The sequence below is a fragment of the Phoenix dactylifera genome, chromosome 13 (genome assembly GCF_051530095.1).
Source record: "Phoenix dactylifera cultivar Ajwa chromosome 13, Ajwa_hap1_PhDact_Kaust_v1.1, whole genome shotgun sequence".
NCBI classification, from domain to species: domain Eukaryota; kingdom Viridiplantae; phylum Streptophyta; class Magnoliopsida; order Arecales; family Arecaceae; genus Phoenix; species Phoenix dactylifera.
Genome location: NC_143202.1, coordinates 7,027,525 through 7,093,761, shown reverse-complemented (window position 1 = coordinate 7,093,761; position 66,237 = coordinate 7,027,525). Strand labels below are relative to the sequence as shown.

Sequence of the window (66,237 nt, the reverse complement as noted above, 5' to 3'; positions counted from 1 at the left end):
AGGCTTGTAGCCAATTTGCATGTTAATCCAAGAATAAATTAAAATATAAATAACCCTTGTTTCGATGTTAGTGGTGAATTCCTTGCCCTAGGTTCTCCCAAACTGATATCTTTTTAATTGCATTTTCTTTTATTGAATTGTTTAGTTTAATAGTCTTCACAAACTCATCATTTTAAATATTTTTATTTTAAGAAAAATAACTATACCCCAATCCCTGTGGATCGATATCCGTAATCACTATCCTACTAGATACATGCTATTGCGTGGTCTTTAAAGTTGACTATCAATTTTTGGCGCCGTTGCCGGGGATTGCTAGCATAGTTGTTTTCCTTTTCATAAAAAAAAAAACTTTCAAAAAATATATATATATATATATATTTAAAGTAAAATAAAAATATTTTCTTTTTTTTTTTTACTTTCCTTATCTCCTTCTTCTCTCTTACTAATTTTTGATTTTGGTATTATTTAATCAGGAATCGAAGAAGACATCTGGGACAATCAAAAAGAGAACTGCTGGAAAAGGGAGGCTGTAGAGGTTTGCTTTAAAATAAAAAAAAATTGCTGGAGAAATTCCCTTTGGTAACATCTAAACCTTTCTTATTTAAATTTCCTTGTGTGGTGATTGTTTGATTTTAAATTCAGCAAAAGTGTGAATGCATGCTTGATACACATACACCAATTAATCCGCACATAGTAAGGGCAATCACCCCAACAAAATAAGAACTGGATTTCATCACCAGATTCTTGCCCAAATTAGGTGAATCAATTCTCACATAGCTATCACATTAATTAAAATCAATTAGACGTTGGCCCCTAGGGACATTCGAGCTCAATAGGATGAAGATCACCGAAAGTTGCACCAATTTTGCTCTGTGGCTCAGTTGATGTCTAGGCAAGCTTTGTCCTTTTAAGGGAGACAGTTCATCTGTTCGAGGCAAGTGGTTTTTAAGTGGGACTTGTGCAACGCATCGTGACCCCCCCACTTACCTGGGAGCTTACCTGGTCAACTTAGTTCATTAGACCGAATTGGAGGCTTAGGTGCCCTCTTCAAACCAGTTAGCAGCTTTCTAGTGATTTTAGGATAAATATAAGGAATTGATGTGTTTTTCTTTTAATGCATGCTTGGCCCATTTTGACTTTGATATCGACAAGACCATAGGGGCAGTCAACTCCGTGCTCGACAATCAGTCTCCCACAAATTTTCTTCTTTGGAAAACTCGGCATGAACCCGGCATGATATAATTAAGGATGCACTGCGTCTGGCTGAAGACGTTAAACTTAGCGCTTGTTGGGAGGCAACCCAATTTTCATAGATTATTTTTGCACATTTTCTTGTCGTATTTTTTTTCAGAAGTCCTCATATTACTAATGCAACTAAGGTACAATGTTTCTATCCTCCATATGCATCATATTTTTATCCAAAATAAAAATAATAATAAAAAAATAAAAAATAATAATATAATATTATTAAAAAAATTAAAAAAATAATAATACTTAAAAAAACATTGAGGACAATGTCTGATCTAGGTTGGGGGGTATAGGATTCGAATTTTTGAAGAAATTTTTCGCATTTTCGAATAAGTTTTTCGAATTTTTGATTAAAAAAAATTAAATTAAAAAAAAACCTAATTTCTATGCTTTAGTGCTGAAATAATAAACACACAAAGTATATAAAATCTAAAAAGCCCAATAACTAGTCAGGAGTAAGTCAATTTGAGTTCTTTTTATTAAATATTCTTTTAGCGAGTTGTAAGATAATTTTTACTTTGGAATTTCACAACACACATGGCCTACACTTCTAAGGATTAGGTTCAACATTATGTTGCTAAGTCTAGTAGCAACCTTGAGTCCTGATGAATCATTCCTATCTAATTCACTATTATCCCATATTTATTGTTTAAAAAAAAAAAGTGAATTTAGTTAGGTACATCGAAAAGGGCTACCTATCGTCAAAGGTCAGCGGGCTTGTAATGAGGAACCCGAGCATAGGTCCGTAGGGGAGTCTTGATGCCCAACACCTTACGCCATCTGGTGTGGGAGTGTTGACTGAATGCTCGTTACATGGAGGAATCATTACAAGAGTAAAAGTGCGTAATTTATAAATCTAAAAAAAAAGAAAAAAAAGAAAAAAATTATAATATTGATCTTGAAAAAGACGATAGTGTGAAAGCCGTCGTTGTAAAAATTCGAGTAAACTGGAACATTACAGATAAAGCCCATGAGGTATTAAAGTAAACATCCACAACTCTCGAAATCCTGCAAGATAGGATGATTTTGAATCAGTGATTAGGTCATATCTGACCAATTCTTGGAAACTACCAGCTTTAGCAGTATTTTGGAGATCTAAAGCCTTAGCTTGTGTATGGTCCAGATATCACCGAGCACCCAAGTATAAATTAGCCTTACAACTCTCTAACGGAAAACTTAATAACTTCAACTTAAGTTGCATACTGACCTAAGATTTGGGCTGACTTGGTAATTAAAACTTTGTGTGCTTTTGAAATTCTTGGCATTTATGCATTTGAAATTAGATTTTATAAAACAATAAAATAAATTCTTTGGGTAGAGACAACAGTTTGTGGGTATCTGAGCCGGAAATCCTCACGAGACAAAACTCGTCCACTAGGGCCACCTAGGGGTTTAAAGCCTTATTGCATACGGTAAATGCAATCGCGATTCCTGCGAAAGTGAGTTAGTTTTATTTTACTCGAGGACTAGCAAAATGTAGGTTTGGGGGTGTGATAAGTGCTAAATAATGTATAAATTAATCTATTTTTCATGGCACTTATGATTATTTTTATACATATATTTTTAGATTTAAACATAAGAAAATGTTTTTCCCTTCATTACGGCATTATTAAAAATAATTCGAGTTTGCTTAATTTTACTGATTGAGTCTAATGTATGCAGGTTGAGTCAAGTTCATTAAGGATTATTTCTGGACCTAAACCACATGCACCCCGCAAATCAAGACCCTCTAATTCAGTCACCTAACTTTTTTTCCATATGATCCAACTCTCCTATTTTAATCTCAAAACAATAAAATTCCTTCAATTATTTATCCCTCCAATCTCAAAGCATACCAACATATTTGCACAAATCCTAAAGCTCCATTCACTCCTCACGCTCCAACCATCTCCCCAGCTCCCGTGACTCTCGATCTCCCAACTTTCGTTACCAAACTTCATCCCGTGAGCATCTAAAAAAATCAACCGAGATCCTCCTTATCCCATGGATAAGCCTAAGCCAACTTCTTCAACCTCCCTCCGGAACCATCCCTTCCCAGCTCCCATGCATTGAAGACATTCATCTAAAACCTTGCCTCAAAACAAAGTTCGTTCCCAGCATTCCGTAAATCCCAACTCCCCTGTTCTACGATATTCAACCAGAACCGAGTCCATTCCGTGTTCATCTTCCACGACACCTCCTCCCAGATTTCATCTGCATCACCCAAAGATCTCTTCCCATTCCGTGAGCATCCAAAGATCTTGTTCTCAACCGAATCAAGTTCATCCTCCCGTGATCCACTCATCTCCCAGCTTCATCTCTTCTGAATCAAACCAAGTTTCTTCCATTCCCCTGTTTCGGGGATAATCTCTTCCGAATCAATCCCAACCGTCTTCCTTTCCTCCCGTATCCCATGAACGAAACCAACCTCTCTCGCATCCGGATATCTCGTGTCCAGCCGGGATGAGCATCACGAATGGATCTCAGCCTTTCAGCCAAAGCATTTCAGAATCCCAGCAACAAAACAACATCATCTCCTCCATGTTTGTGATCTATCTTCATCTCAATCCAACCAAACTCCCAGCGTCCGGATAGACTTCATCTTCCGGATTCTTCACGTCCGCAGATCACAGCCACCAGCCGTCCGCGATTCAAGGTTTCTTCCGCATCATCTCTCAGCATGATTCACCGAATCAAGCTCCTCCCAACCTCCTTCCGTTCGTATGCATCCCATATTCTCGCCAGCAGGAAGATAAGCTTCAAGCAGTCACGGATAGATTCAAATCATCATCCACCGCGTCCAAGATCTTCTCCCATGCGTTGAAGAAGCTCGGTTCCTTCCTCTCATTCCCTGGATTCATGATATACTCCAACGCCGAGAATCACCCTAGCTTCAACCGCATTCTGTTTCATTTCATCCTTATCCCCTGCGTGATAACAAGGGTGTGAAAGCTATAAAAGGGGAAGCTCCACCGAGAGGGAAGGCAAGCTTTGGGGGTCCGGTTCCAGGATCTCTTCGGAATAGGGGAGAAGCCAAGTTCTCACGGGAGACAGAGAAGAGAGGAGAGAGCCGACGGGAGGAAGGAGCCAATCATTATGAAGTCCCCCTGCAGTGCAGCTGTTCAATTCTCCATGCAGGGCTGATCTCTTCTCTAGGGCTGGATGCAGCCCTAACACAGGGACATTGGTTTTATATTTTATTTATATTCTTGGGGTTGTATGAACTTAATGTTTTTAATGGAAATCTTCTTTTGAATCATATTTAATTTCTGTGATTTTAAGTATGATGTTCGTACAACTGTTCTTTATGATCACTAAGTAAATATAAGATAGTCCATGCTTAGGGAAGATGCGATGTGCTGCCACCTTAGATTAGGGTAGACATTTCATGCCTACTGAAGATGGATTATGCCCAAATTACTTTTGTGAATTTTTATTTAAATGCTTATTAGGCTTGTAGCCAATTTGCATGTTAATCCAAGAATAAATTAAAATATAAATAACCCTTGTTTCGATGTTAGTGGTGAATTCCTTGCCCTAGGTTCTCCCAAACTGATATCTTTTTAATTGCATTTTCTTTTATTGAATTGTTTAGTTTAATAGTCTTCACAAATTCATCATTTTAAATATTTTTATTTTAGGAAAAACAACTATACCCCAATCCCTGTGGATCGATACCCGTAATCACTATCCTACTAGATACGTGCTATTGCGTGGTCTTTAAAGTTGACTATCAACACCGTATGGATATGGCATGGTAAGAAGCCGAGTCTTGGTTATCTCAAGATTTGGGGATGTCCGGCCCACGTCAAACGACAGCAGGCGGATAAGTTAGAGCCTAGGACCATAAGTGCTCGTTTCATTGGATATCCTAAAGAGTCATTAGGATACAATTTTTACGTCTCAGAGGATCACAATATGTTTGTGAGCCGACATGCCGTCTTCTTGGAAAAATTGTGAGAAAAATTGAGCTTGAAGAGAGAGTCTTTGAAAAGCAACGAGTTATGGATCCTATAGAACCTATTCACATAGAGCCAGTACACATAGTACCTCCTCCACCTCGTAGATCTAGTAGGGTCTTCCATCCTCCCGATAGATACTTAGGTATACTAGTAGAGGACACCGAGGAAATGTTCCTCATGGAAGATAGGGAACATGTACAAGATCCCAATACCTACAACGAGGTGATATCAGATATCGATTCCGAGAAATGGCTGGAAGCCATGAAGTCAGAGATAGACTCCATGTATTCCAACCAAGTCTGAATTTTAGTAGATCCACCAGAAGGTATAGTACCTATTGGATGCAAATGGATCTACAAAAGAAAAATATGTTCGGATGGAAAGGTAGAGACCTATAAAGCAAGGCTAGTGGCAAAAGGGTATAGTCAGCGCGAAGGCATTGACTATCAGGAGACTTTTTTACCTGTAGCCATGCTGAAATCCATTCGAACATTGCTTGCCATTGCAGCATTTCATGATTATGAAATATGGCAGATGGATGTGAAAACTACTTTTCTGAATGGATATCTTGATGAAAATATCTATATGGAGCAGCCTTTGGGTTTTACTTCCAGTGATGGAGATCACAAGGTCTGCAAGCTGCAAAGGTCCATCTATGGACTAAAGCAAGCATCTTGGAGTTGGAACACTCGTTTCAATGATGCGATCAAATCGTTTGATTTCATAAAAAACGAAGAGGAACCATGTGTTTACAAGAAGGTTAGTGGAAGTGCTGTCGTGTTCCTCGTACTATACGTGGATGACATCCTCTTGATTGGGAATGATGTTCCCATGCTAACCTCGGTCAAGGTCTGGTTGTCAAAAGAGTTCTCCATGAAAGACCTTGGGGAAGCATCCTACATTTTGGAGATTAAGGTCTATAGAGATAGATCTAAAAGGTTGCTTGGCCTATCACAGAAGATGTACATAAAGGAGGTACTAAAAAGGTTCAGTATGGAAAACTCCAAGAGGGGTCTATTATCCCTTAGGCATGGAATTCATCTCTCCAAGAAAATGTGCCCCAACACATCTGAAGAGATTCAACGCATGAGCAGGATTCCTTATGTTTCTGCAATAGGGAGCCTCATGTATGCCATGCTGTGTACACGACCTAATATAGCCCTTGCTGTGAGTGTCACTAGCAGATATCAGTCGAATCCAGGCGAAGAGCACTGGACAGCTGTGAAGAACATTCTTAAGTACTTAAGAAGAACTAAAGATTTATTCTTGGTTTTTGGAGGATCATCAGAGTTAAAGGTAGAAGGATACACAGATTCAGATTTTATGACTGATATTGATAATAGAAAGTCTACATCTGGATATGTGTTCTTGTGCAATGGTGGTACTGTAAATTGGAAGAGTTCCAAACAATCGATCATTGCTGATTCTACTATGGAAGCTGAGTATATCGCCGCCTCTGAAGCTGCAAAGGAAGCCTTCTGATTCAAGAAATTCATTACAGAAATAGATGTAATGCCATCAGAAGCCATCACACTCTACTGCGATAATAATGGCACCATAGCTCTCGCTAAGGAGCCTAGGTCTCATCAGAAGTCCAAGCACATAGAGCGGCACTTTTACCTCATATGCGACTACCTCGAAAAGAAATATGTCGAGGTGCAGAGAGTAGACTTCGTGGACAACATGACAGATCCGCTCACTAAGCGGTTAAATCAGCAGAAGACTGAAGTCCACCTTGAGAAGATGGGACTTAGATATATAACTGATTGGCTTTAGTGCAAGTGGGAGATTGTTAGATGTATGCCCTAGAAGCCAATCTGGCAGACACATTATTAATTCTGAGATATAAATTTGTACTTGACTTTATTACTATTGAATAATAAATGGGCATCTTTTCATTCATATTGTTTATGTGTCTATGAATCGTCCAAGAAATTAATAAGATGATGATACATATTCTCAAGAGTTGAGAATTTGAGCCATGTATCATTGGTGATTAATTTCTAAATGCTCCTGATCAATGGATCATCACGAGGACGGTGATCGATCCGATCAGTGCACAGATCGCTTCCTTATGGATGGACGAGACTTGAGTCTACAGTATAGGAACACTGAAGTGATAGTGCAGGTGCTTGTTAGAGAACAAGGGTACTGAGCGTGACCAAGACAAGAAGTCACTTGGATGTCTATCCACTCGTCAGTGACTTACTTGATGTTGCAGTAGTATGACTGGTCCTTTGACCTGCGGTGCTTCGGCTACTCACAGTGAGGTTATTGTAGTTTGACTACACATACACATGGTCTCTAGTCATATGGGTCCTTGTAGTGTAGATTGGCTGCAGTAGGTTCACTGTAGGAGTAGGGTATCCACCTATATGGAATCTATCGATCTTGATAGATGAGGAGAGATCCTATGTGATTTATAAGACTGAGTTCTAAGATCTTGGCCAGGACAGAAAATAGTGGAAAAGAGTTTTCTACTCTCGAACTCAAGTCGAATAAATCTAGACATACGACAGACGACGGGGTTTGACGAGTTATCCATGACCTCCGGTCTGTAGAGATCCGCGATAGAAGGACTGTATCATACGATAACTGCACCTAGAGGTTCATCATTCTATTCTACTGGGTGGCCACTACATACTGCTAGGTGTCACTTGTGGATGGTGAGACTCACAGGGATCATCTTGATGGTCGATAATCCCTGGTGAGTTGAGTTGAAATTGTTTCAACCCATTGAAAGAAGTTTTCAATGATATTGTGATAGAGATCGCAATATATCTCACTACCAGTCAGAATAGAACCTATGGGGTCACACACATTAGAGGTATTGACCGATCCGATGGTTGAATGTGATTAGGAATCACAAATAATCAATTAGATTGATAAATTGAAAATCCGCTAAGAGTTAGTGGTTAGAAGAAGGAATAATTGCAATCGGATTGCAATTTAATTTAATTAATTGGACTTGAACATGAGTCCTACTTGGAGTGGGATTCATGAAGTCCTAATTGGATCAGGATTTCAAATTAAATTAGAGTCCTACTTGGAATAGGATTTTTAAAGTCCTAATTGTCTTAGGGCTGAAATTTGAACAAGTCCTGATTAGATTAGGATTTTCTTAAGTCCTAATTAATTTTAAATTTAATCTAATTAATTTTATGACTCCTAATTGGATTAGGATTGAAGAGTTCAATAGAGTCATGGTTCAATTAAATCCTAATTAGATTAGGATTTGAAGGAAATTGAAATGGGTGCATAAAATCCTATTTTGACTAGGATTGGACTCATGCAATAGACCCAAATTAAAAACACCCTTTAATTTATTTAAATGGCAGATTTAAATGGATTTGAGGGAGGGGCCCATGCCCCTCCCTTTGGGGTGTGCATGGGAGAAAGAGGAGGGGCGTACGCCCCTCCTTGTTCGCCAAACCAAGGGATAAAGATGAGTTCCTAGAAAATAGGAACTCATCCTTATCTCTTTAGGGATTAAAAGAGGAGGCGTGTGACCCCTCTTCATCATCCTTTCCTTGGGCATTTCGGCAGCAACCATCTCCCTCTTCCTTCCTCCTTTCAGCCGCAAGGGAAAAGAAAAAGAAAGGGAGGCGTGGTGGCCCTTCTTCCTCCCATTCTTGGTTCCAACAAAAAGAAAAGGGAAAAGGCTGAAAGTGTTTTGTTCTTGTTCCCTTTGATCCATCCTTCTTCCTCCTCCTCCCTAGGCATTCAGGAGTTGATTGAAAGGGAGGATTTCAGCCATCAAAAGCCACCTTTGCAAGGGAGCTAGCACCCCCGGGAGATACGAAGGCTTCGATCGGTTCAATACTTCGTGTGGATACCCGTAGAGGCCGGACGCGTGTGCGGCTTCCACTGAGCCTTGATCAAATACCACGTAAATCAGATTTGCGGAGACCATCTACCCGCACAAGGTGAAGATCTGATCTTCTTAATGATTTTAAAATGGTTTAAAATAATTTAATTCTAATCTATCTACAAACGAAAGGTTTTAAAACACGTTCATGCGACGAACGGATCCCGCATATGTTTTCCGCTGCAATCTGAAACTTATTTCGAAATTTTTATGGCATATGAGGGATGCTAACAAAGATAAGTAAGTAAATCAAGCACACCACAAACATAAATTTTTATAGAAATTTGGAACCAAACTTAGCTACTACATCTTCTCTCCAAGTAAACCCTCTTAAGAATTCTAATCCACTAATCATTCCATTGATTACAACAATCCGTTAGTCTATCACTGACAAAATAAACATCCTAAACTTATTCCCAATCTCTTATAATAATTTGTTTCAAGGTACAATCAAGCCTCTTCCCCAAGTTTCAAAATTTTCTTTGAAACTTGTCCAAGTCATTTACAAATCACAAGAAATATTTGCAAATGCAAGTAGCTTCTTTTTGCGAGCTTGATGTACACTATTCAGCTCTTTCAAATATGGAGGGAAACAAGGATTGAACCGATTGAATGCTTTTCTTGCTTGGAAGCTCTATTCAATGAGATTTGGTAAGGTGTTTTTGCTATATTCAATTCTCTCAAAAAACTAATTCTCATTAATATTTTGAAGCTTTTTAAATAACATAAAAGATGCCTTGGATCCTTTTTTGGCCATTGGACAACTCTCTCGTCTCATTAATGGCTGAAAGTAGAATTCTGAATGCCCTGGAAAACTAGTTGTTGAAAGTAGTTAGCTACTAAAGAGTTGGCTCCTAGCTACGTGGAGTCAACTCCTCCAAGATTGTGGTTGACTCCTAGTCATATACCAGTCGACTCTTGCATATTGGAGTTGGCCCCTGATATGCTGGGGTTAACTCCATCAGATCTAGAGTCAACTTCTAACAATTCGATAAAATCAATCTTTCTTTTCACCCTATGGTCATCCTATTGTTGGATCCTAAAGGGCTAGAGCCGGTTCCACTTGCATTGAATTTTTCAATATGCTTTGAAAGCTTCTCCAAACATTGAAATAATTACTTCAAAGGCTCTCAATCTAATCAAATACCAAGAACTTCCTACAAATAGATATTTATCTCTTTCCAAAACAAATAAAACCATTAGTACCATACTCAATTGTTTGGTATCATCAATTTTTTTTTAAAAAATAGTTTTTTAGTGGGACCCTTCAACAAGGAATAAAAATGTTTGACTCAAAAAGGAACAATCTACAAGCATTAAAAAAACACTTAAAAAATCCGCTTCTTATTTCTTTTAGGAACTCCACACGCACCAAAAGATAAAAAAAAAAATAATTCATTCATAATAGTTTCTCCATGAGTAAATTATATTTTTAATAGCACTCTCTGAAAATGATAAAAATTCATTCCAAAAGGAACATTCAAAAAGAAAAGAATACCACATCCGAAAAAACTAATAATTACAAGAATAAAAAAAATTATTTGTATCACAGAAAAATTTGATATTTTGAAAGTTGTGCCAAAAAAAGATGTCACAAAACATTTGGTTCTTATATTTTGGAACCTAAAAATAGAAAAATTTCACCTCTTATTGATTTTCCTCCACATACAAAAATTTTCGAACTTGAGTTTAGGGTCATGCTGATCGAAGATAGCAGGTGGGTTAGTATCACGACTCTATTTTTTTCATTCTATTTTTTAAGTTCTTACTATTCTTCTATCACATAAAATTAAATTTCTATTTTCATTCTCACCCCATGCATCATGTAGGTATCATTCTTGTAGATATATATTAAATAATATATCAGGTCTACTGGTAGTTAAATAAAAAAAAAGACTATCATTCTTCCATATAATTTTAATCCAATAGGCTTACCACCCTCATCTTTATCAAGCTTACAAGAGGAGCTCATAGGTTTACTAATTGCCTTTACACTCTCCATGCCAAACATCTTAAGTATCTCCGGGATGTATTTGGTCGGGTTAATGAAGATGCTTCTTTACTTTGCTTGATTTGAAGTTTGAGAAGGAAAGTTAATTCACCTATTATGATCATTTGGAACCTTTTCTACATCAACTTAGCAAATTCTTCACTTAGTATTTCATCGGTATCACCAATTATGATGTCATCAATATAAATTTGAACAATTAAAATATAACTATCTTTTCCTTTCATAAAGAGTGTGGTATTTATTTTTCCTCTTATGAAACTATTTTTAATAAAAATTTGCTAAGTCTATCATACCATGCTCTAGGAGCTTATTTGAAACCATATAATACTCTAGTCAACTTGAAAATATGGTCATGATGCTTATGGTTTTCAAAACTGGATGGTTATTCAATATACACTTCTTCTACAATATAACCATTTAGAAATTTACTTTTTACATCCATTTAATATAATTTGAAATTCATGAAACATGCAAATGTCATTAACATTTTTTTTGCTTCTAATCTAACTATAGGAGTATAGGTTTCATCAAAATCAATTCCTTCTTGTTGACTATACTTATGTGCGACCAATCTTGCTTTTTTCTAATTATATTACTTAATTCATCTAATTTATTTATAAAAAACCATTTTTTTCTAATTATAGGATGATCTTTAGGTGCAAGAACTAAATTCCATACTCGATTTCTTTCAGAGTAGTTTAGTTTTTCTTGCATTTCATTACTCCAATTATGGTCATTTTTAGCTTCATCAATAGTTTTAGGTTCAATTTGTGAAATGAAAACTAAATGATTACATATATTTCTAATAGATGATCTAGTTCTTACCCTATAGGAAGGATCACTAATAATCAATTCTTTAGAGTGATTATGATCATGCCTCTAATCTTTTGGTAAATTATGTCTTACTTGGGAAGTTTGATGTTTCCATTCTTTTCTTCATCCTGATCTTGACCTTTTGCTCCTCTCTTATCTTTCTCTTCATTCCCCATTGTAGGTTCCTTGATTGTAAGGTGCTCCATGTCATTCTCCAGTGAAACCACATCATCATCAATCAATACTTTCTTCCTTGATGAAAGAGGGAAAGTTTCATCAAAAATAACATGTATGGATTATTCTATAACTAGTTTCCTTTTATTAAATACTCTATATGCTTTACTAGTTATAAAATAACCTAAAAAATGCCTTCATCAGATTTAGCAATAAATTTACGTAATCTATCCTTACCATTATTCAATATGAAGCATCTAGAACCAAAAACATGAAAATAGCTTATATTAAGTGTTCTACCTCTCTAAACTTCATAGGGTGCTTTTTTCAAATTGGTCTTATTAATGCTTTACTCAATATGTAATATATTGTGCTGATAGCTTTAGCCTAACAGTATTTTTGAAGATCACCCTCACACAACATGATATAGGCCATTTTTTCTAATATTCTATTCATTCTTTCAACTATTCTATTTTGTTAAGAAGTTCGTGGTGTAGAAAATTATTTTTAAAATTATTTTGATCATAAACACTTTCAAAATTTTGGTTTCTACATTCAGTTTCATGATCACTTTGAATTCAAGTTATTGAAAACCCTTTTTAGTTTGATCTTTTTTATGAAACTTTGAAAAAGCATAAATAGCTTCATTTTTGTGTGCCAAAATAGAACCTAAGTGAATCTAGAGAAATCATCTATAATTACAGGACCAAATCTTTTACCACCTAGGTTAGTTTTTCCAGTAGGTTCAAACAAATCTGTATACAAAAGTTCTAATAGCCTAAAAGTTGAAACAACAATTTTTTGGATTTATATGAAACTCGAATTTGCTTACCTAGTTGGAATGCATCACATATTTTAGCTTTTCCAAATTTTAGCTTAGGTAAACCATCAACCATTTTATTCTTGATTAGCTTAAAAATCATATTCATGCTTGCATAAGCTAAACTATGACACTATAACCAACTAATTTCATTTGAAATTTACTGCCCCAAAGCATTATATATTTTGTTTGGATAGATCCTCAAGATCTACCATATACATACTACCCTATCCATGACCAATGAACTTGATTCCATCAATAGTGGAACTAGTGACAACGGAGAATGATAATTCTATACAAACTTTAAAACCCTTATTACATAATTGATTAAAACTTAACAAGTTATGTTTCGAACCTTTAACTAAAAGTACATTTTCAATAGAGGTAGAGGGGTCAATACCAACACAGCTAATTCCAATGATTTTTTTTACTGTTGTCCCCAAAAGTCACAATCTATCCATCTTTAGCTTATGATGAGATGAACTAAGACTTGAGCAGCCACTATCCAAGTACCACTCGTTTTGTTTCCAACAATTGCAAGAGATACTTGCAAAATAGAAAATTAAGTTTTGTATTTAGATACCCAAACTTCCTTAAGTCCTTTCATGTTCGTCATTATAGTTCTTTTTGGAACCTAAACTTTTTTAACTTCAGAATAAGTATTATTTTAATGCTTCCACAATGTGATTTATGTTCTTCTTGTTGCCTAGCTATGCAGCCCAAGAGGACAGATGAATTCGGTTTTTCAAAAAATTTTACTAAATGCACGAGAATTAAATGCTTGATACAAAAAAATAAATTTCAGCAAATAACTAATAACTAAGTGGGCTAAAAATAAAGGCAAATAGATCAAGCAATGCTAACATAAAAGATTTATACTAGTTCGGTGCCAACTCTGTACCCACGTTTACTCTTTAAGATTTTTTTCTTGAAAATTTTACTATAATCTATAATTCAGATTACAGCCCAGTTATTTTTTAGATTTACAACCAAACCTAGTTGATTTTTTCAGGTCAATCAACCAAAATCTACAACCGATTATTTTTTGAGTTCACAAACAATCTAGTTGATTTTTTTTAGAAAATCAACCAAAATCTACACCAATTTTTTTTCGAGTTCATAATCAACCCAGTTGATTTTTTCAAACATTCAACTAAAACTTCACAATCTAATTTTAGATTTGGATGGACCTTTCTTAGTGTTTGCAACTTGAGTTCTTCATAAGAGATAATTGAACAATTAGCTAGGTAAGCAGGTGGGAGGCTCCTCTTACTCGGAGAGTAGGGTCCTAATTAAGTAACCATCTTATAAGCTTGCCTAGACACCAATTAGATCAATTAATCAAATATGACTAACTCATGTTGGTTCACCATCGACTGATTAGGGAGGTTTATAATTCGGTCTCACTCGATCGCGTATTCACATCTCATGCAAATATAAATTTACCCACATAGACATAAACATTAATCATCCAGGCATTTATCAACAAAATAAATATAATGGTGATGATCATGGATCCAAGATGGGGTCATTTTACAAGCACATGCACGTCAATTGGTTTGATCGTCTTCAACTCTTGACTTGATCTTGATCCCTAGGTCCAATTATGATCAACTCCTTGATCCATCTTCAATCAACCCTTGATCTCGATCCGCGTATGTTAAGCTTGTTGATGTACATATCAATCAATAATCGACGTGTAACACACATCACAGATTACATCCTAGATTGTTTTAAAAATTAAATAAAATTTGAAGAATAAATTACAACCCTTTTTCATGAGACACGCAGGTCTCTAATACATGAATTTAAGATGCACGCAGGCATATGAAAATTAAAATTACATGCATCACAGAACATCGCAGAATATTTCAGCACATTCAGAAAGATCCATCCATGATCATCACTATATGCATCACATGCATAAAAATTATATTCAGATCTGTAATTTAACTGATTATTTCATCTCATGACTTACTGATCATGCAAGATTTGATTCTAAACATTTGTAATCACATTATCAAAGCATTAGAATCATTAATCTAAGCATCCAAAAATCAGCATGCAGAAAAATCAGCAAGCTGAAAATTCTGTATACATAAATTTCAGGAAGCATAATTCCTTAAATTTCAGATCTAAAATATTTTGAAAAATTTAATCCTAATCTTAATTTACATAACCATGGCTCTGATACCACTGTTAGGATCTGTCACATGCTGCTGAAAATTTAAAAATTTTTAGATATGCAGTGGAAAGATATGTGCATATCCCGTTCATCGCATGAACGTATTTTAAAACCATTTATAGATACATTAGGATTAAATTCTTATTAAATCATTTTATAATCATGATTAAGAAGATCAGATCTTCACCTTATGCGGATAGATGGTCTCCGCAAATCTGATTCACGTGGTATTTGATGAGGGTTCAGTGGAAGCCGCACACGCGTCCGGCCTCTATGGGTATCCACAAGAAGTAGTGAGTCGATCGAAGCCTTTGGATCTCCCCAAGGTGCTAGCTCCCTTGCAGAGAAGGCTATTGATGGCTGATATCCTCCCTATCAATCAACTCTTGAATGCCTAAGGGAGGAGAAAGAAGAAGGATGGTTCAATGGAAGGAGAACAAAAACCCGCAGACATTTCTTTTTTCTTCGCATTGGAACCAAGGAAGGGGATGAAGTAGACCACGCCAAGAGCTTCTTTTCCCTTGCTTCCTTATGGCTGAAAGGAGGAATGGAAGGAGGTTCCTTGCTGCCAAAAATTTCAAGAAAAATCATAAAAAATTCGGAGCCCCTTTGAACCCCTCTTTTATGGTGTGTGGATAGAGATGAGCTCTCCCTTTGTGAATTCAAAATAGGAGGGGCATGGCCCCTCCTTTTTCCTTCACGCCACCAGCCAAGGGAGGGGCATAGGCCCCTCCCTCTTCTCCCATATGGTTGGCCCCACTTAATCAAATTAAGTGGAAATTGGGTTAGGACTAGTTCTAGGTCCAATCCTATTCAAAATAGGATTAAGTGCACCCAATTTAATTCCTCCAAATCCAAATCCAATTAGAATTTAATTGAACCATGACTCAATTGAACTCTTCAATCCTAATCCAATTAGGAGTCATTTGATTAGTTAGATTAATTAATTAAAACTTAAGAAAATTCTAATCTAATCAGGACTTGTTTAAATTTCAGCCCTAAGACAATTAGGACTTTAGAAATCCTACTCCAAGTAGGACTCTAATTTAATTTGAAATCCTAATCCAATTAGGACTCCAAGAATCCTACTCCAACTAGGACTCATGATCAAGTCCAATTAATTAAATCCAATTAATTAAATTAAATTGCAATCCGATTGCAATTATTCCTTCTTCTAATCACTAACTCTTAGTGGGTTATCCATTTATCAATCTAATTGATCATATGTGATTCTAAATCACAATTCAACCATCGAATCGGTCAATACTTCTAATATGTGTGACCCCATAGGTTCTATTCTGACTGGCAGTAAGATATATTGCGATCTCTATCATAATATCATTGAAAACTTCTTTCAATGGGTTGAAACAATTTCAACTCAACTCACCAGGGATTATCAACCATCAAGATGATCCCTGTGAGTCTCACCATCCACTAGTGACACCTAGTAGTATGTAGTGGCTACCCAGTAGAATAGAATGATGAACCTCTAGGTGCAGTTATCGTATGATACAGTCCTTTTATTGTGAATCCTTACAGACCGGAGGTCATGGACAACTTGTCAAACTCCGTCGTCTGTCATATGTCTAGATTTATTCGACTTGAGTTCGAGAGTGGAAAACTCTTTCTCCACTGTATATACTGCCCTGGCCAAGGTCTTAGAACTCAATCTTGTAAATCACATAGGATCACTCCTCATCTATCAAGGTCGAAAGATTCCATGTAGGTGCATACCCTACTCCTACAGTGAACCTATTGCAGCCAATTTACACTACAAGGACCCATATAACTAGAGACCATGTATATGTGTAGTCAAACTACAATAACTTCACTGTGAGTAGCCGAAGCACTGCAGGTCAAAGGACCAGTCACACTACTGCAACATCAAGTAAGTCATTGACGAGTGGATAGACATCCAAATGACTTCTTGTCTTGATCACGTTCAGTACCCTTGTTCTCTAACAAGCACCTGCACTATCACTTCAGTGTCTCTACACTGTGGACTCGAGTCTCGTCCATCCATAAGGAAAGCGATCTGTGCACTGATCGGATCGATCACCATCCTCGTGATGATCCATTGATTAGGAGTATTTAGAAATTAATCACCAATGATACATGGCTCAAATTCTCAACTCTTGAGAATATGTATCATCATCTTATTAATTTCTTGGACGATTTATAGACACATAAACAATATGAATGAAAAGATGCCCATTTATTATTCAATAATAATAAAGTCAAGTACAAATTTATGTCCCAAAATTAATAATGTGTTTGCCATTTTGGTTTCTAGGGCATACATCTAACAATCTCCCACATGCACTAAAGCCAATCAGACATATATCTAAGTTCCATCTTCTCAAGGTGGGCTTCAGTCTTCTGCTGATTTAATTGCTTAGCGAGCGGGTCCACCACATTGTCCGCGGAGTCTACTCTCTGCACTTCGACATATTTCTTTTCGAGGTAATCGCGTATGAGGTGAAAGCGCCGCTCTATATGCTTGGACTTCTGATGAGACCTTGGCTCCTTAGCAAGAGCTATGGCGCCATTATTATCGCAGTAGAGTGTGATAGCATCTGATGGCTTTACATCTAGCTCTGCAATGAATTTTTTGAACCAGAAGGCTTTCTTTGCAGCTTCAGAGGCGGCGATATACTCATCTTCCATGGTAGAATCAGCAATGATCGGTTGTTTGAAACTCTTCCAATTTACCGTACCACTATTGCACAAGAACACATATCCAGATATAGACTTTCTATCATCAATATCAGTCATGAAGTCTGAATCTGTGTATCTTTCACCTTTAACTCTGATGATCCTCCAAAAATCAAGAACAAATTTTTAGTTCTTCTCATGTACTTAAGAATGTTCTTCACAGCTGTTCAGTGCTCTTCGCTTGGATTCGACTGATATCTGCTAGTGACACTCACAGCAAGGGCTATATCAGGTCGTGTACACAGCATGGCATACATGAGGCTCCCTATTGCCGAAGCATAAGGGATCTTGCTCATGCGTTGTATCTCTTCAGATGTGTTGGGGCACATCTTCTTGGAGAGATGAATCACATGCCTTAGGGATAATAGACCCCTCTTGGAGTTTTTCATATTGAACCTCTTCAGTACCTCCTCTATGTATATCTTCTGTGATAGGCCAAGCATCCTCTTAGATCTATCTCTATAGACCTTAATCCCCAAAATATAGGATGCTTCCCCAAGGTCTTTCATGGAGAACTCTTTTGACAACCAGACCTTGACCGAGGTTAGCATTGGAATATCATTTCCTATCAAGAGGATGTCGTCTACGTACAGTATGAGGATCACGACAGCACTCCCACTAACCTTTTTGTAAACACACGGTTCCTCTTCGTTCTTGATGAAATCAAACGATTTGATCGCATCATTGAAACGAGTGTTCCAACTCCGAGATACTTGCTTCAGTCCATAGATGGACCTTTGCAGCTTGCAGACCTTGTGATCACCATCACTGGAAGTGAAATCCAAAGACTGCTCCATATAGATATCTTCATCAATATATCCATTCAGGAAAGCAGTTTTCACATCCATCTGCAATATTTCATAATCATGAAATGCTGTAATGGCAAGCAATGTTCGAATGGATTTCAGCATGGCTATAGGTGAAAAGGTCTCTTGATAGTCAATGCTTTCGCGCTGACTATACCCTTTCGCCACTAGCCTTGCCTTATAGGTCTCTACCTTCCCATCCGAACCTATTTTTCTTTTGTAGATCTATTTACATCCAATAGGTACTATATCTTCTGGTGGATCTACTAAGGTCCAGACTTGGTTGGAATATATGGAGTCTATCTCTGACTTCATGGCTTCCAGCCATTTCTCGGAATCGATATCAGATATCGCCTCGTTGTAGGTATTGGGATTCTGCACATGTTTCCTATCTCCCATGAGGAACATTTTCTCGGTATCCTCTACTAGTATACCTAAGTATCTATCAGGAGGATGGGAGACCCTACTTGATCTACGAGGTGGAGGAGGTACTACGTGTACTGGCTCTATGTGAATAGGTTCTATAGGATCTATTACTCGTTGCTTTTCAGAGACTTTCTCTTAAAGCTTAATTTTCCTCTCACTGCCTCTATCAAGGATAAACTGTTTTTCCAAGAAGATGGCATGTCAGCTGACAAACACATTGTGATCCTCTAAGACGTAAAAATTGTATCCTAATGACTCTTTAGGATATCCAATGAAACGAGTACTTATGGTCCTAGGCTCTAACTTGTCCGCCTGTTGTCGTTTGACGTGGGCCGGACATCCCCAAATCTTGAGATAACCAAGACTCGGCATCTTACCATGCCATATCTCATACGGTGTGGTAGGAACGGACTTAGAGGAAACTCTATTCAATAAATAAATCGCAGATAATAAGGCATCTCCCCAAAGAAACATAGGCAGATCTATGAAGCTCATCATGGATCGGACCATATCTGCTAGAACCCACCCATGCCGCAGAAAATTTTTTAAAAAAATTCAGACGCAGCGGAAGAGGCATGTGCGGGATCAATCGTTCATCGCATGAACGTTGTTCAAAAACCGTTCGTAGTTAGATAAGGATTAAATACTTTTAAAACATTAGGAAGATCAGATCTTCACCTTTGTGCGGGTAGGTGATCACTGCAACCTGATGATCGTGGTTTTGGAAGAGGGTTCGCTTGAAGCCGCACAAGCGTCCGGCCTCTACGGGTATCCACACGAAGTAGAGGACCGATCAAGGTTTCCTTGTCTCCCCGGGGTGCTAGCTCCCTTGCAGAGACTTCTTTTAATGGCTGATCTCCTCCCTTTTGATCAACCCTTGATTGTGCTTGGGAGGAGAAAGAAGAAAGATGGATCTTTGGAGAAGAACTAAAGCACCTTGCAGCCTATTTCTCCCCTTTGCGTTGGATGAAGGAAGGGAAGAAGATGAGGCCGCCAACACCACCTTTTCTTTGCTCATTGCTTGCGGCTGATCCAAGAGAGAGGAGAGGGAGGCCACGGCTTGGAGGGGAGAGGGCTTCAATTGAATGCCCTAGGGTGCCGCCAAGTCTCCTTTTAAAGCATGAAGGGCTCCTACAAATTAGGAGCCCTTGATCCCTTTCCAAGAGGGGAGCCGACCCCTCTCTTCACGCCGCACCAAGAAGCAAAAGGAGGAGGGGCATGAGCCCCTCCTCTTGTGTTGCCCTAGTCCTCCTCTAAGGAGGATTAGGAGGGCCCTATTTGGTTAGTCATAATCTCATTAGGCTTTAACCAAATCATGAACCATTTGGATCTAATCTAGGTAAGTCCCAATTCAATTAGAACTCAAATCAATTTTGACTCAATTGAACTCTTCAATCCTAATCCAATTAGGAGTCTTGTTAATTTATTAGATTAATAATTAATTAGGACTTAAGAAATTCTAATCCAATTAGGATTTATTCATTTTTAGTCCTAATCCAATTAGGACTCTAATTTGAATCCGAAGTCCTAATCCAATTAGGATTTCTAGGAATTCTATTCTAAGTAGGAATCCAAAATAAATTCAAAATCCTAATCTAATTAGGATTGTGGGAATCCTACTTCAAGTAGGAATCCCAGTCCTACTCCAAGTAGGACTCTCAGTCCTAATCCAATTAGGACTCTAGGAATCCCACTCCAAGTAGGATTCGTATTTTAAGTCCAATTAATCAATTCCCATTTCTTCTTCAACTTATTATCAATCGAATTGATTACTTGTGATTCATAATCACTTTTCAACCATCGGATCGGTCAATACTTTTAGTGTGTGTGATCCCATAGGATCTATTTTGACTGGTAGTGAGATATATTGCGATCTTTATCTCAATATCATTGAAAACTCCTTTCAATGGGTTGGAACGATTCCAACTCAACTCATTAGGGTTTATCGATCATCGAGATATTCCCTGTGAGTCTCACCATCCACCAGTGACACCTAGCAGCATGTAGTGGCTACCCAGCAGAATAGAATGATGAACCTCTAGGTGCAGTTAATATGTGATACAATCCTACTATCATGGATCCCTATAGGACGGAGGTCATGGACAACTCGTCAAACCCCATCGTCTGTCGTATGTGAAGATTTATTCGACTTAAGTTCGAGAGTAGAAAACTCTTTCTCCACTGTGCATACTGCCTCGGCCGAGATCTTACGAACTCAGTCTTATAAATCACATAGGATCTCTCCTTATCTATCAAGATCGATAGATTCCTTATAGGTGCATACCCTACTCCTACAGTGAACCTACTGCAGCCAATCTACACTACATGGACCCATATGGCTAGAGACCATGCATGTGTGCAGTCAAACTACAATAACCTTACTGTGAGTGGCCGAAGCACCGCAGGTCAAAGGACCAGTCACACTACTGCAACATCAAGCAAGTCACTGACGAGTGGATAGACATCCAAGTGACTTCTTATCTTGGTCACGCTCAGTACCCTTGTTCTCTAGCAAGCACCTGCACTATTACTTCAGTATCTCCACACCGTAGACTCGAGTCTCGTCCATCCATAGGAAAAGTAATATGTGCACTGATCTCATCAGATCGATCACCGTCCTCGTGATGATCCATCGATCAGGAGCGTTTAGAAATTAATCACTAATGATACATGGCTCAAATTCTCAACTCTTGAGAAATATGCATCATCATCTTATTAATTCCTTGGACGATTCATAGACACAATAACAATATGAATGAAAAAGATGCCTTTTATTTATTCAATAATAATAAAGTCAAGTACAAATTATGTCCCAGAATTAATAATGTGTCAGCCAAAATTGGCTTCTAGGGCATACATCTAACAATCTCCCACTTGCACTAAAGCCAATCAGTCATATATCTTAGTCCCATCTTCTCAAGGTGGGCTTCAGTCTTTTGTTGACTTAGCTACTTAGTGAACGGGTCTGCCACGTTGTCCACGGAGTCTACTCTCTGCACCTCGACATACTTCTTCTCAACATAGTCGCGTATGAGGTAGAAGTGCCGCTCTATATGCTTGGACTTCTGATGAGACCTTGGTTCCTTAGCAAGAGCTATGGCGCCATTATTATCGTAGTAGAGTGTTATGGCATCTGATGTCATCACATCCAATTCTGCAATGAATTTTTTGTACTAGAAGCCTTCCTTAGCAGCTTCAGATGCGGCGATGTATTCAGCTTCCATAGTAGAGTCAGCAATGATCGGTTGTTTAGAACTCTTCCAATTCACCGTACCACCATTGCACAAGAACACATATTCAGATGTTGACTTCCTATCATCGACATCAATCATGAAGTCTGAATCTGTGTACCCTTCTATCTTTAACTCTGATGATCCTCCAAAAACCAAGAATAAATCTTTAGTTCTTCTCAAGTACTTAAGAATATTCTTCACAGTTGTCCAGTGTTCTTCACCTGGATTCGACTGATATCTGCTTGTGACACTCACAGCAAGGGCTATATCAGGTCGTGTACATAGCATGGCATACATGAGGCTCCCTATTGCTGATGCATAGGGGATCTTGCTCATGCGTTGAATCTCTTCAGATGTGTTGGGGCACATCTTCTTGGAGAGATGAATTCAATGCCTTAGGGATAAGAGATCCCTTTTAGAGTTTTCCATGCTGAACCTTTTCAGCACTTCCTCTATGTACATCTTCTGTGATAGGCCAAGCATCCTTTTAGATCTATCTCTATAGACCTTTATTCTCAAAATATAGGATGCTTCCCCAAGGTCTTTCATGGAGAACTCTTTTGACAACCAGACCTTGACCGAGGTTAGCATGGAAATATCATTCCCTATCAGGAGGATGTCGTCCACGTATAGTACGAGAAATACGACAGCACTCCCACCAACCTTTTTGTAAACACACGGTTCCTCTTCGTTTTTGATGAAATTAAACGTTTTGATTGCGTTATCGAAACGAGTGTTCCAACTCCGAGATGCTTGCTTTAGTCCATAGATGGACCTTTGCAGCTTGCAGACTTTGTGATCTCCATCACTGGAAGTGAAACCCAAAGGCTGTTCTATATAGATATCTTCATCAAGATATCCATTCAGGAAAGTAGTTTTCACATCCATCTGCCAGATTTCATAATCATGAAATGCTGCAATGGCAAGCAATGTTCGGATGGATTTTAGCATGGCTACAGGTGAAAAGGTCTCCTTATAGTCAAGGCCTTCGCATTGACTATACCCTTTCACCACTAGCCTTACTTTATAGGTCTCTACCTTTCCATCCGAATCTATCTTTCTTTTGTAGATCCATTTGCATCCAATAGGTACAATACCTTCTGGTGGATCTACTAAGGTCCAAACTTGGTTGGAATGCATGGAGTCTAACTCTGACTTCATAGCTTCCAACCATTTCTCGGAATCGATATCAGATATCGCCTCGTCGTAGGTTTTGGGATCCTATATGTGATCCCTATCTCCCACTAGAAACATTTCCTCGGTATCCTCTTCTAGTATACCTAAGTATCTATCGGGAGGATGGGAGACCCTACTAGATCTGCGAGGTGGTTGAGGGACATTGTGAACTGGCTCTGTATTAATGGGTTCAATACGATCCATAACTCATTGCTTTTCAAAGACTTTCTCTTCAAGCTCAATTTTCCTCCCACTGCCTCTATCAAGGATAAACTGGTTTTCCAAGAAGATGGCATGACGGCTCACAAACACATTGTGATCCTCTGAGACGTAAAAATTGTATCCTAATGACTCTTTAGGATATCCTATAAAACGAGCACTTATGGTCCTAGCCTCTAGTTTGTCCGCCTGTAGTCTTTTGACGTGGGCCGGACATCCCCAAATCTTGAGATGACCAAGACTTGGTTTCTTACCATGCCATATCTCATACAGTGTGGTAGGAACAGATTTAGAGGGAACTCTATTAAGTAGATATACTGCGGTAAGTAAGGCATCTCCCCAAAGAAACATCGGTAGATCAGTGAAGCTCATCATGGACGGGACCATATCCAATAGAGTCCGATTTCTCCTCTCTGATACTCCGTTGAGTTGAGGTGTACCCGAAGGAGTCCATTGTGAGACTATGCCATTTGTCCTTGAGATAGTCCCGGAATTCTCCACTAAGGTATTCTCCTCCTCGATCTGATCGAAGAGCCTTAAGGGGTTTTTCAGTTTGTTTTTCTACTTCATTTCTGAACTCTTTGAACTTTTCAAAAGATTCAGATTTGTGTCTCATAAGATACACATACCCATACCGTGAATAATCATCGGTAAAGGTAATGAAGTACGAATAACGTCCCCTGGCTTGCACATCGAATGGGCCACACACATCTGTATGTACCAGGGTAAGTATTTCAGTGGTCCTCTCCCCATGTCCTACAGAGGGCAATCTAGCCATTTTTTCTTGAAGACAGGACTCGCAAACTGGATATGACTTGGAAGTCAATGAGCCGAGAAGCCCATCTTTATCCATTTTGTTCATTCTATCCTCTCCAATATGGCCAAGCCTGAGGTGCCACAAATATTTTTGGTTTATCTCATCCCTGGATCTTTTGGATCCTTTGGCATTCACTTCTTGCTCAGACACATTTATAGATATATCCATATGCAAATGATAGAGACTGTCAATCATAAAACCACGTGCGACTATTTTATTTCTAAAATAAATAGAACAACAGTCTTTGTCAAATGTAAAAATATGACCTTCCTGTGCTAGACATGAAACAGAAATCAAATTTCTGCTAGCAGGAGGTACATAATAGCAGTCTCTAAGTAATAAACTAAAACCCGACGGTAGTCGCAGATGGTAGGTGTCCACAGCCACAGCAGCAACTTTTGCCCCGTTGCCAACCCGAAGGGTTACCGCACTGTTGCCCAGATAGACAACCCAAGAGGGGGGTGAATTGGGTTTTAAAATAATTTTGCAATTAAAACGTTGTGGATGACTAATTAATGCTTTACCAAGATGGTTAATTAATTGCTATGTGCTGTGAATGAAATGAGAGTAAAAAAAAGAGACAAACACTCACAAACACAAGGCTTTTATAGTGGTTCGGAGCTAACCCTTGCTCCTACGTCTACTCCTCAAGTCTCACTTGGGAATTCACTATAACCCCTTGGATTACAGCCGGTTGTTTTACAAGCTCACAACCAAACTTGTTGTTTTACGAGCTCACAACGAACTCGGTCGGTTTTCCCTGGCTCACCGACTAGAACCACCCCGATTGTTTTCCCGGGATCACAATCGAACCCTTACAGTTGGTTTTACACTCGGCTCACCAACCAACCTCTACACCCTTGATTCAATCCTCCGATTGAACCAAGCAAAGACAATATGGAAAGAATAAGAAACAAACAGAAAAACTGAGCTTCTTAAAAAGCAGATTTGCTACAATATAAACTAGAGAGAAGTTAAGAGCCCTCAAACACTTTTGAGTTGGAGTAGAGTAGGGCTTCTTGAACTTTGAGTCTCCTCTAGAATGTCTGGTCGACTTGAATGCAGGAGGAGGCTTCTTTAAAATGCTAGGAAGAGGAAGTTGGATGGAGTTAATGGCGCTCTTCCTTCTTTTCGTTGAAGACAAGTATGCAGAGAATGAATGCTTGATTTCTTTGAATGGAATGGTGCTTCTCTGCCTTGCTACAGTCCTCTGTGGCTATTTAAGCCATCCCCCACGGAAACTAGCCGTTAGACACCTTTTTCTGCCCGTTCTGCACATTCTGCACAACCTGACAATATGTCCGTTGGGGGTCGGAGTCGACTCGCGCGATCAGGAGTCGACTCGGCTGTAGCGGGAGTCGACTCATGCTTTTCTGGAGTCGACTCGGCAACTGTTCCGGATTTGAATTAAAGTGGCCTCTTCGACTGGGAGTCGACTCGACTTGACCCGGAGTCGACTCGCCAACTTCTGGAGCTGACTTGGCATTTTCGGAGTCGGCTCATCCCATGAAGTCCACGGAGCCAATTTTCAACCTGGCCCACTCGAGTCGACTCGACAATCCTGGGAGTCGACTCGGCGCTCAGAGCCCGAACTCCCGATCTTCTGTCTTTTGGCTCGTCCAGTCTTGGAGTCGACTCGGACTGTTCTGGAGTCGACTCGGCTCTCAGTTTCCGAAACATGGCCTTCTGCCTTTTTGGTGTAGCGCTGCCTTGGGGTCGACTCGAGCTGTCTGGGAGTCGACTCGGCTCTCAGAGACAATAATTCGGTCTTCTGTCTTTTTGGGGTCGCGCTGTCTCGGAGTCGACTCGCGCATTGCGGGAGTCGACTCGAATCTCAGAGTTCGAAAACTGCTCTCTGACTTTTGCCTTATGAACCACTGAGAGTCGACTCTCGCTTTCTTTGGAGTCGACCTACCAACCATCGGAGTCGACTCGCGTTCCACAAGAGTCGACTCGAATCTCAGGGTCGAAATTCGCTCTCTGACTTTTCTGCCTGTAACTCCTTGGAGTCGACTCATACTACTCCGGAGTCGACTCGGTAAACATCGGAGTCGACTCGCGCACTTCAGGAGTCGACTCGCTGACAGATTTTGAGTTGATGCTTTCTGCTCGTCTGTCTGTTCTCAGTCGGAGTCGACTCGTAATGATCCGGAGTCGACTCGAGCCCGTGCCAGTGATTCTGATACGCTTGGAGTCGACTTGTAATACTCTGGAGTCGACTCGAGTCTCAGACTTTGGTTCAAACTGACTTCTTAACTTATCCAAAATATTATGAACCAAGTCTAGAAACACTTTAGACAAGATTTTCACTGAAACACTCAATTGAATTCATTAGTAAACAAGAGATATACTCAGATGCTTTGAGCTCATCAAAATCAAATAGGGTTATGATCAATCACTCCACAATCTCTCCCTTTTTGATGATGACAAAACATTGAGTATATGTAAAGTGAATTGCTCAATAAACAAGGAAATAAAATCCATAAATGAATTCAAGTGTCTGGTTATTTAATTTATCCAAGCTTGAAAGGTGTGAAACAATAAATTTTGGAATTAAAGCTCCCCCTTTCATTTGGAATTATATAAGCCTTCATATCATGCAATCAATTGTTTGGCTTATATATATTTAATGATTTAGCTTTCTTAAAAATTCAGATTCTCCCCCTTAACATATGCATTCAACTTTGTTTTGATTCTCTGAATTTTCTTTTAATGCATTGAAGTTTTTGAACTGAAATTTTTGGTTTTTAGAGGGAAAATCTGTCAATTTGTTCTTGAGTAGGATTCAGCTAATCTCCGAATATCCCTTGAATAGATTCTGGAGATTACTCCATTAGGAGCCCCAACAGAGAGATAATGAGCCTCGAGGTACCAAATCCACTAAGAACAAATTATGTTTTAATTTTTGATTCTCATTTTGAGTTCTTTTATGTTGATTCCATTTACATATCTACTAAATATTTCTCCCCCTTTTTGTCATCATATCAAAAAGGAGGTAAGCAGAACAAACAATCACTTAGAGATCGAATTGCACACAATTGAAGAGAATATGTCTACTCATTGTATTGATGTGTATGTAAATACATTTTAGAATACAATAAGTAAAGCAAAAAAGTACATGTCAAAATAACACAAAATGATCTAAGGCTTCCTCGAGGAGGATGCGGGTCCCCGGGGCATGCGCTCTGCAAGTAGTGTGACTGCATTGGTGACGTGCTCGAGCTGTCGGATAATGGCCGGGGTGGCCCTGCTATATGTCGTATCGAGCTCGGTCACCGACTTCTGAAGTGTGTCCAGCTTGTCGATGAGCACATTCGCCAAGCGCTCGGCCCCCTGGGTAGTGGTGCCCATATCCTGTCGGACGTTATCGCGCATCTTCCGAGTGGTGCTCGAGACTTCGCTCATGCTATGTGTTACGGGGAAACTTAGCCACCATGCCCCATGTGACCGGCACGCGCGCCCAGGAAGACTACGGCAGCCCCTTGATCCAACAATCCGACCCCGAGTCGGACATCTTCGGCTCCGCAGCCCGACCCCGAGTCGGCAGCCCCTTGATCCAGCAATCCGACCCCGAGTCGGACATCTTCGGCTCCGCAGCCCGACCCCGAGTCGGCTGCCCCTTGATCCAGCAATCCGACCCCGAGTCGGACATCTTCGTCTCCGCAGCCCGACCCCGAGTCGGACATCTCTCGACAACGACAGGCTATTCCCCAGAGGCACGCCGCAGCCTCCTGCTCCACTACTCCCTACAACGGTTGTATCTGGCGCTGCTCCACGATCCCCTGTAACAGCCGTACAAGGCGGAGCTCCACTACGCCCTGTCATGGCCGTACCCAGCGCTGCCCCACGACGCCCTGTAACGGCCGTGTCAGTGGCAGCTCCATCGTGCCCCACGATGACGAACCCCCCTGAAAGACCCCCCAGCCTGGTATATATGCGGCTGGGGGGAGAGGGGGGGTAAGCAAGAACTTCCAGTGCATTCTCTTACTTGCTACTATTATCTCTCCTTCTCCCCCAATCTCCTCTGACTTGATCGTCGGAGGGCCCCCACTACCCCAGTGGTGGTGCGAGGCTTGCTTGCAGGTTTCCCGGTGGAAGGTGGAGCGCAATCAACACCAACCAAGGCAACTCAAACGGAACCCCGTTCACACCGCTGTGCCAATCGTTCTCGGTTTGGACCACCAGCAATAGTTGGCGCTAGAAGGAGGGCCGAATCTCAGAGCGATCGTAATGGCACGGCGAGGTGGTCGTGGAGCTTCCAATGCCTCCAGTCGCGGGGCCTCTCGCGCCTCCGGCCGGGAGGCCGCTGCGTCTCCAACACATTCTTAGCAACACTCCACCGCTCCACCTCCCATTCAGATGGTCGAAGCCGCTCAGTTCGACCAGTTAGCCCAGCAGGTTCGCACCCTCGTGGAGGCAGTGCAGAACCTGCAGGGTGTGATGTCTCGGGCGCCGCAGCGGGCCCAGGAGCCGCTGCTCCCTGAGCGCTCACCTGTCCTCCTCAACCCGCGCTCCTTCCTCTCCCATGGGGAGGAGCGCCGGCGCGAGGAAGATTCTCGAGCACGGTCCATTCTGCCGGGACCTTCCCATCGGAGCTGCGCGGGGTACGAGAGGCGGGCCCGGGCGCGTTCCCAGACCCCCCAGTCCTCAAGGAACCCGCGCTCCAGTCGGTCCCCCTCTCGGTGCTCCTTGTCTCCCACCCATCGGTCGCGCTCCCTGGACCGGCGGGTGGACGATCTCCACCGACAACTCCAGGTCCTGAAGGGCCACTCCAAAGATCCCTTCGCCGACTTGGAGATCTCCTCCCAGCCGGCGCTTGCCTCGAGGATCCTGCGGACCCCGAATCCGCCGGGGTTTAAAATGCCGGCGATCGAGCCCTATGACGGGGCGGCGGACCCGCGGGATCACGTCGAGAGTTTCAGGACCCTTATGCTCCTCCACGGAGCATCAGATCCTCTCCTCTGCAAGGCCTTCCCGGCGACCCTCCGTGGCCCGGCAAGGGCGTGGTTCGCCGGCTTGGAGGCTAACTCAATCCAGTCCTTTGACCAGTTTACTCGCCTCTTCATCACCCATTTCGCCGTCAGTAGCCGGCGGCGACTGGTCTCCGACTCCCTCTTTGATGTCCGGCAAAACGAGGGAGAAAGCTTGCGGGATTATCTTACCCGCTTCAACAAGGCTACGCTGGAAGTCCGGAACCTGAGCCAGGAGGTGGCTCTTTCAGCCCTGAAGCGTGGCTTCTGAAAGGGCAGACTCACCTTCTCCCTGGACAAACGCCTGCCGCGGAGCTTCCCGGAGCTGTTGTCCCGGGCGAACCAGTATGCGGACGCCGAGGAGGCGGCCGCCCACCGGAGCAAGGAGGCCGCCGAGATCCCTCCAAAGCTCGGGAAGAAAAGGCAAAAAGAGGCACGCCAGAGGAGGAGCCCGACGCCTCAACGTCGGCGCAGAAGCCTGTCGCCGGCGAGGAACCACGGCGCCCTACGCCCTCGTTCTCCGCCCCGACGTTTCAACCGGTACACTCCTCTCCTGACTCCCCGGGCCCAGATCCTCATGGAAATCAGGGGGCGGGAGGACCTCCCGGTCCCGAGACAGATGAAGAAGATTCCTGGGAGGAGGCCCTCTCGGGCGTACTGTGAGTACCACCGGGACCACGGCCACGACACCGAAGACTGCTTCCAGCTTCGGGACGAGATCGAGGCTCTCATCCGCCGAGGGCGTCTCGGTCGATATGTGAACGACCGACGTCCCCCCGCAGACTCGCGTCCGGCCGACCCGGCCCCTCAGGAGCCTCGGGAGCAGAATCGACCCGTCGTGGGCGTGATCCACACTATCACTGGGGGCTGCCCCCGGCCCGAGAGGAACGCAGGGGGCTCGACTGAAGCGTCAGGGGCAGCCGTCGCGAAGAGGCAGAGGGTCGGTAATGTAATCACTTTTTGTGATGAAGATGTAAAGGGGGTTCAGACCCCCCACGATGACGCCATGGTGATCTCCCTCACTATGGCAAACTATGATGTAAGGCGTGTTCCTGCGGAAGGTGGGAAGCTAGCGCCAAATTGGGAAGGCCCGTATAGGGTTCGCTGGGTAAACCGACCTGGCTCCTACCAGTTGGAGGCCCTAGATGGTCGAGAAATTCCAAGGAGCTGGAATTCCGCTAACCTGCGGATGTATTACCAGTAGAACGACAATGCCAGAAAGACAGTTCAAAAATGTATAACACTTTTCATTTCAATAATTTCTGGTTACAACGGTGTGCTCGTGTGATTACAAGGAATTCCCAGAGGGGAATTAGGGTGTAAAGAAAGTAAAGAAGAGGTGGAGACTCCGAGGAGCTGGAGATCTGGGATCCCGAAACCTCCATCCGAAGCGGCTGCAATCCCACCGGAAGTGGGTGCCTCCAACCGGAGGCGCCATCGACGTCTCACGAAAAAGACGAAGAGCCAGCGCGGATGAAGAAGAAGTGGACGAAGGAGAAGTCCACACTGCTCCTACCCAGAGGCGCCATCCACGCCTCACGAAAAAGACGAGGAGCCGCCGCAGACGAAGCTCCCGCTGCCTCCAGGGGAACGCCACCTCCAAGGGATATTCCGGTCCTCCCCAGTGTTAGGGGAGAGAAGGAATACAAGGGAGAAGAGCATATGGAGGCGCGGTCCTGGATCAAGCGCCTGGTGCGGAGCTCAATCGGGAGGCCGAACTTCAAGGAGGGGAGACGTGATCCCGGATGAAACGCCTAGAGCGGAGTTCCGCCGGGGAGAACCTCCTTGTTGATCCTAGATGAAACGGCTAGTTGGCGGAAGTCGCGAAGGGCGCGCCTCCCGTTCCTTCGGTAGGGGTCTCTCAACCATGCGCCGGAGAGGAGGCCCACGATCCATGGCAACCTGAACAGCTCCGGCTTGGCAGGCTCCATCGCACCTGCACCTATATTTATAGCTAAACTACGGCCCCCCGGTCGTTCCGATGCGGGTGGCTCCAATAAATGCGGGCGCATTGAATCCGGAGCCGATCCGGCTCTCGAGGCGTATCTTCCCACGATTTCCTAAGCGTTATTCTCCTTAATCGCATTCTTTGTGCAGGACACTCTGGGTGGCCTGTACCCCTAGGTCCACATATCTCCGCTCGCGCCCAGGCCGCATCCGCCTCGAAGAACGCGCGTATCGCGGCCGCTTAACTGACACTCTTCGCAAGCAGCAACTGGCGATCCGATTTCCCAGGTAACCCCTCAATTAGCATTTAATGCCCATCTGGTGTTCCCCAGGCGACGCTTGGAGAGGAGGAGAAACACGATCGCAGCTGGCCATGGAGAAATCCCGTCGGGCGGCAAGCGACAGGCGCACGACCAGCGAGCGGAATTTCCCGAGGCTCGACCCTCGGATGCCAGGCTAACCCGATGATCATCCCGGGAGCAGACTAGCCTGAAGCCCCGACCGGTCGCCTCGGCTTGCGCCAGCCTTGGCCGACCAACGAGCGGAATTTTCCGAGGCTCGGCCCTCGGATGCCAGGCTAACCCGATGATCATCCCGGGAGCAGACTAGCCTGAAGCCCCGACCGGTCGCCTCGGCTTGCGCCAGCCTTGGCCGACCAACGAGCGGAATTTTTCGAGGCTCGGCCCTCGGATGCCAGGCTAACCCGATGATCATCCCGGGAGCAGACTAGCCTGAAGCCCCGACCGGTCGCCTCGGCTTGCGCCAGCCTTGGCCGACCAACGAGCGGAATTTCCTGAGGCCTGACAACCCTCAGATGCCAGGCTAACCCGATGATCATCCCGGGAGCAGACTAGCCTGAAGCCCCAACCGGTCGCATCGGCTTGCGCCAGCCTTGGCCGACCAACGAGCGGAATTTCTCGAGGCTCGGCCCTCGGATGCCAGGCTAACTCGATGATCATCCCGGGAGCAGACTAGCCTGAAGCCCCGACCGGTCGCCTCGGCTTGCGCCAGCCTTGGCCGACCAACGAGCGGAATCTCCCAAGGCTCGGCCCTCGGATGCCAGGCTAACCCGATGGTCATCCCGAGAGCAGACTAGCCTGAAGCCCCGACCGGTCGCCTCGGCTTGCGCCAGCCTTGGCCGACCAACGAGCGGAATCTTCCGAGGCTCGGCCCTCGGATGCCAGGCTAACCCGATGATCATCCCGGGAGCAGACTAGCCTGAAGCCCCGACCGGTCGCCTCGGCTTGCGCCAGCCTTGGCCGACCAACGAGCGGAATCTCCCGAGGCTTGGCCCTCGGATGCCAGGCTAACCCGATGATCATCCCGGAAGCAAACTAGCCTGAAGCCCCGACCGGTCGCCTCGGCTTGCGCCAGCCTTGGCCGACCAACGAGCGGAATTTTCTGAGGCCTAACCCTCGGATGCCTGGCTTAGCGCCAGAAGAAGTTCCTGAGGCCTAACCCTCGGATGCCTGGCTTAGCGCCGGAAGAAGTTCCTGAGGCCTAACCCTCGGATGCCTGGCTTAGCGCCGGAAGAATTTTCTGAGGCCTAACCCTCAGATACCTGGCCTAGCGCCAGAAGAATTTCAAGAGTCGGGAGTCAGCGAGACGCTACCAAGAGTTAAAAAGAAGAAGGACGAAAGTGAAATGAAGAAACTCTATTTGCATTAACTTTCATTGTTTCAGGGCCGAGACCCATACAACTTGGCAAAACGCCAACACACAAAGAAAAGAACAAAAATACAGAAGGTCAGCTTGGAGGAACCCCCGGGTCGGGAACGCCGGGCACGTCCGCAGGGGGTAGGGAGGCGGTTGGAGAATCAGCAGGCAATAGCACCGGAGAGGAGTCTAGAAGAGAGATCCCACTCAGGTCAATTTCGGGGTACTTAGCCGATACCCTTGTCAGGCCTTCCTCGAAGCCTAAGATAAAGGAGTCGGACCCCGCGTCCGACATGTTACGGACGAACTCGTCAGACTGACGATAGGCCTGTATCGCCTCCGACATATCACGGGTGAACTCGGCGGACTGACGATAAGCCTGTACCGCCTGACGCCCGATTTCCGCACTCTTCTCGGCCAGCGCCGCCTCTGCCCGCTCCATAATCTGAGCTTTCGCCTCCAAGACCTTCGCCACAATCCGGTCGTCCGCCTCGGAGGAGACCCTCAGCAGATCGGCCTGAGCCTCCTTGTGCTTCGCCTCGGCAGCAATGCGAGCAGCCTCAGCCTCCTCCAGGCGCGAATGAAGCTCCTGGTCGCTCGCGCGGGACTTCTCCAAGGCCGACTCCAATTCGCCCAGCTTGGCTTCAAGAGACGGATTCGGTTGCGGGCGTTGTCGGCTGACCGCTGGGCCTTCTCCCACCTCTCCCGGTAGTCGGCAGCCTTCCGGGACTGCTTCTCGGCCCGCTCCTCCGCCTTCTTGATCTCGCCCTCGAGACCCGAGGCAACCTTGAGTTGCTCCTGAGCCTCCAACAGTTGCTTCTCGAGGGTGACGAAGCCGAGTGCCCGCTCTTCGGCCACCTGGAGCCTCATCTCGAGGTCCCTGGTCGTCCTCCCCGCCGCAGCCTGACCTCCCTCCTCTACTGCCTTCAGTTGGCTCTCGGCCCTCGCCAGAAGCCTCGCCTGTTCCTCATAGCACTCCTCCAGGCGGATCATGTACTGGGCGAGCTAAGAGATAAGAAAAACGAGGGCGTCAGGCGGGGATCAACAGAGCCTATAAATGATGAAAGCGACCAAAAGAACACTCACCGACATGAGACAGATGCAGCTGGCAGCCCCAACGTCAGGGACCCTCATCTCCCGGACCCGCCTGCGGTCCTTCTCCAGCAGCACCGTCTCGATGAGGTTTCGGGCGCCGGCGAAAGTGAAGGCCGACCCCGACTTCTCCCCGGAGTCGGATGGTGGTTCTGCAGCCTTACCCTTACCCATCGCTTGGGGAAGAGTCATGCTGACCATGCTCGGGGCGGGGACCGCCCCTGGAATTGACAGGGTCCCGCTCGGCCGGGGCCTCGGCGCGTCCCTCCTCGTATCATCCGGAGCCGACCGAGTCGAAGGCTGGGCTGGTGACCGATCACGTCCGACCCGTCCATCTCGGGCGCGCCCGGGTGATGCCTCCGGAGAAACGGTAGTCTCGGCATCGGAGGGCTGATACAGCGTCAACTGCCGGTCCGCACCCGTGGCATCCCCCTGATCGGTGGGTCCGGACCCGTCTGTCGGCGTCGGAGTCACCTGCCGGCGGGACTTCTTCGCCGGTGGGGCCCCGCTCGGAGGAGCTCGTTTCTTCCTCCGGACTGCTTCCAGTAGGGACGTCCTACCAACAGCCGTTGCCTTGTCCGACCGCATGACGTCGTCGATCTCTGCAAAAAGGACGAGGTGGTCGGAGGTTGAGAAACTGAAGGAGAGAACGAGACGAAAGAGGAGAAAAGAGCTAAAAAAGAAATGGTGGCGGGCTCACGGTCAGCGGGGACCGAGCTCAGACCGACGTTCACCAAGGTATCCTCGGAAATAAGGCGAGCCACCGGGGGGAGCCGGCCCTCGGCAACCAACCCCTTCAAGACGGCGACGCCATCGGATTCCTCCCTCGACAACCTCGATAGGCCAATCGGGGACTTCATCGGCGTCTCCCAGGTTGCCCTGATTCCCCAAGAGGGATCTACGTCAATGAAAAAGAAACGCTCCTTCCAGCCGTGAATGGAGGAAGGAGCCTCCTTGACGAGGCCGCACCCTCGCCGCGCCGCAACGCACCACCACCCTCTGTCCTGGGGGTGGCCGTTCAGGCCGTAGCATTCCCAAAAGACATTCAGGGTGGCGGGAACCTCGTGCATGCAGCAGAGAACCTGGAAGGCCGTCAGGGCGCGCCATGAGTTCGGCACCAGTTGCGTCGGCGCCACTCTTAAACCCCGAAGCACCTGCACAACTAAGTCCGAGGGGGGAAAGCGGAACCCGGCCTGAAGAATGCCCTCATTGATGGCAACCTTCCCTGGAGGAGGATGGGACATCCTCTCCTCAGGCCCCGGGAGCGTAACATTGCAGGCCTCAGGAAGGTGGTATCGAGCCACGAACCTATCTAGGTCTTCGGCGACCAGCTCCGACTTAATGCGGTCTGCTCTCACTTCGCCCATCCCTAATGGCCAGTGAATCTACGGTCAGGACGGGGTCAAGAAGGGGGAAAGGACCGGAACGACTGGAGTACACTAATACAGAAGGAGAAAGTATGGAGAGCCTTAAATTGAAGAATGGGGCAACTCACCGGAAGAGAAGGAAGAACGGCTCCGAGAGCGTCAAAGGAGGAGCAAGCGAACAGTCCGACGGCAATGACGGCAGCGCAAAGGAGAAACTCGAAGATGTCTGTAAAGAGAAAGGCGGACGGAGGAGGGCCCCCGGTTAAATAGGCGGAAAGGTGGGTGACGCCTCGGTGACGCCAGAGGACGCCTGGCTGCCGAAGGGTCGCTCGCGCCCCAAAGGCGAATCGACGCCATTAAGGAAGGATGTCCGCCGAAATCCTCAGACTGCCAGGTCAGCAACAACCGCCATACGCCATAAAGAAGGCGGGGAGCTCGAAGCGCGCGCGCCTCTCTGAGGGATGGCGGCAATCTCGAAGCATCACTCCCTTCACCCGTTCCCCTTCTGGTTCCGGGCTCGGAAGTGGGGGGCTACTGTTACGGGGAAACTTAGCCACCATGCCCCACGTGACCGGCACGCGCGCCCAGGAAGACTACGGAAGCCTCTTGATCCAGCAATCCGACCCCGAGTCGGACATCTTCGGCTCCGCAGCCCGACCCCGAGTCGGCAGCCCCTTGATCCAGCAATCCGACCCCGAGTCGGACATCTTCGGCTCCGCAGCCCGACCCCGAGTCAGCTGCCCCTTGATCCAGTAATCCGACCCCGAGTCGGACATCTTCGTCTCCGCAGCCCGACCCCGAGTCGGACATCTCTCGACAACGACAGGCTATTCCCCAGAGGCACGCCGCAGCCTCCTGCTCCACTACTCCCTACAACGGTTGTATCTGGCGCTGCTCCACGATCCCCTGTAACAGCCGTACAAGGCAGAGCTCCACTACGCCCTGTCATGGCCGTACCCAGCGCTGCCCCACGACGCCCTGTAACGGCCGTGTCAGTGGCAGCTCCATCGTGCCCCACGATGACGAACCCCCCTGAAAGACCCCCCAGCCTGGTATATATGCGGCTGGGGGGAGAGGGGGGGTAAGCAAGAACTTCCAGTGCATTCTCTTACTTGCTACTATTATCTCTCCTTCTCCCCCAATCTCCTCTGACTTGATCGTCGGAGGGCCCCCACTACCCCAGTGGTGGTGCGAGGCTTGCTTGCAGGTTTTCCGGTGGAAGGTGGAGCGCAATCAACACCAACCAAGGCAACTCAAACGGAACCCCGTTCACACCGCTGTGCCAATCGTTCTCGGTTTGGACCACCAGCAACACTATGGAACTGGGCTTGGACCAGGAACCGTACATTGTCGATCTCTTCCCGCACATGGGCCGTCATCTCAGTCACGGCTGTCAAGGAAGGGACCAACGCTGAAGATGGTGCAGGAGAGGGAGCAGGCACTGAACCTCGGAGCTCCCGAAGTAGATCATCCCGCAGGTCTCTAACTATCTCCTGGCGCAACTCCCGGAGCTGCTCAGGAGCGATCCGGACCTCCATGGGCTGAGGAGCTGAGGAGGAGGGTCCGGCTGAGGTGGTAGGAGCAGAAGTGGAGGGAAAGTCAGGATAATCTGAGTCTGGCTCAGGACTAGGGGAATGTCTGGTGGTATGTGTGGAGGTGGAAGACTTCCTAACCCAGTTCCCTCTACCTTCCGAAACCCCATCCTGTGTAGGGTCCCCGGACGCATGCGATCTGTCCATCGCAATGCGCGAGAGGGTTCCCCCTCAGGAATAGGGATCTCGGCCTCCCTAAAGATAAGGGTGAACATCATGCCATAGGGGAGGGTGAGCCTAGGTCTATCTAGTGGCTCACATAGGTATCTATATATCATCTTGGGAAAGTTTATGGGGGTATCCTGAAGAATGTAGTACATGAGGGCTAGGTCCCTCTCAGACACAAAATCGAACCGTCCGGTCTTTGGGAACAAAGACCGAGAAATGATGCTCAAGAGGAGCCGCATCTCAACTGAAAGTGAGCTGGCGGACACCTCATCTAAAGGGGACTGGGGTGGATGCCCTAGAATGGCCGTAAGGGCCTCAGTCCTATCTTCGGGGTGTGTGGGAGCCACCCCTAACTGTGGAAGGTGGAGGATTTGGGCTATGAAATCCTCGAAAATAAACAATGGGACACCGGCTACGGTTCCCTCTATTCCCCCATTCCCCCTATGGACAGTACCATAGAACTCTCTAATTAGGCCAGGGTATGTGGGGAGGTCTAGGGAACAAAAGTACTCTAAACCCTGGGCCCTAAGTCTATCTCCTATAGTGAAGCCCTCCCGGGAGAGATAGTCGAAATCGACGTATCTCCCGGTGGAGACCGCCTTTCCGGCACACGGCCTCGAGGGAACGGCCCTCGGCGGGGAACGAGCCGGAGGTTGTGGCCTCACGGGGTCGTTCCGAGCCTTGGAACGCCGCTCGGCACCGGTCGCGAAATGGGGCCTCTTCCGGCTTGGGACAGTGGCTTTGCGAGGCATGGTTGACCTAGAATGGTATGAAATCCTAATGGACGATGAAGGATCAACGGGAAAAGGACCTAGGGGCGGCCGGAGACGTTCTAGGAGTCAGCTCTAGGGTTTTGAATAGTGGCGGCGGTGAAAATAAGTGTTTTCTAAACGATGGAGTTAGGATTAAAAAGTCGGATCCCGACTGCGAGTCGACTCCACTGAGTCGCGAGTCGACTCGACCTCGAGTCGACTCCAAAATATGCGCGAGTCGACTCTCCTTAGGCGCCTGTTGACCTCGAGTCGACTCCTTACTGTATGCGAGTCGACTCCCCCTCTGCTGCCATTATTTTCGAGTCGACTCTCGTAAATGTGCGAGTCGACTCCCCCTTACGAGCCGACTCTGAAACTTACTCGAGTCGTCTCGAACTCTGGCACGACCTAAAAATCATGCTATGTTCGTGCCGAATGAGGAAAAATCACTAAGTTATGATCTGATTTGATGATCATTGTAAAGAAACTCTAAATTAACCACAATCTAATCATCAAAATCAATGAACTAGTGGAAAACACCACTAGCATGGATCAATCACTCCTAATCCCCTCCTAAGCACACTAAATCTCTCTTCACTTAGGGGTTTTGTAAAAATGTCAGCTAATTGATCATCAGTACAAACAAATTGTAGTGTCACATCACCATTCAGTACATGATCTCTTATGAAGTGATGTCTTATCTCAATATGTTTAGTTCTTGAATGCTGAATTGGATTCTTAGTTAGATTAATGGCACTTGTATTATCACAATTAATGGGTATTTTATCTTGTTTAATGCCATAATCTTCTAATTGTTGTTTGATCCATAAGATTTGAGCACAACAACTCCCGGCTGCAACATATTCAGCTTCAGCAGTAGATAATGCAACCGAGTTTTGTTTCTTGCTAAACCATGAGATTAAGTTTTCTCCTAGAAATTGACAAGATCCGCTGGTACTTTTTCTATCAAGTTTACATCCAGCAAAGTCTGAATCTGTGTATCCTATTAATTTTAGGCTAGATTCTTTAGAATACCATAAACCTATATTCTTAGTTCCTATTAGGTATTTAAAGATTCTCTTAACTGCAATTAGATGTGATTCCTTAGGATTAGACTGATATCTAGCACACATGCAAACACTAAACATGATATCAAGTCTACTTGCAGTAAGATACAATAAAGATCCTATCATACCTCTATATAGTTTCTGATCTACAGATTTACCTGATTCATCTTGGTCTAATTTGCATGATGAGCTCATGGGGGTGCTGATTGACTTGTTCCCCTCCATATCAAACTTTTTAAGCATCTCCTTGATATATTTGGCTTGATTGATGAAGATGCCTCCTTCAGACTGTTTGATTTGAAGCCCGAGGAAGTAGTTCAGCTCTCCCATCATGCTCATCTCAAATTCACTCTGCATCAAATCAGCAAATTCTTCGCAGAGGCGATTGTTAGTAGCACTGAAAATAATATCATCAACGTAAATCTGCACTAATAACATATCTTCGTTTTGCTTTTTCAGAAATAGTGTTGTATCTACATTATCCCTAGAGAACTCATGTTCTAATAGGAATTTGCTAAGCCTCTCATACCATGCTCTAGGTGCTTGTTTCAAACCATAAAGTGCTTTGTTCAATTTATATACATGATTAGGGTATTGATGATTTTCAAAACCAGGAGGTTGTTCTACATATACCTCCTCATTAATATACCCATTTAAAAATGCACTTTTTACATCCATTTGAAATAGTTTGAAGTCCTTAGAGCATGCATATGCTAATAATAATCTAATAGCCTCAAGTCTAGCTACAGGAGCAAAGGTTTCATCAAAACCTATACCTTCTTCTTGATTATAGCCCTTTGCTACTAGTCTAGCCTTATTCCTTATGACAATTCCATTTTCATCAAGTTTATTTTTATAAATCCATTTGGTACCTATAATTGGATATTCAGAAGGTCTTTCAACTAGATTCCATACTTTGTTTCTAGTAAATTAGTTTAATTCTTCTTGCATTGCATTTATCCAATTTACATCTTTTTCAGCTTCTTCTATGCGTTTAGGCTCAAAATGTGAAACGAAAGCTAGATGATTGTTTAAGTTCCTAAGGGATGCTCTAGTCCTAATAGGTTGAGACGGATCATCTAGAATTAATTCCTTAGGATGCCCGTGAGCATACCTCCAAGCTTTAGTTAGCCCATGATCTACTATAGTCTCTTGGCTTGATGATGCATCTTCAATTAATTTTTGACTGTTATCTTGTAATGTCATCTCGTCAATCTTTTCTTCAAGAATTTCCGTATCATCATCAAAATTAACTCTCTTACTAGAAGAGATATCACTAGAATCATCGAAGACAACATGTATGGATTCTTCTATAACTAGGGTTCTTTTATTAAAGACTCTATATGCTTTACTAGTTGTAGAGTACCCTAAGAATATGCCCTCATCAGATTTAGAATCAAATTTTCCTAGATTATCTTTTCCATTATTATGAACAAAACACCTACATCCAAAGATATGAAAATAGTTTACCTTTGGTTTTCTGTTTTTCCAAAGTTCATAAGGTGTTTTCTTTATAATAGGTCTCAATAAAACTCTATTTAATATATGACAAGAAGTATTAATGGCTTCTCCCCAAAAGTACTTAGGGAGGTTACTTTCACATAACATAGTTCTAGCCATTTTCTCTAGAGTTCTGTTTTTCCTCTCCACAACTCCATTTTGTTGTGGTGTCCTAGGTGCAGAAAAATTGTGTGTTATCCCCTTTTTACTACAAAACTCATCAAATAAATGATTTTCGAATTTGGTACCATGGTCACTTCTAATAGCTATTACTGAAGTATCTCTAGCATTGGTTACTTCTTTATGAAATTTCTTGAAAACTGAAAAAGCTTGATCCTTATGAGCTAAGAACATGACCCAAGTGTATCTAGAATAATCATCTACAATAACTAGACCATATTTATTTCCACCTAGGCTTGTGGTTCTAGTTGGTCCGAATAGGTCCATGTGTAGTAGTTCTAGAGGTCTAGAGGTTGAGACATAATTTATAGATTTAAAGGAGTTCTTTAATTGTTTGCCAAATTGACATGCTTCACATATTTTATTCTTTTCAAACTTTAATTTTAGCAAACCTATCACCGAATCTCTTTTAACTAGTTTAGATACTGTGTCCATGCTTGCATGACCTAACTTACGGTGCCATAACCAACTAGCATCATTGTCCTTAGTTTCATTAACAACTAAGCATGGGTTGTGTTTGGCAAGATTCTCAAGGTCTACAACATACACATTTCCACGTCTTATTCCTTTAAAAACTAAACTATTGTCATTTGGGTTTGTTACGATGCATAGTGATGGTTTAAACATAACATCATAACCTTTATCACATAATTGACTAATGCTTAATAAATTATGCTTAAGACCGTCAACATATCTAACATTATCAATAAAAGTAGAAGGGGTAATTTGTACTTTACCTATACCAATGATGTGACCTTGGTTGTTGTCTCCAAAAGTCACAGCACCTCCCTTCTTAGCTTCAAGGGTGAAGAATTGATCCTTGTCACCCGTCATGTGTCTTGAATAGCTACTATCCAAGTACCAGCAATTTTTGTTGACCTTGGCTGCAAGACACTCCTACACAAGCAGATCATATAATTTTAGGTACCCAAGTTTTCTTGGGTCCTTCATGGTTAGTCATGTTGGTTCCTTTTGGAACCCATACCCTTTTGATTTTTCTTTTAGTTTTCCCTTTCCTATAGTCACATACATTTGCTTTATGTCCTACAGTTCCACAACAAAAACAGGTTATTTTCTTAATTTTACTTTCTCCTGCTTTAACAAAGAAGTTACTAAGAAGTTTTTGCTTGTTTTTAGGTTTGTATCCTAGACCTGCTCTATTGAATACAGCTCGTTGACTATTAAGTATCATATTTAATTTTTTAGAACTATATGTAAATTTTTCAACCAAGGGTTTATATTTCTCAAGTTCTTTAGTTAGTGTCTGTTTTTCTGCTTTTAGATCATTTAGTTCTTTTGTGATACTCTCATTTATATGTTTATAGTTTTTGGGTTCTAATGTTTCTTTGTTCAGCCTTTCATTTTCTTTAGTTAAGGTATTATTCTTTTGTATCAAGATTTGGTTGCTTGTTTTAAGTTCTGCATTTTCTTTGATAAGAACATCTTTATCCTTAACTAATGAATCATACTTACGGAGGTGAGTTTGGTTAGTTACTTTTAGTTCTTTGTTTTTAACGTTTATCATTTTGTATTCATCCATTAATTCATTGAAAGCATCATACAGTTCATCGAAAGTAAAATCTAAATGTGGTGCGGATGTTACCTCATTTTCATTGGCCATGAAGCAGAAGTTGGCCTTTTCTACTTGTTCCTCATCCGATGAGGATGATGATGTGTCGGAGTCCGATAGGGTGGTGACAAGGGCTTTCTTCTTCTTGTACTTGCTCCCCTTCTTTAGTAGAGGACACTCAGCTCTGATGTGTCCCGGCTTCTTGCACTCATAGCATCCAATCCCCTCATTTTCCCTTTCCTTACCTTTATCCTTCCGATAGGAATTTGAGGGGCCTCTCCTCTGATGAAAGGTCTTCTTTTGATTGATGAATCTTCTGAATTTGCGCACGAGAAGAGCCTCATCATCGTCTCCCTCATGATTCTCTTCTTCACTGCTGCTACTGTAAGACAAGTCCTTGTTAGATGATGTAGATTTAAGAGCTATTACCTTTTTCTTATGGGAGGACTCTTCTTCGCTGTGCTGCTTCATTGTCAGCTCGTGCGTCATTAGGGATCCAAGAAGCTCTTCAAGTGGAAGTTTGTTCAAGTCCTTAGCTTCTTGGATTGCCGTCACCTTGGCTTCCCATGACCTTGGTAAGCAGCGAAGAATTTTCCTGACAAGATCACTGTTAGTATAGTTTTTGCCAAGGCTTTTTAGGCCATTGACAATGTCAGTGAATCTAGTGAACATGCAAGTGATTGTTTCATTAGGATCCATTTTAAATAGTTCATACTTATGAACCAATATATTTATTTTGGATTCTTTGACTTGATTCGTGCCCTCATGGGTCACTTCAAGTCTATCCCAAATCTCTTTTACAGAATTGCAAGTAGAGACCCTATTGAATTCATTCCTATCTAATGCACAGTAAAGCACATTCATTTCTTTGGCATTGAGTTGTGCTTTCCTAAAGTCATGGTCATCCCAATCCTTTTCTAGTTTGGGTACATTGACACCCTCTACATAGATGGATGGGATGTATGGTCCATTCACTATGATGGTCCACATCTCATAATCTTGGGCTTGGATAAATATCCTCATCCTAGCCTTCCAATATGAGTAATCGGATCCATTAAAGAATGGGGGTCTTTGGGTGGACTGATCCTCGATGTGGGAAGATCCAAATGGGGTTGTCATTTTGATCTTTGACTCTTAGGGTAGAAGAGTTTAGGCTCTGATACCACTTGTTGCCCAGATAGACAACCCAAGAGGGGGGGTGAATTGGGTTTTAAAATAATTTTGCAATTAAAACGTTGTGGATGACTAATTAATGCTTTACCAAGATGGTTAATTAATTGCTATGTGCTGTGAATGAAATGAGAGTAAAAGAAAGAGACAAACAATCACAAACACAAGGCTTTTATAGTGGTTCGGAGCTAACCCTTGCTCCTACGTCCACTCCTCAAGTCTCACTTGGGAATTCACTATAACCCCTTGGATTACAGCCGGTTGTTTTACAAGCTCACAACCAAACTTGTTGTTTTACGAGCTCACAACGAACTCGGTCGGTTTTTCCTGGCTCACCGACTAGAACCACCCTGATTGTTTTCCCGGGATCACAATCGAACCCTTACACGTTGGTTTTACACTCGGCTCACTAACCAACCTCTACACCCTTGATTCAATCCCCCGATTGAACCAAGCAAAGACAATATGGAAAGAATAAGAAACAAACAGAAAAACTGAGCTTCTTAAAAAGCAGATTTGCTACAATATAAACTAGAGAGAAGTTAAGAGCCCTCAAACACTTTTGAGTTGGAGTAGAGTAGGGCTTCTTGAACTTTGAGTCTCCTCTGGAATGTCTGGTCGACTTGAATGCAGGAGGAGGCTTCTTTAAAATGCTAGGAAGAGGAAGTTGGATGGAGTTAATGGCGCTCTTCCTTCTTTTCGTTGAAGACAAGTATGCAGAGAATGAATGCTTGATTTCTTTGAATGGAATGGTGCTTCTCTGCCTTGCTACAGTCCTCTGTGGCTATTTAAGCCATCTCCCACGGAAACTAGCCGTTAGACACCTTTTTCTGCCCGTTCTGCACATTCTGCACAACCTGACAATATGTCCGTTGGGGGTCGGAGTCGACTCGCGCGATCAGGAGTCGACTCGGCTGTAGCGGGAGTCGACTCATGCTTTTCTGGAGTCGACTCGGCAACTGTTCCGGATTTGAATTAAAGTGGCCTCTTCGACTGGGAGTCGACTCGACTTGACCCGGAGTCGACTCGCCAACTTCTGGAGCTGACTTGGCATTTTCGGAGTCAGCTCATCCCATGAAGTCCACGGAGCCAATTTTCAACCTGGCCCACTCGAGTCGACTCGACAATCCTGGGAGTCGACTCGGCGCTCAGAGCCCGAACTCCCGATCTTCTGTCTTTTGGCTCGTCCAGTCTTGGAGTCGACTCGGACTGTTCTGGAGTCGACTCGGCTCTCAGTTTCCGAAACATGGCCTTCTGCCTTTTTGGTGTAGCGCTGCCTTGGGGTCGACTCGAGCTGTCTGGGAGTCGACTCGGCTCTCAGAGACAATAATTCGGTCTTCTATCTTTTTGGGGTCGCGCTGTCTCGGAGTCGACTCGCGCATTGCGGGAGTCGACTCAAATCTCAGAGTCCGAAAACTGCTCTCTGACTTTTGCCTTGTGAACCACTGAGAGTCGACTCTCGCTTTCTTTGGAGTCGACCTACCAACCATCGGAGTCGACTCGCGTTCCACAAGAGTCGACTCGAATCTCAGGATCGAAATTCGCTCTCTGACTTTTCTGTCTGTAACTCCTTGGAGTCAACTCATACTACTCCGGAGTCGACTCGGTAAACATCGGAGTCGACTCGTGCACTTCAGGAGTCGACTCGCTGACAGGTTTTGAGTTGATGCTTTCTGCTCGTCTGTCTGTTCTCAGTCGGAGTCGACTCGTAATGATCCGGAGTCGACTCGAGCCCGTGCCAGTGATTCTGATATGCTTGGAGTCGACTCGTAATACTCTGGAGTCGACTCGAGTCTCAGACTTTGGTTCAAACTGACTTTTTAACTTATCCAAAATATTATGAACCAAGTCTAGAAACACTTTAGACAAGATTTTCACTGAAACACTCAATTGAATTCATTAGTAAACAAGAGATATACTCAGATGCTTTGAGCTCATCAAAATCAAATAGGGTTATGATCAATCACTCCACACGCACCTTCCGCCAGCCTTCTACTTTTCTTTAGACCCTGCATGGTAGTGCACAAATGAGCACTAGAACCAGAATCTATAATCCAACTAGAAGTAGAAGAAACCGTTAGATTAGTTTCAATTATGAGCAAGTCTATACCTTTTGAAGGTGTGTCACCTTTCTTGCTCTTCAGGCTCTCGAGGTATGAAGGACAGTTTCTCTTCCAGTGGCCGTCGACATTGCAGTGAAAATATTTTCCTTTGTCATTAGCCTTTTTCTTTTGAACTTTCTTCTTTGGCTTCTTGTCTTTCTTCTGCTTCTTAGCAGGCTTCTTTTTCTTCCAAGTAGACTTTCTCTTGGAACCAGAAGTCAACTCAGCAGCAAGGACTTTGTCCCTTGAACCTTTCAAGGCTCCCTCAGCAGTAACCAACATATTTATCAGTTCAGTCTTAGTGCATTCAATCTTATTCATGTGGTAGTTTACTATAAACTGTCCAAATGAATCAGGTAGGAATTGAAGGATCAGATCTACTTGCAATTTCTTGTGCATGCTCATACCAAACTTCTCAAGCTCCTCCAGGTTCTTGATCATAGTCAGACCGTGATCATGGATAGACTGCCCCTCGTGCATCTTTGCTTTGAAGAGCCTCTTGGATACTTCAAAATGAGCTGTGCGACTCTGCTCACCATACAACTCTTGCAGGTGGGCTAGTATGTCCCTAGCAGTCTTCATATTCTCATGCTGGCATTGGAGTTCATTGGACATGGATGCCATGATATAGCACTTGACCCTAATGTCATCGTCTGTCCACTTTTCATGCATCGCACGCTGATCAGTAGTCGGACGTGCTGGTAATGTGGGGATGTCATTGTCGAGCACATAGCCTACTTTCTCGCAACTCAGAATAATTTTGAGATTTCTAAGCCAGTCTCTGTAATTCATACCGGTCAATCGGTTGGTCTCAAGAATACGGGTCAAAGGGTTTGAGGCTGACATTATGATCTGCAGAGAGTAAAGATTCTAGTTAGACTTTTGTACTTGATCCTTAATCTATTCTAAGGTCTTTTAGAACAAATGTACCTCCCACTATTTTCTCGAATTCCTCACACTCTCCTAGTAAGAAAACGAAAATCCTACATGACTAGGATTTCTAGTGGGTACTGCGGTCCCATCGATTTACATGTCACCTCACCTAACAGTTATTGGTGACACATAAATTGATGAATGTACAGCTCTTGTACAATGCTTCTCAAGCATGTTGCAGTGCTACTTGGTCTCTAAGTCATGAAGACCTCACCTAACAGTTATTAGTCTCATTCCTTAGTTAAGTCAGACCCACTGTATAACCGTAGAAATAAAGTCGTCATTGGGTCCTCACCTAACAGTTATTGGTGCCCAACCCCACCTTTACCCTACAACATCTCATATCTATAGAGAGGTCCAGCCCTCCGATGCAACTTGCCCACTGTGTCCAGCCGAGACAAATCAACATCAGAAAGACCTTAGCAACTCTACTACGGTGGAAGACCTATGGATTTAATATCGGTTAATCAGGTCTTAGTGTTTGCAACCTTAAGCTCTTCATAAGAGGTAATCGATCAATTGGCTAGGTAAGCAGGTGGGAGGCTTCCCTTACTTAGAGAGTAAGGTCCTAATTAAGTAACCACCTTTCATGCTTTCCTAGACACCAATTAGATCAATTAATCTAATATGACTCGCTCATGTTGGTTCACTCTTGACTTGATTGAGGAGGTTTTAGTTTAGGTCTCATTTGGATTGGTCTAATAGTTTGCATCACATGTAAACCTATCTATCCGACTCTCATTCACATCACATGCTAACGGCACATTGCAGGCAGTTATAATCGACGCATTAAGTAAAGCTAAACTTTAAATAGGTGATGATCATGGATTCTAATTAGGTCATATTACAAGCACATGCACGTCAATCGATCAACTGGTCTTCAACCCTTGAATTGGTTCCAAGCCTCCTTGATTCGATCCTTGATCAACTCTTGATCCAATCGCCATCAACCGCTCAGATCGCCGTTCATCTCATGCACTATCTTCGACTTGATCGTTGACGCACATCACATCACAGAAATACAACCAGATATAAAATAAAAATAATAATAAATTACATCCTCTTTTAGGAGGCACGCAGGCCTCTCAAAACATCAAATAAGATGCATGCAAGTATCTGAAAAATTACATGACATTACAGATCACATCGCAGGTCTTTACAATTGATACCAAAAGGGTTTGAATCCTATGATCATCACCATATGCGGCAATTATACTTTTCAGATCTGAAACTTAATTGATTATGTTACGACATAGGTTGCTGATCATGCTAATCATGATTCTAAACTTTGTAATCTCATTAACAATACAATTAGAATCATCATCTTATCACATAAAAATCAGCATGCAAAAATTCAGCAACCTTGAAAAATCTGCATGCAGAAAATTTTCAACATGCATAACCTTTTAATTTTCAGATCTAAGATGCCTTTAGATAATTAAACCTTACCTTAATCTACGAAACCTAGGCTCTGATACCACTGCTAGAATCCGCCCATGCTGCAGAAAATTTTTTAAAAAAATTCAGATGCAGCGGAAGAGGCATGTACGGGATCAACCGTTCATCGCATGAACGTTGTTCAAAAACCGTTCGTAGTTAGATAAGGATTAAATACTTTTGAAACATTAGGAAGATCAGATCTTCACCTTTGTGCGGGTAGGTGATCACCGCAACCTGATGATCGTGGTTTTGGAAGAGGGTTCGCTTGAAGCCGCACAAGCGTCCGGCCTCTACGGGTATCCACATGAAGTAGAGGACCGATCAAGGTTTTCTTGTCTCCCCGGGGTGCTAGCTCCCTTGCAGAGACTTCTTTTAATGGCTGATCTCCTCCCTTTTGATCAACCCTTGATTGTGCTTGGGAGGAGGAAGAAGAAAGATGGATCTTTGGAGAAGAATCAAAGTACCTTGCAGCCTATTTCTCCCCTTTGCGTTGGATGAAGGAAGGGAAGAAGATGAGGCCGCCAACACCACTTTTTCTTTGCTCCTTGCTTGCGGCTGATCCAAGGGAGAGGAGAGGGAGGCCACGGCTTGGAGGGGAGAGGGCTTCAATTGAATGCCCTAGGGTGCCACCAAGTCTCCTTTTAAAGCATGAAGGGCTCCTACAAATTAGGAGCCCTTGATCCCTTTCCAAGAGGGGCGCCGACCCCTCTCTTCATGCCGCACCAAGAAGCAAAAGGAGGAGGTGAGCCCCTCCTCTTGTGTTGCCCTAGTCCTCCTCTAAGGAGGATTAGGAGGGCCCTATTTGGTTTAGTCATAATCTCATTAGGCTTAACCAAATCTTGAACTATTTGGGTCTAATCTAGGTAAGTCCTAATCCAATTAGAACTCAAATCAATTTTGACTCAATTGAACTCTTCAATCCTAATCCAATTAGGAGTCTTGTTAATTCATTAGATTAATAATTAATTAGGACTTAAGAAATCCTAATCCAATTAGGATTTATTCATTTTTAGTCCTAATCCAATTAGGACTCTAATTTGAATCCGAAGTCCTAATCCAATTAGGATTTCTAGGAATCCTATTCTAAGTAAGAATCCAAAATAAATTCAAAATTCTAATCTAATTAGGATTGTGGGAATCCTACTTCAAGTAGGAATCCCAGTCCTACTCCAAGTAGGACTCCCAGTCCTAATCCAATTAGGACTCTAGGAATTCCACTCCAAGTAAGATTCGTGTTTTAAGTTCAATTAATCAATTCTCATTTCTTCTTCAACTTATTATCAATCAAATTGATTACTTGTGATTCATAATCACTTTTCAACCATCAGATCGGTCAATGCTTCTAGTGTGTGACCCCATAGATTCTATTTTGACTGATAGTGAGATATATTGCGATCTTTATCTCAATATCATTGAAAACTCCTTTCAATGGGTTGGAACGATTCCAACTCAACTCATTAGGGTTTATCGATCATCGAGATATTCCCTGTGAGTCTCACCATCCACCAGTGACACCTAGCAGCATGTAGTGGCTACCCAGCAGAATAGAATGATGAACCTCTAGGTGCAGTTAATATGTGATACAATCCTACTATCATAGATCCCTACAGGACGGAGGTCATGGACAACTCGTCAAACCCCATCGTCTGTCGTATGTGAAGATTTATTCGACTTAAGTTCGAGAGTGAAAAACTCTTTCTCCACTGTGCATACTGCCTCAACCGAGGTCTTACGAACTCAGTCTTATAAAATACATAGGATCTCTTCTTATCTATCAAGGTCGATAGATTCCTTATAGGTGCATACCCTACTTCTACAGTGAACCTACTGCAGCCAATCTTCACTGCATGGACCCATATGGCTAGAGACCAGCATGTGTGCAGTCAAACTACAATAACCTTACCGTGAGTGGCCGAAGCACCGCAAGTCAAAGGACCAGTCACACTACTGCAACATCAAGCAAGTCACTGACGAGTGGATAGACATCCAAGTGACTTCTTGTCTTGATCACGCTCAGTACCCTTGTTCTCTAGCAAGCACCTGCACTATTACTTCAGTGTCTCCACATCGTGGACTCGAGTCTCGTCCATCCATAGGGAAAGTAATGTGTGCACTGATCTCATCGGATCGATCACCGTCCTCGTGATGATCCATCGATCAGGAGCGTTAGAAATTAATCACTAATGATACATGGCTCAAATTCTCAAATCTTGAGAATATGCATCATCATCTTATTAATTTCTTGGACGATTCATAGACACAATAACAATATGAATGAAAAAGATGCCTTTTATTTATTCAATAATAATAAAGTCAAGTACAAATTATGTCCAAAATTAATAATGTGTCAGCCAAAATTGGCTTCTAGGACATACATCTAACAATATCCAATAGAGTCCGATTCCTCCTTTCTGACACCCCGTTGAGTTGAGGTGTACCCAGAGGTGTCCATTGTGAGATTATGCCATTATCCTTGAGATAATCTCGAAATTTCCCACTAAGGTATTCTCCTCCTCGATCTGATCGAAGAACCTTAAGGGTTTTTCCTATCTATTTTTCTACTTCATTTCTGAATTCTTTGAACTTTTCAAAAGACTCAGATTTGTATCTCATAAGATACACATACCTATATCGTGAATAGTCATCGGTAAAGGTAATGAAGTACGGATAACGACCCCTGGCTGACACATCAAATGGGCCACACACATCAGTGTGTACCAGGGTAGTATTTCAGTGGTCATCTCCCCATGTCCTATGAAGGGCAATCTAGCCATTTTTTCTTGAAGACAAAACTCATAAACTGGATATGACTCGGAAGTCAATGGGCCGAGAAGCCCATCTTTCTTCATTTTGTTCATTCTGTCCTCTCCAATATGGCCAAGCCTGAGGTGCCACAAATACTTCTGGTTTATCTCATCTCTGAATCTTTTAGATCCTATGGCATTCACTACTTGCTTAGACAAATTCACGGACAGATCAACATGCAAGTGATGGAGACTGTCAATCATGAAACCACGTGCAACTAATTTATTTCTGAAATAAATAGAACAGCAGTCTTTGTCAAATGTCAAAATATGACCATCCTATGCTAAATATGGAACAAAAATCAAATTCCTGCTAGCAGCAGGAACATAATAACAGTCTCTAAGCAATAAACTAAATCCAGACGGTAATCGTAGAGGATAGGTGCCCACAGCTATAGCAGCAACTCTTACCCCGTTGCCAACCCGAAGGGTCACTGCACCTTCCACCAGCCTCCTACTTTCCTTTAGATCCTGCATAGTAGTGCACAAATGAACACTAGAACTAGAATCTATAACCCAATTAGAAGTAAAAGAAACCGTAAGGTTAGTTTCAATTACAAGCAAATCTAACATACCTTCAGAAGGTGTGTCTGCCTTTTTGTTCTTCAGGCTCTTGAGGTATGAAGGGCAGTTCCTTTTCCAATGGCCGTCGACATTGCAGTGGTAACATTTTTCCTTGTCATTAGCCTTTTTCTTGTAAACTTCCTTCTTAGGCTTCTTATCTTTCTTCTGCTTCTTTACAGGCTTCTTTTTCTTACAAGTAGACTTTCTCTTGGAACCAGAAGTCAGCTCAGCAGTTAGAACAGAGCTCCTTGAACCTTTCAAGGCTCCCTCAGCAGTTACCAACATATTCAGTAGTTCAGTCTTCGTGCATTCAATTTTATTCATATGGTAGTTTATTATAAACTGACCAAATGAATCAGGAAGGGATTGCAGGATCAGATCTATCTGCAGTTCCTTATGCATGGTCATACCGAGCTTCTCAAGCTCCTCTAGGTCCTTGATCATAGAAAGACAGTGATCATGGACAGACTGCCCTTCGCACATCTTTGCCTTGAAAATTCTCTTGGATACTTCAAAGCGTGCAGTGCGGCTCTGCTCACCATACAACTCTTGCAGGTGTGTCAATATTTTCCTAGCAGTCTTTATGTTCTCATGCTGGCATTGAAGTTCATTAGTCATGGATGCCATGATGTAGCACTTGACCCTAATGTCATCATCTGTCCACTTTTGATGCGTCTCACACTGATCATCAGTATGACGTGCTGGTAATCTGGGGATGTCATGCTCGAGCACATATCCTAATTTCTCACAATTCAAAACGATTTTCAGGTTTCTAGGCCAGTCTTTGTAATTAGTTCCGGTCAGTCGGTTTGTCTCAAGAATATGGATCAAAGAATTTGAAGCTGACATTGTGATCTATAGAGAGTAAAGATTCTAGTTAGACTTTGTACTTGAACTTGATTTGTTCTAGGGACTTTAAAAACAAATGGGCTCCCACTATTTTTTCGAATCCCTTATACTCCCCTGATGGAGAAACGAAAATCTTATGCGACTAGAATTTTTAGTGGGTACTGCGGTCTCACCGATTTATATGCCGCCTTACCTAATAGTTATTGATGACATATAAATGGATGAGTGTACAACTCTTGTACAATGCTTCTTAAACAAATTGTAGTGGTATTTGGTCTCTAAGTGATGAAGACCTCACCTAACAGTTATTGGCCCCATTACTTAGTTAAGTTAGACCCACCGTATAACCGTAGAAATAAAGTCGTTGATGAGAGCATAAAAGTGTGATTTACACATTACTTAAATTAATATTATTGCTAATAAATAATAATAAAAGTATTGTATTAATATTATATTTTTGTGGGGTGCAGGTGATCGTAAATCAAAACAAAAATGCGCATCGGGTCCAAAAAGATGCATCTCCGCGGATGACTAGCCAATCGTATGGGTCAACCCCAGTTGCACACTAGAAGGAGGCTAAGTTCAACCGTTCAGTTCACTGCAACCGATTCCCAGTAGCCTGTGCATCTCATTTCGATGGAACCCGCTTGCAACCTATCCCCCCCGCAAGTGAGTCACGGCGTCCACGAACCAACATCCAATTCCCCCGCGATTAACTCGTCCGCGCTTTAGCTCCCACGATCGTGAGCATCCTAGCTTCTTGATTCTCAGCCATCCGCTCCTCCCGTAGGTCCCGTGATCAATGCCCAGCTTTCTCCTCTGTTCCAGCGTCCCAGCTCCTCCGGATCAAGCAACATCCAGCCGTGATCAGCTCACACATCCCAGAAGCTTCCCAGCGGCAATCCGGAAGAGATCGCGATCCATCCGCGCGTCTTCCGGATTCATGATCGCCCATCCATCCCTCCGCATCCGCTCCACATTTCCAGCCTCCTGATCCGCCCGCGATCACTCCCGACTGTTCGTGAAACGTCCCGGCAGCCCGTGAAGCATCCCGTGCCATCCTCTTCTTCCGTTTGCTCCCAGCTCTTCTCTGCAATCAAATCTTTAGCTTCCAAGATCACCGCCCAGCCATCCGCCTCCTCCATCACGGCCGTTCTCAGCGCCGAATCCGGCCGAGATTAGCTCCAATGCTTCAGCCTCACGCGCCCAAGATCCAGCCGTTTGCCTCTAATGCATTGATCTCCAGCGCATTCCGAAGATCCATGGAGGGAGAGAGTTGATTATAAGAGGTAGTCAGCTGAGAGGGGGGGTTGTTCTTGTTCCCACAAAAAAAAGAAAACAGGGGGGGCCGCCTGCTGGGGTTGAAGGAAAAGAGAAGAAGGAAACAGGGGATGCCCTGTTTCCGAAAAGAAAAGAAGAAAAAAAAATAGAGAGAGGAGTAACAGGGGAGAGTCTTTGATGTTGATGGCTGGCTAATCCTTTAGGTGAAGGGTGATGGAGGAACCCTTGATGTATTGCTATCTTTGAAGTAAATTCTAAACCTTTAATTCTTATAGATTTATATTTTCAATATATTATGGATTCTTGCATAATTATTTTGTAGATAGTTCTTTAATGGTTTATGTTGATCGACATGTGGACCGCTTTAGTATTTGATTTGTCATTGATGTAATAGGCACGATAAATGCTTAGAAATAGAGTTCATATGTCCCTCAAATATATCCCATGCTTTGATCTATCCTACATTTATATCTTTAATCAAGAATCGAAGAATTTATTTCTTGAATGCAAAATTATCAAGGGGGATTCCAGATCCCTACTCCATCTTAATCTATCCATACTTTGATTCTCTGTGTACTGATTTGTTTTCTATTTGCAAAACATTATCTTAATCAACAAATTAACTGAATTAATTAATCTGAGATTGCGCTAATAATCCATAGATCGTTTCCTGAGGAATCAACCTTGGACTTCCGAGTTATACTACTTGTGCGAATCTCCTGCACTTGGGAGAACACATTTTCGAAAGCACTAAGTTTTTGGCGCCGTTGCCGGGGAACGGCTGAGTAATTAGTATAATTTTAGATTTAATTTTTACCTTAGTAGTTAGTATTTTTCTTTTAAATAAATAAATAAATAAATCTTTACTACTATTTTTAATTCCCTGCACAGTCTGCATCAAACTCTGATATCATAGAAATTAGCCGTCTGATTTGACTCAAATATGGTCAACTAGTGCAAGACACATTGTTTGATAATCTGAACGGTCTGATTGACATTCTGACATTTTTAAGACCATCAGATTAATACAAAAACTTGCTGCTTTCTATTTTAAATTTTTTGCATTTAATTTTTTTTAGAATCAGAATTTTATTGTTATCATATCTCATTAACCCTTGTTGCTAATTGAAAATTTAGAAAAAAAACTTTAAGAAAAGATAAAGGGTGATTATTCAAAAATTAAAAAAAAGAGGAAAAACCTAAAATTTTAAATTTCAAATTTCAAATTTCAGAATTCAAATTTCAAACTTCAACTCATAAATTTTTTTTTAAAAAATAAATAATTTGCTTGATCACCTATTCAATAAAATTTAATGTCATGTCATAAAACATTAAAAAAAAAAATCTCTTGATTGTTGCATATAGTATAAGGCTTCAGCATAAAATAGTCTAAGGGCTGAACCCATTTAAAAAGATAAGGTCGGAATTTCATCACTCGTCCTTAGCCCAAAATCACCCCAGTGCATAAATATCATAAGCTTAACTAAAATCAACTAGACGTTGGCCCCTAAGGACATTCGAGCTCAATAGGACGAAGACCACCGAAAGTTGCACCAATTTCGCTCTGTGGCTTAGTTGATGTCTAGGCAAGCTTTGTCCCTATAAGGGAGACAGTTCATTTGTTCGAGGCAAGTGGATTTTAAGTGGGACCTTTGCGAACGCATCGTGACCCCTCCACTTACCTGGAAGCTTACCTGATCAACTCGGTTCATTAGACCGGATTGAAGGCTTAGGTGCCCTCTTCAAACCAGTTAGGAGCACTCTAGAAATTTAAGAAAAATATTAGAAATTGAGGTGTAATGTTTTGTTGCATGTTTGATTGTGAATAGATTTTTGTTTTAAGGTATCGTTTTAGGTTATCTTTAGTTGGTACTTATATTTTTTAAAAAAGTAAAATAAAAAAAAGAGAGGGAAATATTTTGCATGCTAAAGTGGAATAGGGATGACACTGGTCGATTAAGTCGTACAACTTTAGATCATCCCTTAGGACACATCCCTGAAATTCCTTCGCAGTATCTCACACCTTGTGAGATGGCTGATTTAAATGAAGATGCGGGGAGTCACCACAATCGAGAACGAGAACCCCATGTTATGACTCTAAGACAATACCTACAACCGGCTAGGATTAGTCAGCCTTCATGCATAATTTTTCCTGATAATGTAGGACATTTTGACATCAAACCAGGGGTAATCCAATTGCTGCCCAAGTTTCATGGGTTAGAGTCCGAAAGTCCGTATCTTCATTTAAATAATTTTGAAGAATTGAGCATTACATTTAGAGTGCCAAACGTCACCGAGGATGTCCTCAAGTTGACATTGTTTCCTTTATCTCTAAAGGATAAGGCCAAAACATGGCTAAACTCCTTGCGACCTAGATCAATAAGAACTTGGCAAGATATGCAGAGAGAATTTTTAAAGAAGTTCTTTGCCACACAAAGGACCAACTTTTTGAAAAGACATATCAGCAATTTCCAACAAAAAGATAATGAAACATTTTATGAATGTTGGAAAAGATTTAAAGACCTTCTTCTCTCATGCCCTCATAACGGATTCGAAACTTGGAGAACCATTAGCTTCTTTTATGAAGGTTTATCTCCACAGTTGAAACAGTTTGTAGAGACCATGTGCAATGGCAGATTTTTAGAAAAACACCCTGATGAGGCATGAGAATATTTGGATTCCCTTGCTGAGACTGCCCAACTTTGGGATAACGGGGATAGAAACACCAAGTCTTTACCTAAGCCTACTAGCTCTGTACAGGGAGGCCTTTACAACCTCAAAACTGAGGATGATCTTCATGCTAAAATGGCAGCCCTCACTAGAAAGGTAGAAGAAATTGAGCTTAGGAAGGTTGAGCCTGTCAAGACTATAGAGCTTAGAAACGAGTGTTGTGGTATCTGCGATATGTCGGGTCATACCACTACAGATTGTCCCACCATACCGGCATTCAAAGAAGTCTTGCACGATCAAGCAAATGCTATGAACTCCTACCAAAAGCCTTATAACGATCCATACTCAAATACCTATAACCCTGGTTGGAAGAATCATCCAAATTTTAGGTGGAGAAATGATCATCCTCCACAGTCACACCATTCAGTTCCTCCACCTGCACATCCTACTTTTGCATCACCACCCTCCCAAAAGCCGAATATCGAGGATACCTTGCAATCTATACAAACTTTTCTACAAGGTCAAGCTAATATCAATGCTCAAAATACTCGAAATTTTGAAGATATAAGGAACCAATTGTCAATGTTGACTACCGTTCTAAGTACCCAAGAGAAGGGTAAGCTTCCAGCTCAACCCCAACCTAACCCACAAGTGCACGCTAGTAATAATACAGCTCCTTCTAGTTCGCATACAGAACATGCAAAGAGCATCATGACTTGCGTAATGGGAAAATCATTGATCAAACCGTTCCATTGAGACCACAGGTCACTTCTAATTCTGATGCTCCCAAAGTCGATGAAAGGGACAAAGAAGAAGTTGAGGTCCCAACTTCTACCAAGAAAGTTGAATATCCTTTTCCTCCATTTTTTCCACAACGGTTGAAGCCGTTGCAAAAGCTTGAACCTAATTCTGAAATTCTTGAGCTTTTTAAGCAAGTAAAGATCAACATACCTCTTCTTGATGCAATTAAACAAGTACCCTCATATGCCAAATTTTTGAAGGACTTGTGTACTGTTAAGCACCGATTAAATGTTAAGAAGAAGGCATTTTTAACTGAAAATGTGAGTGCTATTTTGCAGCACAACATTCTCCCTAAATATAAAGATCCAGGTTGCCCAACCATCTCATGCATCATAGGTGACTTTAGGATAGAGCGAGCATTGTTAGATTTAGGAACGAGTGTGAATTTATTGCCATATTCCGTATATGAGCAACTTGGTTTAGGTGAGTTGAAGCCAACCTCCGTCACTTTGCAATTAGCTGACAGGTCAGTTAAAATTTCAAGGAGGATTATCGAAGATGTATTAGTCCAAGTAGACAAGTTCTACTTTCCTATCGATTTTATTGTATTGGACACACATCCGGCTTCGAACTCACAGTCTCAAATTTCGGTCATTTTAGGACGTCCATTCCTTGCAACTTCTAATGCATTGATTAATTGTAGGAATGGCGTCATGAAGCTTTCTTTTGGTAACATGACCTTAGAATTGAAAATTTTTAATGTGTGCAAACAACCCAATGATCCTGAAGAGAGTAAGGAGGTTGATTGGGTTGAAACCATCGCAGAAGAATATTTGTTAGCTAAAGCAATTAACGACCCATCCAATGATAGTTTAATTGATTGGTGTTCCAATGGCACCGATGAAGATGATTTGTTGATCAAACCTAGTATGAATTTTTCGAACACCATGATGATCAATGGGTGGAGACCAAAAGTAGAAAAATTTGAGAAGTTGTCGCCTCGAGAGGTGAAAATAGTACCATCCCGTGAGCAAGCACCCAAGCTCGAATTGAAACCCTTACCAAAGGAACTTAAGTATGTTTTTCTTTGACCCGAAGATATTTTTTCTGTAATCATCTCGTCTGGACTTGATCATACCCAAGAAAGAAAATTAGTTGGTGTTCTAAGAAATCATAAGGGAGCCTTAGGGTGGTCTATTGCCGACTTGAAGGGAATTAGCCCCTTAGTTTGCACGCACCTGATATATTTGGAGGACAATGCCAAAACCATAAGGCAAATGCAACGAAGGTTGAATCCTACAATGAGAGATGTGGTTAAGGCAGAAGTCCTCAAGTTGCTTGACGTGGGTATTATTTATCCAATTTCCGACAGCAAGTGGGTAAGCCCTACTCAAGTTGTTCCTAAGAAGTCGAGTTTGACGGTGGTAGAAAATGAACAAGGTGAACTAGTTACAACTCGTGTCCCGACGAGTTGGCGCATGTGTGTTGACTACCGAAAGCTGAATTTGGTCACACGAAAGGATCACTTTCCTCTACCCTTCCTAGACCAAGTGTTGGAGAGAGTTGCAGGGCATGATTTCTATTGTTTTCTCGATGGCTATTCGGGATATTATCAAATTGAAATTTCACCAGAAGATCAAGAGAAGACTACCTTCACTTGTCCTTTTGGCACATTTGCTTTCCGACGAATGCCATTCGGGTTGTATAATGCACCTGCAACATTCCAAAGATGCATGCTCAGCATCTTTGAAGACATGAACGAGAAGTTTTTGGAAGTGTTCATGGATGACTTCTCCATTTTTGGTGACTCATTTGATGATTGCTTGTCACATTTACAAGCAGTCTTAGCTCGATGTATAGAAAAGAATTTGATATTGAATTGGGAGAAATGCCACTTCATGGTACCAAAAGGAATTGTCCTAGGACATATTGTTGCATCGAAGGGCATGGAAGTAGATAGAGCTAAGATCGATTTAATTGCTAAGCTACCTGCACCCAAGACGGTTAGAGATGTTCGATCATTGTTGGGTCACGCCGGATTTTATAGGAGGTTCATCAAGGACTTTAGTGTCATAGCTCGACCATTATGTAACCTCCTGTCCCTTGATACACCATTCAATTGGACTGAAACCTGTCAGAAGGCATTCAAAAAGTTAAAGTCTATGCTTAGCACTGCACCCATCGTACGACCACCTGATTGGTCATTACCTTTTGAGATTATGTGCGACGCTAGCGACTATGCGATAGGAGCCGTCCTAGGACAACGCAAGGATAATAAGCCATATGTCATTTACTATGCAAGCAAAACCTTAAACGATGCTCAAATGAATTATACCACCACCAAGAAGGAATTGCTTGCAGTAGTATTTGCCTTAGATAAATTTCGCTCTTATATCCTTGGTGCTCCTATTGTTATCTTCACAGACCATGCAGCGTTAAAATATTTGCTGGATAAGAAAGAGGCCAAACCACGCTTAATACGATGGATACTTCTCCTCCAAGAATTTGACATCACTATTAAAGATAAAAAGGGAGCAGAAAATGTGGTTGCTGACCATTTATTACGGCTAGTTTTTCATAATTCAGTGCCACAGTTTTCCATCAAGGACTCATTTCCTGAAGAGCAGTTGTTTGCACTTTCTAGTATGCCATGGTATGCCGATATTGTAAATTTTCTTGTTACAAGCCGGATGCCAGAACATTGGGGGTCGACAGATAGAAAAATTTTCTTGCGCGAAGTAAACAATTATTACTATGACAAACCCTATTTATTTAAATATTGTAATGATCAAATCTTTAGACGTTGCATACCGGATCATGATATACAAAGCGTACTCTCTTTTTGCCATACTGATGCTTGTGGTGGACACTTTGCTTCTAAGAAAACTGCCACAAAGGTCTTGCAATGTGGTTTCTATTGGCCTACTATGTTCAAAGATGCCCACGTGTTCTGTAGGACATGTGATCCATGTCAACGTATTGGAAGCCTAACTCGTAGGCAGATGATGCCTCTTCAACCCATTACTATTATCGAAATTTTCGATTGTTGGGGCATCGATTTTATGGGCCCATTCCCACCATCTTTTGGATATGAGTACATTTTAGTTGGTGTTGAGTATGTATCCAAATGGGTAGAAGCTGTGCCTTGTCGAACAAATGACCACAAACCAGTTTTAAACTTTCTTAAAGAAAACATATTTTCTAGGTTTGGGATGACCAAGGTTATAATCAGTGATGGGGGAAAACATTTCTGTAATAAACCTTTTGAGATCCTATTACAAAAGTACGGTATCACTCATAGAATTGCAACTCCTTATCACCCGCAGACTAGTGGCCAAGTAGAGTTAGCCAATCGGGAGATTAAACGAATTTTAGAGAAAACGGTGAATCCATCACGCAAAGACTGGTCTTTAAAACTTTCTGACGCATTGTGGGCTTATCGTACTGCTTATAAAACTATTCTAGGTATGTCCCCGTATCGGCTAGTCTATGAAAAAGCATGTCATCTACCTGTTGAAATAGAGCATAAATCGTATTGGGCCATTAGGAAATTAAACTTTGAATTGTTAGATGCTGGTTTAGCTAGAAAATTACAACTTAGTGAGTTGAATGAAATTCGTCGGGATGCGTATGACTCTCGATTAGGCATGATAAATCAATTCTAAGAAAATCTTTTGAACCTGCACAAAAAGTTCTTTGTTATGACTCTCGATTACATCTGTTTCCTGGAAAGTTACGATCAAGATGGACAGGTCCTTTCATTGTAAAAACTATTTTTCCACACGGGGCAGTTGAAATTGAGAATCCACAGGATGGCAAAATTTTTAAGGTAAATGGACACAGGTTAAAACCTTTTCTTGAGAATTTTGCAGATGAAGAGGACTCCTTTTTCTTGGGGGAGCCTTCTTATGACTGAACATGAAGGCAAAGGTATGTGTATATTAGTTAGAATTATTTTTCTAGTTTTGTAGGTCTTATTTTCTGGATATCAACAGCTCAAGGTATTCCTCTTCTCTCCAATATTATTTTCTTGTATCTATTATATTGAGGACAATGCAATGTTTAAGTTGGGAGGAGGGAAATATTTTGCCATAAAAAATAATAATAATAATAATAAAAAATAAACTTGTTTTTGCATTCTTTTCTAAGCAAATGCACATGTATTTTCATATTGAGTTTGTGCAACTATTAAGGCAAGGAGTACATGCGTACTATGATTGATCAGAGACCTATTATTAGATCTCCGCACATGTATTTAATGATTATAGGAAGGCCTCAGGAGTTCACATTTGTTTAATGCATTTTTATTAAGCCATATCTGTAAAAGAAGTACGAGTATCCTTGTCCGTACTATAAGGTTCTTGATTTGGTTTTCACATAAAGATAGAGGTTGAATACCCTGGCTAGATCATCTAAGTGCCTTATGTTCTGACCTTGGTTGACCTATAGTCACGTTGCAGTCACATTATGTGGTCTAGTTTACCTTCTCTATTTTGAATAATAATAATAATAATAAAATGTGGAGATGACAAGTCTAACCTCGTGGCGTAGTCTGGTTCGAGTAATTAAGCCCGAGGGGTGTTTCACCTAATGCCTTGAGCCAACTGGATCAGGAGTCATTGGCCGAAAACTCGCTACATGGACCTTGCTAAAGCCTAAGGGGGTTGGACTATTGTAATCACCATATTAAAAAAAAAAAGAAGCATGAATAGGGTTGGTCGGGCTGAACCCAGTGACATGTGGTAATGGCTGGTTTGACTCCATTGTATTGGACATTTGTGTACTTTGGATATTTAGTTGGGATTGATAGCTCCTTCTTTTTATGCGAACCATTCTTGACAATTTTAGACAATATGAGATATTCCGAAAATTTGATGGATCAGGCCCTAATAAACTGTAGTAAACACTTGTGAACTTGAGTAGTACACCTAAATTCAAGCGGTACCATGTTGTGGTGGAGGTATTAGTACTCTGAGAAAGTCATACTATTTTATGCACACTACACTTTCATATTTCCCCTTGCTTTGATAGTTGCCATGCTTGAAAATATATATTAATTACATGGGTATTAGCTTAGAATTTAGGACCGCATGTCATATCATTCATGATGTTTGTGGGTAACATCTCTATAAACCTTCACGAGACAACACTCATCCACTAGGGTAACCTAGGGGTTTAACGGCTTGTTGCACGTGCTTAGTGCAATCGTGATGCCCTACGAAAATGGGTACGTATCTTAGTTTTGTATCTTTAGCTTTAATAAAAAGTCATAGTTTAAACCACACCTTTTGCACTCTCATTTTTTTTTCGTTTGCCCGTTAATTGCTAGAGACTAGCAATAAGCTAGTTGGGGGGTGTGATGAGAGCACAAAAGTGCGATTTACACATTACTTAAATGAATATTATTGCTAATAAATAATAATAAAAGTATTGTATTAATATTATATTTTTGTGGGGTGCAGGTGATCGTAAATCAAAACAAAAATGCGCATTGGGTCCAAAAAGATGCATCTCCGCGGATGACTAGCCAATCGTATGGGTCAACCCCAGTTGCATACTAGAAGGAGGCTAAGTTCAGCCGTTCAGTTCACTGCAACCGATTCCCAGTAGCCTGTGCATCTCATTCCGATGGAACCCGCGTGCAACCTATCCCCCCCGCAAGTGAGTCACGGCGTCCACGAACCAACGTCCAATTCCCCCGCGATTAACTCGTCCGCGCTTTAGCTCCCGTGATCGCGAGCATCCTAGCTTCTTGATTCTCAGCCGTCCGCTCCTCCTGTAGGTCCCGTGTCAATGCCTCCGCATCCGGAAGAGATCGCGATCCATCCGCGCGTCTTCCAGATTCATGATCGCCCATCCATCCCTCCGCATCCGCTCCACATTTCCAGCCTCCTGATCCGCCCGCGATCACTCTCGGCTGTCCGTGAAGCGTCCCGGCAGCCCGTGAAGCATCCCGTGCCATCCTCTTCTTCCATTTGCTCCCAGCTCCTCTTTGCAATCAAATCTTCAGCTTCCAAGATCACCGCCCAGCCGTCCGCCTCCTCCATCACGGCCGTTCTCAGCGCCGAATCCGGCCGAGATTAGCTCCAATGCTTCAGCCTCACGCGCCCATGATCCAGCCGTTTGCCTCTAATGCATTGATCTCCAGCGCATTCTGAAGATCCATGGAGGGAGAGAGTTGATTATAAGAGGTAGTCAGCTGAGAGGGGGGGTTGTTCTTGTTCCCACAAAAAAAAAGAAAACAGGGGGGGGCGCCTGCTGGGGTTGAAGGAAAAGAGAAGAAGGAAACAGGGGATGCCCTATTTCCGAAAAGAAAAAGAAGAAAAAAAATAGAGAGAGGAGTAACAGGGGAGAGTCTTTGATGTTGATGGCTGGCTAATCCTTTAGGTGAAGGGTGATGGAGGAACCCTTGATGTATTGCTATCTTTGAAGTAAATTCTAAACCTTTAATTCTTATAGATTTATATTTCCAATATATTATGGATTCTTGCATAATTATTTTGTAGATAGTTCTTTAATGGTTTATATTGATCGACATGTGGACCGCTTTAGTATTTGATTTGTCGTTGATGTAATAGGCACGATAAATGCTTAGAATTAGAGTTCATATGTCCCTCAAATATATCCCATGCTTTGATCTATCCTACATTTATATCTTTAATCAAGAATTGAAGTATTTATTTCTTGAATGCAAAATTATCAAGGGGGATTCCAGATCCCTACTCCATCTTAATCTATCCATACTTTGATTCTCTGTGTACTGATTTGTTTTCTATTTGCAAAACATCATCTTAATCAACAAATTAACTGAATTAATTAATCTGAGATTATGCTAATAAACCATAGATCGTTCCCTGAGGAATCGACCTCGGACTTCCGAGTTATACTACTTGTGCGAATCTCCTGTACTTGGGAGAACATTTTTTCGAAAGCACCAGTCGTCATTGGGTCCTCACCTAACAGTTATTGGTGCCCAACCTCACCTTTACCCCACAACATGTCATGTCTAATAGAGAGGTCCAGTCCCCCGATGCAACTTGCCCACTGTGTCCAGCCGAGACAAATCAACACCGGAAAGAACTTAGCAGCTCTACTACGGTGGAAGACCTATGGACTTAATATTGCATAATCATGTCTTAGTGTTTGCAACTTGAGTTCTTCATAAGAGGTAATCGAACAATTGGCCAGGTAAGCAGGTGGGAGGCTCCTCTTACTCGGAGAGTAAGGTCCTAATTAAGTAACCACCTTATAGGCTTGCCTAGACACCAATTAGATCAATTAATCAAATATGACTAACTCATGTTGGTTCACTATCGACTGATTAGGGAGGTTTATAATTCGGTCTCACTCGATCGCGTATTCACATCTCATGCAAATATAAATCTACCCGCATAGACATAAACATTAATCATCCAGACATTTATCAACAAAATAAATATAATGATGATGATCATGGATCCAGAATGGGGTCATTTTACAAGCACATGCACGTCAATTGGTTTGATCGTCTTCAACTCTTGACTTGATCTTGATCCCTAGGTCCAATTGTGATCAACTCCTTGATCCATCTTCAATCAACCCTTGATCTCGATCCGCGCATGTTAAGCTTGTTGATGTACATATCGATCAACAATCGACGTGCAACACACATCACAGATTACATCCCAGATTGCTTTAAAAATTAAATAAAATTTAAAGAATAAATTACAATCCTTTTTTATGAGACACGCAGATCTCTAGTACATGAATTTAAGATGCATGCAGGTATCTGAAAATTAAAATTACATGCATCACAAAACATCGCAGAATATTTCAGCACATTCAAAAAGGTCCATCCATGATCATCACCATATGCATCATATGCATAAAAATTATTTTCGGATCTGTAATTAACTGATTATTTCATCTCATGACTTGCTGATCATGCAAGATTTAATTCTAAATATTTATAATCACATTATCAAAGCATTAGAATCATTAATCTAAGCATCCAAAAATCAGTATGCAGAAAAATCAGCAAGCTGAAAATTCTGCATACATAAATTTCAGCAAGCATATTCTTTTAAATTTCAGATTTAAAATGCCTTGAAAAATTTAATCCTAATCTTAATCTACATAACCATGGCTCTGATACCACTGTTAGGATCTGTCACATGCCGCTGAAAATTTAAAAATTTTCAGATATGCAGTGGAAAGACATGTGCATATCCCGTTCATCGCATGAACGTATTTTAAAACCATTTATAGATAGATTAGGATTAAATTCTTATTAAATTATTTTATAATCATGATTAAGAAGATCAGATCTTCACCTTGTATAGGTAGATGGTCTCCGCAAATCTGATTCACATGGTATTTGATGAGGGTTCAGTGGAAGCCGCACACGTGTCCGGCCTCTACGTGTATCCACACGAAGTAGTGAGTCGATCGAAGCCTTTGGATCTCCCCAGGGTGCTAGCTCCCTTACAGAGAAGGCTATTGATGGCTAATATCCTCCTTATCAATCAACTCTTGAATGCCTAAGGAAGGAGGAAGAAGAAGGATGGTTCAATGGAAGGAGAACAAAAATCCGCAGCCATTTCTTTTTCCTTCGCGTTGGAACCAAGGAAGGGGATGAAGTAGACCACGCCAAGAGCTTCTTTTTTCTTGCTTCTTTGTGGCTGAAAGGAGGAATGGAAGGAGGTTCCTTGCTACCAAAAATTCCAAGAAAAATCATGAAAAATTTGGAGCCCCTTTGAACCCCTCTTTTATGGTGTGTGGATAGAGATGAGCTCCTAAATTTTAGGAGTTCATCTTTATCCCTTTGTGAATTCAAAATAGGAGGGGCATAGCCCCTCCTTTTTCCTTCACGCCACCAGCCAAAGGAGGGGCGTAGGCCCCTCCCTCTTCTCCCATATGGTTGGCCCCACTTAATCAAATTAAGTGGGGATTGGGTTAGGACTAGTTCTAAGGTCCAATCCTATTCAAAATAGGATTAAGTGCACCCAATTTAATTCCTCCAAATCCAAATCCAATTAGAATTTAATTGAACCATGACTCAATTGAACTCTTAAATCCTAATCCAATTAGGAGTCATTTGATTAATTAGATTAATTAATTAGGACTTAAGAAAATCCTAATCTAATCAGGACTTGTTTAAATTTCGGCCCTAAGACAATTAGGACTTTAGAAATCCTACTCCAAGTAGGACTTTAATTTAATTTGAAATTCTAATCCAATTAGGACTCCAAAAATTTTACTCCAAGTAGGACTCATGATCAAGTCCAATTAATTAAATCCAATTAATTAAATTAAATTGCAATCCGATTGCAATTATTCCTTCTTCTAACCACTAACTCTTAATGGGTTATCCATTTATCAATCTAATTGA

General features: G+C 42.6%; 1 non-coding gene across 1 annotated transcript; it reads right to left on the bottom strand.

Annotated features, from left to right (window-relative positions):
* Positions 1-55,899: 55,899 nt before the first annotated feature.
* Positions 55,900-56,008, bottom strand: LOC113463090 (small nucleolar RNA R71). Its single transcript, XR_003386780.1, has one exon. It is a non-coding gene; the product is annotated as a small nucleolar RNA R71 (small nucleolar RNA).
* Between the last annotated feature and the right edge of the window lie 10,229 nt (positions 56,009-66,237).